This window comes from Choloepus didactylus, chromosome Y (genome assembly GCF_015220235.1).
Source record: "Choloepus didactylus isolate mChoDid1 chromosome Y, mChoDid1.pri, whole genome shotgun sequence".
Taxonomy (NCBI): Eukaryota; Metazoa; Chordata; class Mammalia; order Pilosa; family Megalonychidae; genus Choloepus; species Choloepus didactylus.
The window spans coordinates 44340171-44412259 of record NC_051335.1 but is presented as its reverse complement, the minus strand read 5'-3'; the positions used below and the strand labels follow the sequence as shown (position 1 = coordinate 44412259).

The following is a 72089-nucleotide window of genomic DNA, read 5'->3' as shown; positions in this document are numbered from 1 at the left end:
GGGAGGGGGCGACGTAAGGGCGCCTTGCTAGCCCGTCTCCTCGAATGAAAGGAAACCACTTTAGGCGACAGAGCCCAGCTCTCAGGTGCTGTCGGAGAACCGGGACCGACCTCTTTCTCTTTCCCCTCATTGGCGCTTGTCTCCTGCCGTCTGCCTTGGGTCCCGCCGGTGAGTCCCTTCGAAACCCTGAGGATCTCCATTATCTGCCTGGCGAGAGAAGACGAGGATGGTGGTGGCCAGGCCGCCGCCCCTGCCCCTTGTTAAGGGGGACTCCTGGTGGTCTCGCTTTATTGTCAGGGACCCCAGAAGCGCCTCTCGGTGGCTCATTGAAGGCGCTTGGGGAAGAGGCTGCTGAGAAAGTGCTTTGGGTGCTGAGGGAGAGATTAAGCTTAAGCCTAGATATCGGGGGAGGGGGCACAACGTTTCTGAGAAGAAAAAAAAAAAGGAATTTTTAGTATTTGCGGTTGCTTAGGACGTATTTGGGAAGGAGGGAAAGTCCCGGTTTGTGAAGAGTAAGAGGAAGAATTGTTAAGATGGCAAAAAGGGTTAGCCTGACGGAATGAGGAAAAACTCCGGGGTGGGGGAAGTTAGGGGTGAAACTGAGATATGAGGCGAAGCTTTCAACGAAGACTGTTAGAAGGTAAATTGGGGGGGGGGGCAGTTTAAAGAGAAAGTGGGTAGGGTGATATTTTCCTGGATTCCGGAGGAATTGGAGAACGACGATTAAGGGACCCTGATTTTAGGACTGAAAGGAACCTGCTAAAGTGTTTCAGAGGGAGATAGTTTTGCGAGTTTATCCAGCACTTGATTAGTGGACGATGTTGCAGTCTAGTATGTGTTGAGGTAAGGAATAAATAACGGAGAGGGTCCGATACGTTTATGCATCATCCTTTATTGTATGGTCTAACAGCACAGTATTCTTTTGAAATTTCTATTCGTTGCAGTATTTTGTGTAGAAGTTAATTATGCTTCTACTTTGAAGATTTTTTTTTTTTATTTTCATGAGCTTACTACGTCATATTAGGTCTTAGTCATACAGTTCAAATTATTTCTTGACCCTTGGGTTTGAAACAACTGGAAAATTCCTTCAGTTTCCTTTTGAATAACCGCAAAAAGCAGTGCGAAGCATGTAATAATATCGTGCAACCAAATTCAGGTGCCCTTCCGGTACATCTTATTAGTTTATTTCTCTCCACTGTAACTTTTCTGACGGAAATGCTACTTCTTTTGGGGATCACTTTTATATATTTTGATCTATACATTTCAGCTTGCTTGTGTGTGGAATTTCTTAAGTCTTCCGGAACTGCGGGGGGGGGGGTTGTTTAATTGATTGTTTTGTTTTTCTGTGAAAATGATCTTTCAGATAGCAGGCATTGAATGAGCTCTCGGTTCTTGAATGATCTCCCTGTTTCTGATTATTTCTACCTTGGTGCTTCAGAGCATCTTGAAAAATCAGAAACGCATTTATTGCTTCAGCCTAGCTAATCTGGCCCTTATGTATTTTTCAGACATTTGAATTGTGTTTTTTGTTGTTGTTGCTGTTATTCTTTGTTTCTTTATTTCTGCTTTATAACATTATGGATAATGTTATGTTTTCTTTAAGAAAAAGGTTTCATTGTTGGGTGAAAGCATCAAACTGATCTCTGCATGCCCTGGAAGACCTTTTAGACTAAAATTAAAATGCCATTTAGCTGTGGATCATTATGAACCCTTTAATATTGGTCCTTGGAATGCCCTTATTTTACTTAACTAGGGACCACAAATGTGACAGCCTTAGATAAAAATCTGTTTTTATAATAAAGACATTTTTGCTAGGAGTCATTGTTTCCATAATGTTCTCTACCTCATGTTTTACAAGGAGACTGCAAAAAAATTTAGCAAGATATGCACAGATGCATTATTTGAATTTTAGTGGAAAAATCCATTTAGTCATTACACATGGGGGGAGTTTTTAATTGGTTTGGTGTAGTTTTTTTGTGTGTGATTCTGTTCACTTTAGAAATTAAATTTAAACTGATGAGAGAAAAAAATATTTTTGAAGGCAAATTAAACTGTACCGTTTTTCTCTTTTGGATTTTGGGGTCTTTGATATCCAGAAAAGCAGATTCTCAAAATTAGTATGAGGAAATATTTGTTTACAAATTGAAAGAGGCAGAATTCAAAATGGATAGAAATTTTGGGATACCATTTTCAAAATTAATTGTAAGAATGTAAAGTGATTTTCCATTCTGGAAATTTTATTTCTCTTAAGCCATTTTCATAGCCAGTGATGGGATTGTATAGCAATTACACATTAAAGATGTCTGTACAAATTAGATTTATAATGTGCCATGCTTTCAACTGACCAGAATGACTGTTAACGGTGCCGGCGAGTTAAGGTACGAGACAGCCAAATGGAATTTAAAAGAGCCTTTATTAGTCAGCTAGCTGGCGGCTACTGCCTGTCACTCTGCGCAGGGAGTTTAGTAAGCAGCAGCAGCTTGACCGGAGAGTGCTTGAGACTTATATAGGCAGAAATCACATCCTGAAAATGCAAGCAAGCTACTTTGACAAAAGCAGAGTTGGCGGTTAATTAATGGGTGCTTAAGATCTTTAGCAACCTTGAGAAATTTTCTCAAGGCTGGTGCAATGGTTAATTATTGGAATGGTTACACTTGGCTAATGCATACATCCGCAAGTCTCACTCCCTAAAACGGCACAGTTTCACTCCCTTCCTCTCAGGGCTTTAATGTTTACTTTGCAGTCATTACCGGTTGAGGGGGAAGGGGACTCTCTTGTTACAGATTAAGGAGAGGGAGCCCACTTTATTCCCCACTGGTTTTTAGGGAAAATCAAATCATTGTTTCTTTCGAGGAAAGTATTGATATTGATATTGAGACTGCAAAACCATAAGCTTCACGCTTTGAATACGCCGTTGGACAAATTTAACTAAACTGTTTATAACACGGGGGTTCTATGATTAAGGCTAACATGATAAGAACCAGGGGTCTGGCAACTGCTGATATTAAGGTAGTTAATCATGGAGATTGAGAAAATATACTTTCAAACCAATTTGCCTCCTTTTTTTCTTTGCTCTTCTCTATCCTGTATTCTCTTTTGGAGTTGTCTTAAACTTTCTTTAATTGCACTTGAGTGATTAGTATAAAAACAGCATGCTTCCCCCAAGGCTAGACAAAGCCCTCCCCGCTTTAAGAATACAAGGTCGAGTCCCCTCCCATTCTGGAGCACTACTTTTGCTAATGAGCTTAAGGACTCCTCAAATTTAGTAATGCTCTCTTCTAAGGTTTTTAGATTCTGGTCGATTTGAGTACTAAGGCTTTTAAAATTTTGGTCCCCTGTGACAAGTGCTGTGGTTTTTACTGCGGTTGCCCTGGCTGCCCTAAGCCTGAGGAGTACTGGCACTAACACTGGTTCTTTTCACTTGACTCGTTGGAGGCTAGTTAGCCCGAGGTGCTTTCTACTTCCCTTGTTAGAGTAGTACAGAAGTACAGGAATTAGCATAAGGAGAAGTAGATAGGGGGAATTGAGGGGACTGGAAACATGTTTTTTGTTCTTGAAAGTTACTTAAAGTTTTGATACATATAGGCGCAATTTCTATGTATTTTTTTCCAACCACTGGGAATTTTTTCAAAACTGCTGTGGTTTAAAAGTAATAGGGTTATAGCTTTTACTTGCACAATTTTTAGTAGGAGTTTCTGGCCTTTTATTTTTTGTGACCTTTAACAGATGGTTTACATTTTTTTATGGGGCTATAGTTTTACAGCCTTAACTGTAACAAAAATAATTATTTTTTTTTCACATGCTGTTGAGGTACTTTTTAGTGAACAGATATAGTGCTATTTTATGGTTTCTGTTTTAAGTTTAGGTTTTTACAGCCAAAGCTTCACAATTTCGCATGTCTCCCATCTGGGTACTTATTGACCGCTTCCGGTAAGTTTCAGTTTACCCCAAAGAGTTAGTCGTAGGGGTCCCTGTTTTCACGGCGTCAGGTTTTGGGTGGTGGGCACGGATGGTGCAGTGGTTGTTTTTGGAGTTATAGTGCAAGGCCTGTAAGGACTTGAGAAGTTTAGAGTTAGTTAAAAGGGCGAGCTGTTTCTCCCCTATTTTGGGGAGAAGTGGGGGTGGCCTGCTGAACATGGCTTTATAAGGGGTAATGCCTTTTACATAAGGAGTGCATTTAGCTTTGAGCAAGGCAAATGGAAGGAGACTTACCTGGTTTCCGCCAGTCTCTAGTTTAAGTTTGGTGAGGGTTTTTAAGTGTTTTATTTATTTATTTATTTATTTATTTATTTATTTATTTATTTATTTACCTGCCTTGAGCTTTGCGGTTTGTAAATGCAGTGTAACTTTCATTCAATTCCTAATGCTCTTGCCAAATTTTGAGTAATTTGGGCTATGAAAGCCAGATCATTGTCAGACCCCATTGCTATTGGTAGGCTAAACCAAGGGATAATTTTGGCTAATACTTTTTTAGCTACTACCTGAGCTGACTCTGATCGAATTGGGTAGGTTTTAACTTATCCTGAGAAGGTGTCCACCAGCACAAATAAGTACTTGTATTCCTCTGGTCCAGGAGACAGTTTTGTGAGGTTTATTTTTTATTGCTTTTCTGGAAGTTGACCTTTTAGGCGGTGACTGGGGGCAGCAGGGGTGCTTATATGACTTCAGTTGACTTGAGCACAGACGTGACATTTTTTGCTTACTTCTTTTGCTACCTGAAAAAGCTTAGGTATGTAAAAGTCAGTTTTTAGCAGTTTAGCTAATTTTGTCCTTTTCAAGTGTATACTTTGATGTGTTTGGAAAACTAAGTTTCTTCCCAGTGCTTCTGGTAGGAGGATTTTGGAGTAGCCGAATATTAGAGTTTGAATAAGTTGGGGTAGCTTTTAGTACCCGGGGCGGTAGGAGGGGCAAAGCTTGAAGAGGCCCCACTGGTTTTAGGGCTGCTTCCTTGGCCGTGTGGTTGGCGAAAGCATTTTTTTTTTGCTTCGGGCGTATTTTTTTTTGGAGGTTAGGAGACCACATTCCTGGTAGATGGTTTCATGCACGTAGGCAGTGGCAAACGCATACCGGCTGTCTGTGTAGATAGTTAGGCCAGCCTGCCGCAACTGGATTGAGGCGCTTTGAAAGATAGGCTATGTCTTTGTTGCTCAGATGTGGCCCTCTGTCTCTAGCTAAGCCAACTTGAAAGGTGAAATCACTGCCCTGCCCCCCTACGTGGGATCAGACACCCAGGGGAGTGAATCTCCCTGGCAACGTGGAATATGACTCCCGGGGAGGAATCTAGACCTGGCATCGTGGGATGGAGAACATCTTCTTGACCAAAAGGGGGATGTGAAAGGAAATGAAATAAGCTTCAGTAGCAGAGAGATTCCAAAAGGAGCCGAGAGGTCACTCTAGTGGGCACTCTTACGCACAATTTAGACAACCCTTTTTAGGTTCTAAAGAATTGGGGTAGCTGGTGGTGGATACCTGAAACTATCAAACTACAACCCAGAACCCATGAATCTCAAAGACAATTGTATAAAAATGTAGCTTATGAGGGGTGACAATGGGATTGGGAAAACCATAAGGACCACACTCCCCTTTATCTAGTTTATGGATGGATGAGTAGAAAATAGGGGAAGGAAACAAACAAACAAACAGACAAAGGTACCCAGTGTTCTTTTTTACTTCAATTGCTCTTTTTCACTGTAATTATTATTCTTATTATTTTTGTTTGTGTGCTAATGAAGGTGTCAGGGATTGATTTAGGTGATGAATGTACAACTACGTAATGGTACTGTGAACAATCGAATGTACGATTTGTTTTGTATGACTGCATGGTATGTGAATATATCTCAATAAAATGAAGATTTAAAAAAAAAAAAAAAAAAAGAAAGATAGGCTACGACCCATTTTCATGGCCCCAAGCGCTGTGTTAACACTTCTTTTGCTGCCTTTGTGCCCTGGCTACATGCAGCTGGAAGGGCTTTTTGAGATTTGGGAGTGCTAAGGCTGGGGCTCAAGTGAGTGCCTTTTTTAGAGTCTGAAAGGCTCCCTCCTCTTCACAGAATGCATATTGGTTTTGGCTTAGAGGGGGCCCTCTTCATCCTTCTTTCCTACTGGACAGTCTATTACCTCCTCTCAACTTTTTTTCGAATTTTTGGTTCCTTTTTCGGTTTTTATTCCACACCTGGTTTTCACTTATGGCTGAAAAAGTAGAACCTTTGCCAATTTTTTTATTTAAGTCTTCAGAACACTCTCTATTAGTGAAAACTAGTTGAGCAACCTTCACCAACTCGCTTAGTACCTTTCCCTCAAAGCCTTCTAACTTTTGTAATTTTTTTCTTATATTAGGGGCTGACTGGGCGACAAAAGCAATATTAATTGCTCGCCTGTTTTCTGGCGCCTCCAGATTTATAGGGGTGTATAGTCGGTAAGCCTCCTGGAGGCACTCTAGAAAAATGGCAGGGGACTTAGTGGCCCCCTGAGTTACCTCAGTTACCTTGGACATATTTGTAGGCCTCCACGCTGCTGCTCGGAGAGCCCCCATTAGAGTCTGGCGGTACTGTTCGAGAGCCTCCTTACCTTAATTCATGTTAGGGTCCCACCGGGTTCGGGTGAAAAGAAAAACGGTTTCGAGGCAGTCTGCTTCCGTGGTAGGTAGATCGTCTGGCCCCACGACTAGTTTCCGTCCCAGGGCACGGATTCTCTTCCTCTTCTGACGTGAAAAGGGTTTGCAGAAGTTGTTGATAGTTGTTGTATGTGAGCTGATGGGTAAAGAAAACGGACTCTAACAAAGAGATAAGTTTTGGGGGGTTTTGACCCTTTTGTATTTCTAGCAACTAAACAGTAGGTGCTTAATAAATATAAACTGAAGCAATTAATATAAAGTATATTGTCTGGGCTTTTGCCCAGAATAAATACCAAAAGTTTCAGCTGGAGCAGGTTTGGATGGAGAGACCAGAAACTAAATTCTGGGTCCCTCCTTGAGGAGGGAGTTAGCAGCAGGGACCCCTGCTCAGCCTGGTGAGGTAGAGCAGCCGGGCCCTAGCATTAGGGGCCCGAATGAATAAAGGACTGAGTCTTTGCCCGAGGGGCATGGCGCCTTAGGCCTGGCTTCAGGTGGGCTGTGGTGCCGGGAGTTTGGAGTGGGGGGGGGGCACATGTAAAATACAGTAAGAACACTGGGTTAGAGTCTCATTTAATGAACCTCTGTGATAGTTTTTCACTGGAAGGAGAGTACTTTTTTCACACAAGGTCAAGGGATGAGGATTTGATCCAAATAGAATTTTGTTGGATTACTCATTCCAACATATTTGAATTTGAATGCAGCTTGCTAGGTTCACTATTAGCAACATTGCACAATTACTTTATGTTATTTAAGAACGATAGAAAGGAATGTTCTAGAAATCTCTTAACTTAAATTTTAAAACAAAACTAAATGTTTGCTAAGGGCATGATCCTATTATTAATTCGCAATTCAGCCATCAGCAAAAATTCAGTAAGTGGAGCAATTTCATGGATTTTTAAACATGACATAAAAACATGACTGCATACTTACTATCTGTTGCACATTTCACTTTCTTGATAGAGTTAAAAAATTTCAAGTTGATGGATTTCATAAAGTAGACGGCAACTTAACATTTTACTGTATTTTACATTCACTTTGCTAAACAAAAGCCTTTAAACAGGCCACAAAACACTGCAATAACACATTTACTTCCTAATAAAATAAACCTTTTTAAAAACATTGAAGTAAAATGGTTTCGTTTTTGCATTAAATGACATACCATGAACTTCTGCAATATAAAACTACTTTAAAAATGAGTATTAAAAGCTATTTACAAACTCCGGAGTGGGAACAAGGGGTCCTCCTGAACTTAGGGTAGGTGGGGAACCTGAACTATTTCCGGAAAGGGCCCTGCGCTAGGGGCAGAGGGTCCTATGGAATAAGGTGGGGGCCGTGATAAGGCGGGACTGTTCTGTGGGGGGTTGAGGACTGGTGGCCTTTGGGTGGCCCTTTAGAACAAGCACATCTTGCTTTTTGGAGGTTTAGGTATTGAACAATTTTAGTCCCGGGGAGCCGAGTGGCAGCCTGCACCTCCCTGCCCTCAGGTGGCCTGCCTCGCCCCCTGCCCAGGGAAGTGGCCTCTGGCCCCTAGCAGGGTTCCAGTGAGGACATGCAGCACTCGTACCACCATGGTGCCTCAGACATAGACAGGTGGGCTTCAGCGGGACAGCTGTCACTTGGCAGGTCAGCTCCAGCACAGCTCAGTCACAGGGACGAGCGTGAGGCTTACCGTGCCCCATGGGGAGCCTCTGCTCCCACCCCCACCTCCTGGCTGAATGCAGAGAAGCCACTTGTCTTCACTAATCTCCCCCCCGCCCCAACCTCAGCCTTTCCACGTGGCTGTTTTTGATGCCCAAATACGCTGTTCAGTGGGGCTTTGGCCGACACTCCCCAACAGTGGCTTGCCATTTCTAGAAAGTACAGAAGGATCCTCTGAGGTCAGAGGCTGTAAGACGAAAAGCAAGAGGTGTCACTAAGAAAAGATGAGCCACTTTTTAAGCACCAGGCCAGCAGTTCACACCACCTCCCAGGGGGCTGGCATGTCTCTAGGATCTGGGAACACACTGGCTCCAGGACACCCCTGAATGTACAAGCAGACAGATGTCCTGTGACCCATGACAGAACAGAAATACCAAAAACAAAGGATGCTGGGGACCACTCCCTGGCTCGCATACTTGGGGATCCGTCTCTGCTCTTTCTCCAGTCAGTGTTCAGCTGGTGACTGCTGATTATCAACAAATAATTCACTGGCAGCCTGTTTCACAGGGGAAAGCTTGTGCCCTGGCCAGAGGCAGGTCCTGGCATCTGCTCACCACTTCAGCGCTTGTTTACCAGCGCTCAAACTGTGGGGATAGGCTTTCCCGCCTGGCCCGGCAGCAGGAAGGCAACACCCGAGTCTGTAGCCACGCGCCGCTGCCTGCAAACAAAGGGCCTGGTCACCCCAACCCCAGCCCTCCTGGAGCCCGTGGAAAGCACAATATGCAGAAAAATGATTAAGCCATTTGGGGCGGTCAGTGAGGATGCCGATCCGGGTTGCAATATAGGGAATCTGATTCGGGTGTCCTCCACTCCCGTAAATGACTCTTCGAACCTGAAAGGTAATTAGCAAATTTAGAGTGCCCTCGGAGGGGGGGCCCAATTACAATTTGGAAAGGTTGGCCATTTGAATTTGCAAAGGGCCCTAGAGCTCCTGGGTTGACTGTAGCCCCTGACCCTGCAGCTTGTCGGCGGAAGTCCTGAACATTTTTCAAAAAACACTGCAATGGAGATCAAGCGGAAGCAGACGGAGACTGACCCTATGGGACTGACGGTTGACAAAACAGAAACAGAACAGAACAAAGACACTAACAACAAAACACAAATCAGAGACTAGGTCTGCGCTAAGAGACTAATTCCGAACCTGTACCAGAACCTAAAACCTGAGGCCACCAGCCACCGTCGTGGTGCAAGGCCGGGTCTCGGAGTTATAGCTGCATCCAGCCCCCCTAAAGACTCTAAAGGGGTACCCCACCAGACCAGATTAGAGATCTCTTACCGTTGTGGGCCCACGTCCAGATGGCTCCAGAGGCAGATTTTCGAATCTTGAGGCCCGACCACTTGGTTCTCTGCTGGGGCTGAGGAACGTCTCTCATGCGCATCCCCTGGGGGAAGACCGGTAGTCGGACCTTGTCTCTACCGGTAAGCCTTGGAATATGCCGAGGATTAAAATTTCTCGCTGGGGCCTCCAGATGTTACAGTGCCTGCGAGTTAAGGTACGAGACAGCCAAACAGAATTTAAAGAGCCTTTATTTGTCAGCTAACTGGCGGCTACTGCCTGTCCTCCGTGCAGGGAGTTTAGTAAGCAGCAGCAGCTCGACCGGAGAGTGCTTGAGACTTATATAGGCAGAAATCACATCCTGAAAATGCAAGCAAGCTACTTTGACAAAAGCAGAGTTGGCGGTTAATTAATGGGCGCTTAAGATCTTTAGCAACCTTGAGAAATTTTCTCAAGGCTGGTGCAATGGTTAATTATTGGAATGGTTACGCTTGCCTATTGCATGCATCCAGAAGTCTCACTCCCTAAAACGGCACAGTTTCACTCCCTTCCTCTCAGGGCTTTAATGTTTACTTTGCAGTCATTGCCGGTTGAGAGGGAAGGGGACTCTCTTGTTACAGATTAAGGGGAGGGAGCCCACTTCAATGACCAGGGAGAAATGCTGAATACATTACCGTGGTTTTAGAGTGTGTGCTATTTATTGCCTAGTAGTAAAGAAAACTAATTTAGAACTCAAATAGCAAATTTTGGTGCTATTCATGAATTTGCGTGTTTTGCATGGTTAATTCTAAAGATTTTGGCAGCTATACTCTTGAGAAAGCAGCCAAAGACATACTTGCCTGAGCAATTGCAAACACACTTCCTCTTTTGTTTCTTTTGTTTCTCTATGTCCTTTTTTTCTTTAATCCTAAAAGTATTTGCTGCTTGTTTTCCATCATTTTCATTGTTTGTAGCCAGTGCTATGAATATAGTACTATTGTAAAGTACCATTTGAAAGACTGAGGTATTTTAAATGGTAGGTAACATTAAGAGTTTGTTAAAACCATCAAAACAGAGACTGTCAAGCCTTTGACGTTTCAAGTTAAAAAGAAAAACCTCAATATAAATTGATGAGAAGACATTTCTTTATGGCTTCACTTTTAATTTTGTTTAAGTTTTCAAATTTTTATATTGGAAAATGCTGAATTGTTTGTAATATTACCTTGCTGGCACCCAGCTGCTGCTGTTTTTGTGGATGAACAAGTGCTTTTCAGAAAACTGCATTGTAGTAAGTCAGTTTTTTAAACATAGTATTATGAAAATGTCCAAATATATAGAAAAATTGAAAGTATTTAGTAAATTAAATTTAAGTCAAAAATTGAGATTTTGTTGATTGTGATATTTGTTGTGGTGACTTGGGTCCTGAACTTTGTCAATGGTTGATTTGGGAAAACTGTAAAAATTGAAACACCGATTTTAAGTTTGTTTTGTATTCTGAAGAATCCATGTTGAGATTGATGATCTAAATTCAACACCTTCCATGTTAGAGCATCTCTTTCTTTTTTTTTTTTTTTTTGACTGTACCACCTGTAATTATAATTTGACTAAATTTAAGTCTCCTTCAGAAAATTTTTCCTTCCTTTGCACTGACCACTGTCAGTTTGTAACTTTAATTAATAAGCAACTTTTGCAGTAAATCTCAGCTTCAAATAATATAGTTGTTTCATATAAAATGAGGTCAAAATCTGCATTTTTGAATTGACTATTATAGGTTTAATTTTTTCTTTATCTGAAAAAGGAATAGAAGAGCAAAAACTAATTTATTAAAGATATATACATGAATTTTTTAAAATTGGAAAAAATTTAGGTTTTAAAAATAAGTCTCAAAGTCATGGTTAAGAAAAGTAAATTCATTTCACTTTTGTTGGTTTATCAATATGTGAACTTTAAGAAATTGTGCAGTTCTAGAATTCCATTCTCTCTGGTTATTGTATAATTTTTTTAGTAGTTTTCACTCTGCTCATAGCTATATAATTTTTTGCCTCCTTGAAGGGACACCTAACAATTTGTACTGACTGTATTTGGAGATGATGATTTAATAAACATTGTTCTTTTTTCTTTTTTATTTATCCACCCAGAAATAGTTCTAATGGTTTTTCATTTCTCCTAATTTGGGACCAATTTTATTTTCTCAATATCTCTAAACGCATTTAGTCATCCTTATATATTTTTTCTAATTATGAAGGCATCTTTGGTTATGATATTAATTTGTCTATATGCTAAATAGCCATTTTTAAATGCATGTATTAAAACTTAAGTCAGATATTAAACAGTTTACATGACTCTAAGTATAAATTGATTTTAAAACAAAGTTAACTATTTTATTGCCCTTCTTATTCTCTGTAGCAATTTTCGAGGCTTACAGTGGCATTCTTAAGGCAATTTAAAAATCATGTCAAGCTCAGTTGAACAGAAAAAAGGGCCTACAAGACAGCGCAAATGTGGCTTCTGTAAGTCTAAATAGAGACAAGAAATGTGGGAGTTACTAATATCTGAAAACCAGAAGGTGGCAGCAGCACACCATAAATGTATGGTAAGTATATGGACAGCAACCAAAAGACCTTAAAGTGTTCACTAGAATCTTAATAACAGATGAGTATTCCTGAATACTGAAAAAAACTCAGTTAATTTTTTAAGAGATGGTTTATTGCTAATTCTATGTCATTTTAACTAGAAAATTTCCTTTTAAATTTAGCATCTTCTTCACTGTTTTACTGTAATTTCTTTATGTATGAACCTTAATTTTTTTAAAGTGTAATTTTATAGCTCTTTTCATCTGCTTTGGTATCATCGCACTCTGATAACAAAAGTCTTGATGGATTTTCTATTGAAGATGTCCAAAAGGAGATAAAAAGGGGCACGAAGCTGGTAAGTTGGTATTCCTGCCTCTTGAGAATACAAATTATTTTAGACTCATTAAGGAGGGATTTGCTTATTTTAGAGTGTATTGCATTATTAACTGTGTTTACTTTTGAATTGCAGTTATTTTTCTGAAGGAGTGAAATGCAAGGCTGGGTTTAACTTTGTGACCACTCGAAAATAAGGAATGCATCAATATTCATATTATTCAGAAAAGTTTATTCAGAAATAATTAAAATCTTCTTGGAGACTGTGTTTACTTAAAAAACAAGGAGATGGCTTAGAGCGTATCATGCATTAAAGTCCTCATTCAAGTATATTTTTTCATAATTAAATTCTAATATGTTTTCATCTTCCATCATAAAGTAATAATGTTCATTACCAATGTGATGACAGTACCATTTCAACAGGAAAATGTTAGCACTTGCTGAACAAGATATTTTATTGTGGTCCAGCTATGTCTTTGGATAACTTTCAGTACATTTTACAAGAGTTTTTCTGAAGCTATTCTAAGGTAATATTTCTGTTGTCTTCTCTGCGAGTAACCAGATTGGCAAGATAGTATATTATTCTATTGGAAAAGTACTGTCATCTCAATTAGTATTTATGACACATTATGGTTTCCTTTGAAACAGTTAATTTAAAGGTTTATTTTTGTTTAGCTTTTTTTTTCATTTGAGCTCTTTATTGAAATTAAATCCATAAATGTACCTTCAGTAACTTCAATGTCAAGTGCTTCATTATTTTAAAGATGGATTTGACAGAACTTGTATCTGTGTTCTTAGGTACTGTGTACTCATATTGCCCAAAGAATCTGTGATGGTAGGTTTTAGATGAAATGTTGATGGGAAGAGGGGGGCTGTTGTTTTGATAATCAGGAACAATATATTTTGAAAAGTAGTTCTCTAGTACTAGAAAAAAGCAGTATAAAGAAATGTAACTTCAAGATAGCATTTGAGATTTGTATTAGGATAAAAAATAGTCCCAAACCATTCTATCAGTATTGGTACAAATGGGAGTTCAGAAGTCAGACTGTTTTTGTTGTAGTAAGACCTTAACTGTGAAAATGTTTGTCTACCCCCACCCACAAAGTGTAGCTAACAGTAGAAAGCTTCATTTTTTTTCAAATGTGATTTTTATTGATGGTTTTAGTTTTCTTCATGTTATTGTGGCTTGCTGATTTTTCAGAACCAGAGCAGTATGTTTTTATTTCATAGTCCTTAAAAGCAAATTCAGATACAAAGAAAGAATACTATTTACTTGAGAGGAGTTGTACCTTAAACCTTATTTACCATAGTATTTATTCTTTGGCATTATGAATATTTCTGGCAAATATTTCTACCTCCTGCCTTGTTAACATTTTTGTCACTTGGCAAGGCTGCTTTAGTTGGAATAGGAGCAGTTTGGATCCCTAATGTTAAAATTTTATTAACAAAGGCAGTACCTGGTTTTACATAAAGCAGTAGCATACATGTGGCAGTATTACTAAGTACAGTGGACATTTAATTTATTTAGACCTGTTTGTGAAGAAGGCATCAGAACTTTATACAAGTTTCACTATTATAAACTGTTTAAATTAATTTTTAATGTTATAGTATGGGGAGTTAATTTTTCCCAAGCATATTGTGTTATAAATAATTAAATTTGTTCCTTGATCTAGGGAGTGATATAATTTGAGGGTTTAAGAACACAAGCTATAGGAATGGATTTGGGTTTGAATCCTAGCTCTATCACTTACTAACTAGGTGACCCTGGACAAATTATTTACTTCTTTACACCGTGTTTTCCTCACCTGTAGAAGGGATAGTGACAGTAGTTGCCTCACAGGTTATTGCCAGGACTAAAAGAGATACACATATAGGACTAAGCATGGTGCCTGGCACCTAGTTAGGACTAGATAAATCATAACCACCATTGCAGTTATTGTTGTTTTTCTTTGTAAATAATAATAATAGTAAGATCCTACTGATATCATTGTAGGCTAATGAAAAGCATGCCGGGCTGGGAAGACATGAGGTCTGTTTTTGTTTTTTTTTTAGTGATAACTCTGCCACTGCCACATCATTATGTGACCTTGGACAAGTCATTAATTTTTTTTTTTGTCTTTTCCCCAACAGTAAAATACAGATAATGCTTGATCACTGCTTACTAAACAGTGATGCTACATGACTGAAAAGTGCTGTAAAAGATATAAAGACGTCCTTTAGAAAAGGTGTTTCAGCAGCTGTTTTGAGGCTGTGGGCATCTAGTAGAATAGTGGCAGAAAGGGAGAACTTTTGAGCCTGGGTATATCATTTTGCTCCCTTTCCTTCCCCCCAAAATGTCAGAATTTAAATTATTTATATTGGGGATAGGAGTGTTTGTTGAATGTTCAACTTTGAAATAATTTTAAGTCTCCTTTTTGCTTTTAGTTTTCCTCCTCCCATTATATCATTTTTATGTGAAGTGCTATCAAGTAACCAAAACTCCAGATTTTAGTTTTCCTCTTTACTTTTTTCCTACATAGATTTGTCTAAGCCATGAAAAGGCCGTAAATCAAATAGGGAGAAAAAAGTGAAGAGCTTTAGGAACTGATAAACTAGACATAAACTAGATAATTATCTTCCCTAATTGACTATTTAAGGCATTTTATCTTGTGAGCCTGTTTGCTCTGGCTCCTTTTCATCTGGATTTCTAGATGAAAAGTAGGTCATGAATACCCACTGAAAATAGTCAAAACCAGGAGTACTGGTCCCTCAGTCCTTTCAAGACAGATTCTAGTCTGTACCTGGTGTTAGCTCCAAAGGTGCTCACTTGCCCCAGAGAAAAATATGAAGAGAAGAGGCTAGGGCTTGAGGTGAAAGCATATAGGTGGCCAGATGGGTCAGAGTCTTGTGAGGATAGGAGATCTCAATAGAACAGGAGTACACGTGTGTGATTTCTTTGTTCTTGCTGCCATAGGCAGTTTTCCAAGGTTTTCATGTCAGCCACGAGGATCAGGGAGGAAAGCCGTTCTGCATGAACATGATCATCCCTTTTACTTCATCTTTAAGAACATAGCACCAACGTGGATCGGGAAGAGTTAGCCACAGAACTGAGGCTTTTATAATTTTAATGCCCTGATTCTGCAGTTTAGACAAGTAAATGTTTTTTCCGGAATGATTTCCAGTTCCTATTGAAGCCATCTGGAGATACTGTATCTGTACCATCTATCTGTGCTTATTCCCCAGCCATCTAACCAAGAAATGGGAATTTCTGAGTAAAATTATAAGTTTTCATCATTTTTTTTGAATTTGTTTAAGGAAACACTTGAGAGGAGAACCTTTGAAGAACATACTTTTTCTGGATAAGGCTCGGTGATGAGATCATTAAGAAAATCTGCATCGGATAGTTACTGTTCTAATTGGTATCTGTGTCAGATATATCATAGACTCCAAGAACGGAAGGAGTCAGATGGTCATTTTGTTCAGCGTCCTTACCCCTACTCAAGATTACCTACAAGCAATCCAAGATAAGATTTTGTCTTCCCTCTTCTTAAATCTACCCAAGTATCCTGAAACAGGACCAACATTATAAAATACTCTTCAGAATCCAGAAGTTCATTCTTATATATAGTTCAAGTATCTCTCTTAATTTTAAACCATTTATTCTAGGTCTGACTCCTTCCATTAAAGAGAGTATTTGGCTTTTCTCTTCCTTATTAAAAAAAAAGTCCTTGATATGCTTGATGACTGTCCTCAAGTCACTCCTAAACTTTTCCTTTATCAAACTAAATAATTTTACTCATATGTCTTATTATGAAATCCTTTTTTCCAGCAGTAGAAATAATTAACATTTATTGAACACTTAATATATACTAGGCACTCAGCTAAGTACTTTAAATACATGATTCTATTTAATCACAATAGTAAGGTGGGAAGGTATTCATTCTTACTCTGCAGATGAGGAAACTGAGGCACAGAGACATTACTGTGGTCATAAACCTAGTAAGTGGCAGAGCTGGGATTTGAATCCAAAGCAGGTTGGCTCCAAAACCAGAACTCCTAATCACTAGGTTATACTAGATTGTCTTTTAAGCTATCTAACCAAAAGGAATTTAGGACATAATGAGACTCCCGTTAATATACTCTGTTAGTAGCATTATCTTGTTAGCTTTTAGGACAAAAGCTCTATATACATTCTATGTAAGAATGTTCTGACTCTCTGTTACCCTGAAGATATATTTTGTTGCCTCTGAAAATGAAAAGACTGAGTCTACATAGTCTTCACTTTGTTATTTACTCAGTGCCAGTGGTGTATTTGGTACCCCAGAGAAACAAGGTATCTAACTTTGAAAGTTTTTGATCTGGATATTGGGCAAGCCATGAACCTGCATGTGAGACAGTTCATAGTATAAGCCTTTTCATTCTTCTGTTTGGGAGGAATCTTTACTATTTAAGTAGTTAATTCTGCTTCCTAGAGATGGTAAGGTTAAAAAAAAATGGACAAGTCAGGAAATAGGTTAGCCATACCAAAATGGGTCATTGAGACAGGCATTAATGGATTAAGAGTTTGAGTTAGGTGGAATGATTGGAGGGTCTTGAAACATTAGACTGGAATTTCAGCTCTGAGAGGAGGGGATGAGTAAGGGCAAGGAACATTTTTCCAGGAGACAAGTGGTATACAGTAGTCACTGTAGAGATTGAAATGTAATGATGGCAGCATATTTGCTCTGCATAGATGTCCTGCAGGCATCTTCAACTTGGCCTGTCTTTATCATCTCTTCACCCTGAAACCTGATTCTCTTTCTGAATGCTTTACCTTCAACTTCTCCTTCTTCCACATGAGTCACGTTGATTCTAATTTCTGAGATGTCTTTGCATTCTTTTCTTTCTTAATGCTACCCTATATCCAGTCTTCCTCTTCCAGTCCTTCCTACAGGCTGCTGGTGATTACTTAATCTCTGTTTTACAACACAAAACACTGTCTCCTAATGTAAACTATGGACAATAGTTATTAGTACAATTAAAATAATATTTTCTCATCAATTATAACAAAGGTACCACACTAATGCAAAATGTTAAAATGGAAGGTGGATATAAGGGAACTATTTTCTACACAATCTTTCTGTAAACCTACAACCTCTCTAATAAAATAAATAAATAAAAAGCAGTGTCATTCCCTTGAATAACTTCCTGACTCCAAACCTTTTAGGATTTCCATACTGCAAACAAGGTAATATCCAAAGGCCTCAATCTGCCATACAAAGTTGTATCTTAACCCACCTCTTCCATCCTTGCTTTGTTTTCTCCCCTCTCTCTTTCTCTACTCCAAGATACCCTCCAACTGCAGCGTTACTAGTTTCCTCTAGGTTTCTGGAACACTCTCTGTTTAGTCCCACTGCTGTACCTGTACTGATCTTGTTTATCTCTGCTTGCAGTTCCCTTTTCATCCCAGATGCTTCTCAAAAGTTTTGTCTGTTTTTGAGGTCCAACTCAAACTTCAGGAGTCACGTCTGTTACAGAATTTAACACGATATTCATTGTGTTTGTTATACCCATGCAAGCCTTTCTTTCCAACTATATTGTGAACTCTGGAAGAAGAGAGACTGTTCTCTTTGCCTAGCATAAGATTAAATGAGGGTAATGCATGGAAAGCAGCACGGTGCTTGATGTCTCATTTGTGCTCAGTGATGTTCTAATAAATAAGTGGGCACTCATTATTCACTAGTTGAATTTGAAGGAGAGGAAGGCTTCAACCAAATAATGGTTAGAAGCCTTAATAATGGGCTAGGTGATACAATTAAAGAAAAGATTAAAAAAAAATAAGGGGCTAAGTGTAAGTTGACTAGGGAAGGAATGGTATGGCATACAATTCCTCTGTTTTGGTTAATCAGTGTTTCAGTATTGTTTGCAGTTCTAGCAGTTTGAAGAGGGAGGAGGGAGATCTAGAGGGGAAAATAAGGTATGTTATTTCTTCAGGTTGGTGAGGAGCTGTGTATGCCTCAAAGATGAAGGTTTTCATGTTTCCTAAACCTCCACTCCCTCAGTATGGTGTTATTTTGTCCCTTCAGCATTATATTTTTCAAGGCCTCCTTACAGTATAGTGTCTAAAATTGATCTCTCTGTCCATTTATCAAATACTTACGGGGTGCCTACTTTGTACCAAGCACAGTGCTAGACAATTTGGATACAAACTTGAATAAATATGGTCTATCCTTAGAAGTATTTAAAGAATGCCACAGGAGAGCTGAGAAAGAGGAACATGATTAATTCTACCTGAGAAGTCAGAAGACTTCACAGAAAGTGACATTTGAAATGTGTTCCACCAGGAGAGAGATGCTGTGGAAGCCAAATGGGGAAACGTTTTGAGGAGGATGAAGTGGTCAGAAGTATTAAATAAGTATTAAATATTTGTTCTATTTAAAGTAGAGTGTGTGGCTCATTTAGCTATTCCATAAGGACAATGGAAAGCTTACAGTGTATACTGTAGAATGTAACCACTTTGCTTTTTGCATACAAAGAAGCAGAATATAGCAGGTAACTATCGGTGCTGCTAAATCCTTAGAGCAGTGGTTCTTAACCAACTGTACTAAATCGGAAGTTGGGGAGAGAGGGGAATTCCAGTTAGGTATCATTTGAAAAAGGCTCCCAGGTGACTTTTGATGAACACCCTTGGTTAAGGACCGGACCATTGTCTTAGGTCAGGGGTTGGCAAACTTTTTCTGTAAATGGCAAGACTGTAAATATTTTAGGCTTTGCAAGCCACATGGTCTCTGTTGCAGTCGTAGACAGTGCACAAAGAAAGAAGCATGGCTGTGTTCCAATAAAGCTTTATTTATAGAAGACTGTGGTAGGCTGCCTTAGGACTAGAGGACCCCTGCCTTAGGGTATTTGGAGGGGGAAGACAGGTAAATTTTCCTGAAGATTTGTTCAGTGGCCTCATTGTCATCCAGGTAACTAAATATACAAGCATTGTGAATGTATTCATTTATATGTGAATTTTTTTCCAAAGCTCGGTGCATGCACATAGATTAATTAGAATGTACATAGATATTTTATTTGTCATTTATATTAAAATGAACTTGGAGGATGTGGTTAAGGAGAATGAATGTAAGGCCGAAGACACACTTGAAGTCTAATGATGGCAAAAATCAGGTCTTTTGGCTATTACTGAATTTATTTTTTAAAAATTCACACGTAGTTTTCTCCTTTGCCTTCGGTAAGTACCTTTTTTGTAATTGGGAATACTATAAATTTGTATCACTGTATAAATCCTTCTCATTTATTTGTGCTAAATATGATCAAAACCGATAATATGAAATAATTTATGTCTGGATTGGGGTATATCTTAGTACTTATTTGAATATGGGTGTATATTTGGATTCTTTACAGAATAAATACAGCAAGCAGCATGGCAGTTTAGAGTTCCCTCAGCTGAAAAAACCCATATCTGAGAAGAGCCTCAACCTAAAGATCTAAACCCAGAAAGTGCCTGTCTGAATATTTCAGATAAACAAAGAAACTTCAAAGTTAATATAGGAATTTATGTTCCTCATTAAGAATTCATAAAGTAGCTGAATGGAGTTGGAGTAAGCAATATTTGGAGCCAAGTCAGGAGATTAGGGTGAAGAACTAGGTAGGCCTGGTTCATTTCCCTTCAGTTTCCAAAAAACTTCTGAAATTATTCAGCAACTCAGCTTAGATTTTGTCTGTTACTCTAGTAAATACTTAACAAGCACTTTTCAGCGGCCCTGTTTTATAGGAGCACCTGCAATTTAGGGTCCTAACCTATTTTTCAAGTAACCTGCCACTTTTCAATGATTTGAAAAGCTTTTAGATTTCATTTTTGCTTTCTATTTTCCATTTAGACTTTATGTTTTGTTTTGTTTTTATGAGGCCTCCTTCAAAATGGTGTATTTTAAAAGTATACAGTAGTTGTATGATTACCCAGTAAACCATTCTGAGTTTATATTCCATTCCACTCTCCCATGCAGTGGCATTCTTTTTAAAAGTTTTTAATAAATTGGATAACTGTCAGTCAACCAGATAATTCAGAGACCACTCTGTTCTCTAACTTTGTTGAATACATGAGGAATTATAAATAAAACAGTGAACTTGAGTTAAGGAACCTTTTTGAGGCAGCACTGAAAACTTGCCCCAACTGCACTGTTCTGCTTTCTAGTTTTTATTGGAGATGGTGTTATCTGTTATTAAAAACAAAACAAAACAAAAAACACCAGTGTAAGGTGACCTGTTCTCACTTTATTTTTTGGTACCTATCTCCTGAGATATATCCTTAGGTACCCTGTTCCCTACTCCAGGAATCTAGAACATGGATTCTTTTTGTACCCTCCTTTGCATCCTCTGTACGTTTATAGCAGTTCTTTTGTAATAGGTGTCTTGAGTGTAGTAACTGCTCAGCTCTCAAAATTTGTATCTGTACACTGGTGGTGATCAGTGACTGACGTGCATCGTAGATATACAGCAAGTAAGCTGGACAAAGCTAAGTCATAGAGAGCCCTTCATCTCTGAGTTCCGGATGGCTCTATCTAACCATCAGATTCTATCTAGCCATCAAATTCTAGCTTTTCCCCAAGAGCTTTCTTATTGTGCCTGTCCTAGAAGTTTGCAGTCTCATTTTAGTTGCACCTTGTATGTGTCTCTGGTCTTAGTTGAACATCCCTGAGCTTACCCCATAGCTACTGAGAAAGCAGTATTTTTCCTTTTGTTCCTCAAGCGTGCTTCCTTTCGCAAATTGAATTTTAGTCCTGTCCTACTTCAGCTGACTGAGGAGCAGGTATGTCCCAGCTTCTGACTCCTACCAGACTCTTAAATCATAATCCTTTAAGTTCCTGTGTCTTCTCTCATGCATGACTTAGTTCATCTGTGGGTCAGCTCCCTTGAGACTCCGTTTATGTGGCACAATGTAACCTTAAGATAGTATAGCTTCTAACCATACTATGGAGGTGCCATGCAAATATCTCTGATAGGATGGGGCCTTTTTTTTTTTACCAATCTTCCCAATTTGGAGGTAGTAATTAATTATTAAGCTTTACTAGGCCTCCTCAGCAGCAAACTGCATAGGGAAGTAAAAGTAAAAGAAAAATCATTATCAACAAAATTTTTCACCTCTATTTAAATCAAGAACTTAAAGTCAGGATATAAGCAGGTTAAGCTCAGAATTAACATTTATACTTATATTGGAGGCAGGAAATTAGCCCTTAGAATATTTGACATATGGGTCAGGCCTTTTACTGGAGAAGGGGGTCTACCATTGTTCTTGAAAAACGTGTTCCTGTCGGGTTAACTTTCATTGCCCCTCATTTGTGAGAGCCATGGAGACAGTGCAGGCATAGTGAGAAACGGCAGCTGACAGTCATTCTGCTGAGGGCCTAGTAGGGACTGTGGCAAATTGGAGAGCAAACATTTTGTGTAAAGGGGGATACCATTTACTCCAGTCTGACCAGTTGGTTCCTTGCTGTGTTGGGGGCCCATTTTCCACTTATTCCACTTTTTTTTTCAAGAGAAGATCTCTTTGTTTTGTTTTATTTCCTGTGATATTTTTTTAAACTGCACTAGCACCTATCTGGTTTCCCGTCTTCTTTAATTTTTCTTTTTATCTCTTCCTGATTCTCAACCTTGTTTCCAGCAGGGCTGGTCTAGTCTTTCTCCCCAAATATTCCTTGTTTATTCTTGCCTCTGCTCATTCCTTGCCCCTTCAGCTAGATTGTTTTCCCTAGTTTCACCTTTCCAAATCCTGAATCAAGACTGTTTAAATAGTTTTAGATGCATCTAAAGGTAATTATATTAAATCTGCAGGTATTTAAAAATTGAGAAAAAAATGCCATGGGATATAAAAATCTTCAACAGCAAAATAAGATTACAATCATATTAAGCACTGTTTTGTAAGGTATAGTGATAGTCTTCCAAAAAAATCTGTTTAGAAATAATTGATAGATAAAAACTAAACCATATAAGAAAGTAAAATGATAAGATCCAAAATGAACAGTATATATATTAAGTCCCTTAGGAATTCAGGGAAAAAGGATTGTTACAGGAGTTGGAATATATTATAATATACTCAAAGATATCAGTTATTTTCCCTTTTTTTGCATACATTTCATAGGTATGTAAGCAAATGAAAATGTTGTATTTTAGTTTTATTAGGGATAATTTTTTTTATTCTATTTGTTAGTAAATTTGATAGAAATTTGCTTGTATATGAATGCATAAATTCTAATTGAGCAAAATTCCTATTTCTAACCTTGAAAAAACTTTTCTATTCCAAAACCTTGTTCTTGGTAAATATTCCCCTTTTCTTCCTGAGAGAAACTGACAAAATAAAACTGAAGTGTTTTCTCCACTTAAGAAAATTACCTATCCTAAATTGCAAATGAATTTGCAAAATGAATTTATTTAAATTTAATTAAACCAGTAACTTTGGACAGATTTGAATTTATAACCAGCTAAAAATGTTTTTCATGTATTTTGGACGTTTGGTTTCATTCTCATTCTCACCAAACCGAGAGAGAGAATATGTAAAGCATTTGCTAGAGTATTGACAAGGTGTTTTTGAAAATAACTTTCTGCATATAAAAGTATTTTTGCTTATTTTAGCAAACTTGGAAAATGCAGTAAGTTATGAAGAAGAAAATAAAAATCATTTCTACTCTTACCACCCAGAGATAGCCACTCAGCATTTTGCTGTATTTACTTCCACCTACTTTCTAAAAATATGTTATGAACATAATTGGGATCATAATACACATGCAATTTTGTATCCTTAACTTTGTACATAAACTTAACATTATACATAAACCTTTTCCCACTCCATTAAAATTTGTGTGTGTGTGGAGGGGAGGTAATAGAGGAACTTCACCTTCTGTGCAATTTTTCTGTAAAAGTAAAACTGTTCTAGCAACTCAAAATAATAAAATAGTGGTTATAGAATATTCTTTCATAAGGGTATACCAAAATTTGTTTAAACATTTTTCAATTGTTGTTTTCCATAGGTTATTTTACATTTTGGGCTATTCTAAATAATTCTGCAATGGCCGTAATTGATTAGATTTATAGAAGTTACTAGATCAGAGAATATAAAAGGTCTTTGATAAATACGGCCAATTGCTTTCCAGAGAGTGTATACCAATTTCCAGCAGTATATGGAGGTGCCCATCTCACTGTATGTTTGCCAGTGTTGAGCCCAGTACAGTATTTTTAGTAGTGCCTCCCTTTTCATTTTTGTTTGCTAATTGAATTCAATAATTTCTTTGCAAAATGTACCTAATTAAGCTGCAGTACAAATGCTCCACCTCCTCAAGAATTTATAAGCCATCCAAAAGTATGTAAAAGCTTTCTCTGCTTGATAATTTGGCATAGTATTTTCTTTTTACAGTAATGCTTTGAAGTTTCTATATTTATTTAAGGAAATAGGTGTTTCTTGAATATTGATAATGGGCACTGGCCTCCTGTTCATTTATGCCAGCACCCATGTATTCTGGGAAATACCTATATTGAAAATGTTTCTGCTTCTTACTTGTGGATGAGTATTTTTTTTATGATAGGTTGAATGAGAGTATGAATGTTTGACTTGCTTAGAGAAATGTAAGACATTGTATTGGAATTTATATTAGCCTCATGTTATGGCAGAATTGCTTTGGGGCCAAATAATCCAAAAGTTAGGATGGTGAGTATTCTTTATATTAAAATTAAGAAAGAGTTCAGTTCAGTTCAGGACAAGATATCTAGCAACCAAGAAATGAAAGCATTTTTAAATTTTTGAACAGTTTTGAATTTATTTTGGCATCCATTTATAGCTTAGGAGATAAACAGTACAGATAGCTGTACACTATGATACATTAATTAAAACCACTAATGATCTTTGTTGTATAATTAAAAAATTTTTTTTTCTAAATCCAGAGCATGAGATAGTTAATCATTGAATTACTCAATAAAGTCAGAAGGTAAGGTAAATTAAAACATGTTAAATGAATCCGTTTTTTTCCGTTTGCCTGAATTCCTAATGTGTAAAGGGTAAGTAACGTAGATTAAATTGAAGTAGATGAGCATATTTTTAGAGCTCAGGGTATTAAAATACTACCTAATTCTTTTATCCTCTCTCCTCACCTCACTTTAAATGGTTCTTACCATATTCTCAAAGAGCATGTGAGGTTTTTTCCCCTGGATTCTCATTGATTAAGTGGAAATATGAAGGAGAAATTTTGTTCTGTTATGAGACATTTTCCCCAGTTACTCATAGCTTTTATAGATATCCAGGAAGATCTGGGTTGCAAAAAGAAGGTCTCTTTTATAATGTTATATACAGCTCACATTCCTGATTTGTATTATTTCACATTTTCCCTTGAGCACAACAAAACAATAGACATTAATAATAGTGCATTAATTTTGTCATTGTTTAACATGGGGGAAAATACCTGTAATGTAAACTTTGGACTGTAATTAATAGTACAATTTTAATATTCTTACATCAGTTATAACAAAGGTACCACACTAATGTAAAGTGTCAACAATATGGGAATGTTGCATTTTTTTACACGATTTTTCTGTAAACCCATAACTTCTATAATTGAATAAATTTTAAAAAAACACCCTCTGGTAGAATTTTTTTCGAATTCTTTCCATGAGAGAAAACAAGAAAAATAACATTATTAGTTGTAAAAGTTACCAATGTCCAATTTGTTTTCCTTGCCAGAGATTGATACGCCTCTAACCTGATAATCATGGGCTTAACAAAGTCATATCTAATAATATTATTTTGTTCTTTTTCTATAGATGTGTTCTTTGTGCCATTGTCTTGGAGCAACAATTGGTTGTGATGTGAAAACATGTCACAGGACATACCACTACCACTGTGCATTGCATGACAAAGCTCAAATAAGGGAGAAGACTTCACAAGGAATTTACATGTAATTACCTAACTTCTTTTTAAGGTTTTTTTGTTGTTGTTGTTAACAGTCTCTTTCTTTTGGCATTCATAAAAATGTTCCCGGTTTTCAAAGCATTTCATCATCATCCCGCAGGGGTTTTTCATAAGGAATTTAATGCTTTGAAAAATGGCGTAGGAATCCAACTTGTGAATGGGGTGAAGTGTAATGCCCATTTTCTTAATTTGAAAAATGAGTTGGATTTATTTTGCTTACTTGATAATTTTTAATTTCTTTGTTTTTATAGGGTTTATTGCTGAAAACACAAGAAAACTGCACGTAACTCTGAAGGTAAATGTTATCCAGCCACTTAATCAGTTTCAAGAGGAAATTTGATTAAAATATGAGTCAATTTTATTACAATAATTTTTACCTTAATATGTATCTGGGCGTTAAATATACTTAGAAGAATTGAGAAAAGCATTAAGAGAACGCTAATACACATAGTTGAAAAGATCTGAATTTTTAAGAAAACTTTTGCCCCAAAGTCCTTGTAAAGAATATGTTGAAGATATATTTATCCTTAGGAAGAAATGGTGGTGGTGGTGGTGAATTTCTGTGTTCAAATAAATGTGTTAGTAGACTGGTAAAGATAATAATTGGGATCCTTGCTCTCTTCAGATATTATAGATAATATGAACTGGAGAATGCTAGTACATGTTGTGATCACCAGGCTTCCTGTTAAATTTTATTCACATTGTAGTGCCCTTTTTTTTTTAAATAGACATGTCCATAAGAAGTAACCAATTTTAAAATACAAGCTTTAAAAATTATTTTATAGTCTCCTTCAACTTAAGTTCACACAAAACCTGGTTGTTTATGTATAGTTACCTAAGTTGTTCTTGGTCTTTAAAAGGTATGGGAAAGTTCTCAAATTGAATTCTGATTTGTTTCAAACTTTCAAACAGATGGTTTTAATACTTTTACTAGCAATATAAAAAGGCTTAGATTCAATCTGAGATTGTTGTATCCCTCTATTTAGATTAGTGAGTTTTTGTTAGCTTCTAAGAACATGTCACCTAGAATTAGAATGGTTTGAACACTGTTATCTTAGGAAGTTATTCTTTTTATAAAGACTTGACCTTTGTCAATGTTAGCATATTGTAACTATGGCCTTTTTATGATGCCTTAGATGCTGTCTTTTATAATTCAAAATCGTATTGTTTGCACTTAGTTCTGGACTTCAGATGAGTCCAAATAAAGAACAGACTATTTTTGAGGAGGTAGATGAAGTGCAGCTGATAAACCTTTATAGTGCTTTCCTTCAGCTTTTTCCATAGTTAATTCTAAAATTGAATTGAAAGCTCTTTTGTGAAAAGGCTAGGAGTAGGCTTTTCCCACCTTTCTTTACTTTGGATATTAACAGTGTATTTATTCAATTCTCCTTAAAATTGTAATGACCATATATGTTAAGCCAAGAACTGAGACTTCTGCTCTGATGAATATGAGTATATGAGCATACTGGGGCAGGATATTTGAGATGTAGGGCTATCCTGTATAATTTGAGAAGGATGGCAACACTGATAAATATCCCCCCACCACTATTCCCTGGATTTCTGAAGCTACTGGTACCATCTAGTGGTAGGGAGAAGTAACTGCAGACTATAATAAAATAGTTTTGTTTTGTTTTTTTTTTTTTGCTTTGAGAAGCTTATTAATGAGAGAGGGATCTGAAGTCATACTTTTCAAGGCAACTTTTTTTTGTGTGTAACTGGCAGAATTACTACAATTCATATTTGTGAATCAGTTGATTTGAATTCGGAGTTCAGTGTATACTTTTGTAGCACTTTGGGGCCCCTCATATTATTGGTGTGTATGTAATGTGTTTATACTCATTGTAGAACTTGAAGCATAAATATTACAGGATGTGTATTTATTGAATTTTGGCTTTTATCACATTCATCTAGCTTGAATTGATACTGACTGCTTTGTCAGTAACAGAACTTTCAATTATTTCGTTGTTCTAATGGGAAACATGTTCTTTATGATTGTGGTTTATTATAGGTGTTTATAGGATTGAATTTCAGGAACTATCTATGTTTGAGAATTTCACTGCACTAGTCTCTAGAGCAAATGGGAATCGATACCTGTGGCAGTTTCTTGATCATTTACCATCTGTGCCTCAACACCTACTTTGCTAATACTTAAAATGATAGATACTATATAATTCAACCTATGATGTTCGTTTGGTATACCATGAACTGTGTTTGGAAATATTGAATTTGAGAATAATTACATAATATAGCAATTTAATTTCCCCATCTTAAGGTAAAATATTATTGAATATTAAATACCTAAAACCCGTATCATCAGTTTTGTTTCAGAAAAAAAAGAATAGACAATGAGTTTGCAGAAGTAATTTTCTTTCTTCAATCTATAGTCCAAGATATTTATCCATTTTGAAGCAGTTTTGAACTGTCACCATGTCACTAGATCATTAGAATTTCATTCCCAGGAACTAGATGTACTTATACGTTAACTGTGATGACCTTATATAGGCTGCCTATAAAATGATTTGAAATGTGCAGGGAAGCACTTCTGATGAAAATAATTTCCCTTCAATGGTGACAGCTAACTGTGGCCAGTATCTTTCTGGAGTTATACACAGGTTGATAAATTCATTTCACTCACTTTGTGCCAGACCTGTTAGGTAACTGGGAAATCTAGATAGGTCTGTGCCCTCAAAGAGCTTGAAGTTTAATTTGAGGGATACACATTAAATAAGTAATTGCTCAATTAATTGGTTACTATTGTGATACATAGCATGAATGAGAAATATAGGGTACCATGAGAGCATGTTTGGGAGATTTATGTATTTTGGGGGCTAAAAGGAGGACTTACACAAGGAAGTTTTATTTAAATTAAATCTTAAAAGACTAAAGAGGGTTGGACTAGCATCCTATGCCAAAGGAACAGGACCTTTAGAGACTCTGAGTCAGGAAGGAACTTGATGCAATCATAGAATTGATAGAAAACTATGGAAGTAAAGGATAGAGTGGCACATGATGAAGTTTGGGAAAGAATGCATGGGCCAGATCATACTATTTATTTTGGATATTATGCTAAGAACAAAAGAAGGTGAATGAGGATTTTAAGCCAGGGAGACTGGCCTATGAGGGATCCTGGTGAAGGCTTGGACTAGAGTTGTGGCTATGCAAATTAGCCATAAGTTGATGGATTCAAGAAAGTTTGGGGAGGTACAGTTGATAGGACTTGGGGATGTAGAGGTGAGGGAGAAGGAGATATTGGAAATGATTCCAAAGTTTCTGGCATAAGCGGATGAGTGACTGATGATGTCGTTTACTTAGAGAACATTAGAGCTGGGGTATACTTATGGGAAGAGTTGATGAGTTAAGTTTTAAAAGGTTAACTTTGTTGACATACCTATGAATTTTCCAAGTGGAGGTATCAGATGAGCAGATGGATCATATGGTTCTTGATCTCAGATTAGAGACCTCGGATAGAGATAGAAATTTTCCAGATGTGAGTATAGATAATGGAATCTCTGTGAGTGGAGAAAAAACTCCTAGGGAGAGAGTTCAGAAGAGGACAGGGCCCAGGGCTATCTATGCCTTGAAGAACTGGAGCAATTAATGGCTGAGTGTAGAATTATGAATGAACCTGCAAGGAGAGAGAAGAAGAATGGCCAGAGACGTAGGCTGAAGGTCAGTTTAGTGTTAAGTCCTAGAAGCCAAGGGAAAAGAGTGTTTCAAGAAGGAGCCTGGTATGCTTTTGGAAGGAAGGTTTTTAAAATAAATTTATACTTTAAAAATGGGCAGGGCATTGATTGTATACTTTGGATGAATTGTATGGTGTGTGAATATATATCAATAAAATTGCATTTAAAAATGCACAGGAATAGCCAGAATTAAGTTTTACAACTTATTTTGAGTTTTTCTCCTTTGGACTGCCTGTCTCTAGTCACCTTTTTTTTTTTTTTTTTTTAGCAATGTTTCAAAAATGTCAAACATTAGTAATAGCAAATAGTTCCAGCTTGTTCTGATGTGAGTCTCCATTTTGTAGTAGTACTTTGATAAAACAGCTTGTCATCACTAAACATTTGACTACCTGCAAGGAACTGTGAAGAGGTATGAAAGGTGGTTCTTTTAAAGTCATTTTCATTAAGAAGTTGAGGCCTTTGTATTTATTAGTTTATCTTGGGCAAAATAATGTATGGTGAGATAGAAAAAGGTATCTAGATGCTAGGTGTTAGGTATTCTCAGCAAGAATGTATGAAATGTAGGGGGCAAGATGGCAGACTGGTGAGCTGTATGTTTTAGTTACTCCTCCAGGAAAGTAGGTAAAAAGCCAGGAACTGCGTGGACTGGACACCACAGAGCAATCTGTCTTTGGGCATACTTCATACAACACTCATGAAAACGTGGAACTGCTGAGATCAGCGAAATCTGTAAGTTTTTGCGGCCAGGGGACCCGCGCCCCTCCCTGCCAGGCTCAGTCCCGGGGGAGGAGGGGCTGTCAGCTCCAGGAAGGAGAAGGGAGAATTGCAGTGGCTGCTCTTATCGGAAACTCATTCTACTGATTCAAACTCCAACCATAGATAGACTGAGGCCAGACACCAGAGACTCTGAGAGCAGCCAGCCCAGCAGAGAGGAGACAGGCATAGAAAAAAAACAACACGAAAAACTCCAAAATAAAAGCAGAGGATTTTTGGAGGTCTGGTGAACACAGAAAGGGGAAGGGCGGAGATCAGGCCTTGAGGCGCATATGCAAATCCCGAAGCAAGGCTGATCTCTCTGCCCTGGGCACCTTTCCTTAATGGCCCTGGTTGCTTTGTCTATTAGCATTTCAATAACCCATTAGATCTCTGAGGAGGGCCGTTTTTTTTTTTGTTTTTTTTGTTTTTTTTTTAAATCCTTTTTGCTTTTTCTAAAACAATTACTCTAAGAAGCTCAATACAGAAAGCTTCAAAGAATTGAAATTTGGGCACGTCAAGTCAAGAGCAGAACTAAGAGAGCTCTGAGACAAAAGGCAATAATCCAGTGGCTGAGAAAATTCACTAAACAACACAACTTCCCAAGAAAAGGGGGGTGTCCGCTGACAGCCACCATCCTGGTGGACAGGAAACACTCCTGCCCATCGCCAGCCCCATAGCCCAGAGCTGCCCCAGACAACCCAGTGTGACGGAAGTGCTTCAAATAACAGGCACACACCACAAAACTGGGCGTGGACATTAGCCTTCCCTGCAACCTCAGCTGAATGTCCCAGAGCTGGGAAGGGGGAGCAGTGTGAATTAACAGAGCCCCATTCAGCCATCATTTGAGCAGACTGGGAGCTTCCCAAAACAGCCCAGCAGCCCAGAACTACCCTGGGGGGACGGCACTCACCTGTGACATAGCACAGTCATCCCTCAACAGAGGACCCGGGGTGCACAGCCTGGAAGAGGGGCCCACTTGCAAGTCTCAGGAGCCATACGCCAATACCAAAGACTTGTGGGTCAGTGGCAGAGACAAACTGTGGCAGGACTGAACTGAAGGATTAGACTATTGCAGTAGCTTTAAAACTCTAGGATCATCAGGGAGATTTGATTGTTAGGGCCACCCCCCCTCCCCGACTGCCCAGAAACACGCCCCACATACAGGGCAGGCAACACCAACTACACACGCAAGCTTGGGACACCAATTGGGCCCCACAAGACTCACTCCCCCACTCACCAAAAAGGCTAAGCAGGGGAGATCTGGCTTGTGGAGAACAGGTGGCTCGTGGACGCCACCTGCTGGTTAGTTAGAGAAAGTGTACTCCACGAAGCTGTAGATCTGATAAATTAGAGATAAGGACTTCAACTGGTCTACAAACCCTAAAAGAACCCTATCAAGGTCAGCAAATGCCACGAGGCCAAAAACAACAGAAAATTATAAAGCATATGAAAAAACCAGACGATATGGATAACCCAAGCCCAAGCACCCAAATCAAAAGACCAGAAGAGACACACCTAGAGCAGCTACTCAAAGAACTAAAGATGAACAATGAGACCCTAGTACGGGATATGAAGGAAATCAAGAAGACCCTAGAAGAGCATAAAGAAGACATTGCAAGACTAAATAAAAAAATGGATGATCTTATGGAAATTAAAGAAACTGTTGACCAAATTAAAAAGATTCTGGACACTCATAGTACAAGACTAGAGGAAGTTGAACAACGAATCAGTGACCTGGAAGATGACAGAATGGAAAATGAAAGCATAAAAGAAAGAATGGGGAAAAAAATTGAAAAACTCGAAATGGACCTCAGGGATATGATAGATAATATGAAACGTCCGAATATAAGACTCATTGGTGTCCCAGAAGGGGAAGAAAAGGGTAAAGGTCTAGGAAGAGTATTCAAAGAAATTGTTAGGGAAAACTTCCCAAATCTTCTAAACAACATAAATACACAAATCATAAATGCTCAGCGAACTCCAAATAGAATAAATCCAAAAAAACCCACTCCGAGACATATACTGATCACACTGTCAAACATAGAAGAGAAGGAGCAAGTTCTGAAAGCAGCAAGAGAAAAGCAATTCACCACATACAAAGGAAACAGCATAAGACTAAGTAGTGACTACTCAGCAGCCACCATGGAGGCGAGAAGGCAGTGGCACGATATATTTAAAATTCTGAGTGAGAGGAATTTCCAGCCAAGAATACTTTATCCAGCAAAGCTCTCCTTCAAATTTGAGGGAGAGCTTAAATTTTTCACAGACAAAGAAATGCTGAGAGAATTTGCTAACAAGAGACCTGCCCTACTGGAGATACTAAAGGGAGCCCTACAGACAGAGAAACAAAGACAGGACAGAGAGACTTGGAGAAAGGTTCAGTACTAAAGAGATTCGGTATGGGTACAATAAAGGATATTAATAGAGAGAGGGAAAAATATGGCAAACATAATCCAAAGGATAAGATGGCCGATTCAAGAAATGCCTTCACGGTTTTAACGTTGAATGTAAATGGATTAAACTCCCCAATTAAAAGATATAGATTCGCAGAATGGATCAAAAAAAATGAACCATCAATATGTTGCATACAAGAGACGCATCTTAGACACAGGGACACAAAGAAACTGAAAGTGAAAGGATGGAAAAAAATATTTCATGCAAGCTACAGCCAAAAGAAAGCAGGTGTAGCAATATTAATCTCAGATAAAATAGACTTCAAATGCAGGGATGTTTTGAGAGACAAAGAAGGCCACTACATACTAATAAAAGGGGCAATTCAGCAAGAAGAAATAACAATCGTAAATGTCTATGCACCCAATCAAGGTGCCACAAAATACATGAGAGAAACATTGACAAAACTAAAGGAAGCAATTGATGTTTCCACAATAATTGTGGGAGACTTCAACACATCACTCTCTCCTATAGATAGATCAACCAGACAGAAGACCAATAAGGAAATTGAAAACCTAAACAATCTGATAAATGAATTAGATTTAACAGACATCTACAGGACATTACATCCCAAATCAACAGGATACACATACTTTTCTAGTGCTCATGGAACTTTCTCCAGAATAGATCATATGCTGGGACATAAAACAAGCCTCAATAAATTTAAAAAGATTGAAATTATTCAAAGCACATTCTCTGACCACAATGGAATACAATTAGAAGTCAATAACCATCAGAGACTTAGAAAATTCACAAATACCTGGAGGTTAAACAACACACTCCTAAACAATCAGTGGGTTAAAGAAGAAATAGCAAGAGAAATTGCTAAATATATAGAGACGAATGAAAATGAGAACACAACATACCAAAACCTATGGGATGCAGCAAAAGCAGTGCTAAGGGGGAAATTTATAGCACTAAACGCATATATTAAAAAGGAAGAAAGAGCCAAAATCAAAGAACTAATGGATCAACTGAAGAAGCTAGAAAATGAACAGCAAACCAATCCTAAACCAAGTACAAGAAAAGAAATAACAAGGATTAAAGCAGAAATAAATGACATAGAGAACAAGAAAACAATAGAGAGGATAAATATCACCAAAAGTTGGTTCTTTGAGAAGATCAACAAGATTGACAAGCCCCTAGCTAGACTGACAAAATCAAAAAGAGAGAAGACCCATATAAACAAAATAATGAATGAAAAAGGTGACATAACTGCAGATCCTGAAGAAATTAAAAAATTATAAGAGGATATTATGAACAACTGTATGGCAACAAACTGGATAATGTAGAAGAAATGGACAATTTCCTGGAAACATATGAACAACCTAGACTGACCAGAGAAGAAATAGAAGACCTCAACCAACCCATCACAAGCAAAGAGATCCAATCAGTCATCAAAATCTTCCCACAAATAAATGCCCAGGGCCAGATGGCTTCACAGGGGAATTCTACCAAACTTTCCAGAAAGAACTGACACCAATCTTACTCAAACTCTTTCAAAACATTGAAAAAAATGGAACACTACCTAACTCATTTTATGAAGCTAACATCAATCTAATACCAAAACCAGGCAAAGATGCTACAAAAAGGAAAACTACCGGCCAATCTCCCTAATGAATATAGATGCAAAAATCCTCAACAAAATACTTGCAAATCGAATCCAAAGACACATTAAAAAAATCATACACCATGACCAAGTGGGGTTCATTCCAGGCATGCAAGGATGGTTCAACATAAGAAAAACAATCAATGTATTACAACACATTAAAAACTCGAAAGGGAAAAATCAATTGATCATCTCAATAGATGCTGAAAAAGCATTTGACAAAATCCAACATCCGTTTTTGATAAAAACACTTCAAAAGGTAGGAATTGAAGGAAACTTCCTCAACATGATAAAGAGCATATATGAAAAACCCACAGCCAGCATAGTACTCTATGGTGAGAGACTGAAAGCCTTCCCTCTAAGATCAGGAACAAGACAAGGATGCCCGCTGTCACCACTGTTATTCAACATTGTGCTGGAAGTGCTAGCCAGGGCAATCCGGCAAGACAAAGAAATAAAAGGCATCCAAATTGGAAAAGAAGAAGTAAAACTGTCATTGTTTGCAGATGATATGATCTTATATCTAGAAAACCCTGAGAAATCAACGATACACCTACTAGAGCTAATAAACAAATTTAGCAAAGTAGCGGGATACAAGATTAATGCACATAAGTCAGTAATGTTTCTATATGCTAGAAATGAACAAACTGAAGAGACACTCAAGAAAAAGATACCATTTTCAATAGCAACTAAAAAATCAAGTACCTAGGAATAAACTTAACCAAAGATGTAAAAGACCTATACAAAGAAAACTACATAACTCTACTAAAAGAAATAGAAGGGGACCTTAAAAGATGGAAAAATATTCCATGTTCATGGATAGGAAGGCTAAATGTCATTAAGATGTCAATTCTACCCAAACTCATCTACAGATTCAATGCAATCCCAATCAAAATTCCAACAACCTACTTTGCAGACTTGGAAAAGCTAGTTATCAAATTTATTTGGAAAGGGAAGATGCCTCGAATTGCTAAAGACACTCTAAAAAAGAAAAACGAAGTGGGAGGACTTACACTCCCTGACTTTGAAGCCTATTATAAAGCCACAGTTGCCAAAACAGCATGGTACTGGCACAAAGATAGACATATAGATCAATGGAATCGAATTGAGAATTCAGAGATAGACCCTCAGATCTATGGCCGACTGATCTTTGATAAGGCCCCCAAAGTCACCGAACTGAGCCATAATGGTCTTTTCAACAAATGGGGCTGGGAGAGTTGGATATCCATATCCAAAAGAATGAAAGAGGACCCCTACCTCACCCCCTACACAAAAATTAACTCAAAATGGACCAAAGATCTCAATATAAAGAAAGTACCATAAAACTCCTAGAAGATAATGTAGGAAAACATCTTCAAGACCTTGTATTAGGAGGCCACTTCCTAGACTTTACACCCAAAGCACAAGCAACAAAAGAGAAAATAGATAAATGGGAACTCCTCAAGCTTAGAAGTTTCTGCACCTCAAAGGAATTTCTCAAAAAGGTAAAGAGGCAGCCAACTCAATGGGAAAAAATTTTTGGAAACTATGTATCTGACAAAAGACTGATATCTTGCATATACAAAGAAATCCTACAACTCAATGACAATAGTACAGACAGCCCAATTATAAAATGGGCAAAAGATATGAAAAGACAGTTCTCTGAAGAGGAAATACAAATGGCCAAGAAACACATGAAAAAATGTTCAGCTTCACTAGCTATTAGAGAGATGCAAATTAAGACCACAATGAGATACCATCTAACACCGGTTAGAATGGCTGCCATTAAACAAACAGGAAACTACAAATGCTGGAGGGGATGTGGAGAAATTGGAACTCTTATTCATTGTTGGTGGGACTGTATAATGGTTCAGCCACTCTGGAAGTCAGTCTGGCAGTTCCTTAGAAAACTAGAGATAGAGCTACCATTCGATCCAGCGATTGCACTTCTCGGGATATACCCGGAAGATCGGAAAGCAGTGACACGAACAGATATCTGCACGCCAATGTTCATAGCAGCATTATTCACAATTGCCAAGAGATGGAAACAACCCAAATGTCCTTCAACAGATGAGTGGATAAATAAAATGTGGTATATACACACGATGGAATACTACGCGGCAGTAAGAAGGAACGATCTGGTGAAACATATGACAACATGGATGAACCTTGAAGACATAATGCTGAGCGAAATAAGCCAGGCACAAAAAGAGAAATATTATATGCTACCACTAATGTGAACTTTGAAAAATGTAAAACAAATGGTTTATAATGTAGAATGTAGGGGAACTAGCAGTAGAGAGCAATTAAGGAAGGGGGAACAATAATCCAAGAAGAACAGATAAGCTATTTAACGTTCTGGGGATGCCCAGAAATGACTATGGTCTGTTAATTTCTGATGGATGTAGTAGGAACAAGTTCACTGAAATGTTGCTATAGTATGTAACTTTCTTGGGGTAAAGTAGGAACATGTTGGAAGTTAAGCAGTTATCTTAGGTTAGTTGTCTTTTTCTTACTCCCTTGCTATGGTCTCTTTGAAATGTTCTTTTATTGTATGTTTGTTTTCTTTTTAACTTTTTTTTTCATACAGTTGATTTGAAAAAAGAAGGGAAAGTTAAAAAAAAAAAAGAAAAAAGAAAAAAGACAAACAAGGAAAAAAAAAAAAAAAAGATGTAGTGCCCCCTTGAGGAGCCTGTGGAGAATGCAGGGGTATTCGCCTACCCCACCTCCATGGTTGCTAACATGACCACAGACATAGGGGACTGGTGGTTTGATGGGTTGAGCCCTCTACCATAAGTTTTACCCTTGGGAAGACGGTTGCTGCAAAGGAGAGGCTAGGCCTCCCTGTATTTGTGCCTAAGAGTCTCCTCCTGAATGCCTCTTTGTTGCTCAGATGTGGCCCTCTCTCTCTAGCTAAGCCAACTTGAAAGGTGAAATCACTGCCCTCCCCCCTACGTGGGATCAGACACCCAGGGAAGTGAATCTCCCTGGCAACGTGGAATATGACTCCCGGGGAGGAATGTAGACCCGGCATCGTGGGATGGAGAACATCTTCTTGACCAAAAGGGGGATGTGAAAGGAAATGAAATAAGCTACAGTGGCAGAGAGATTCCAAAACGAGCCGAGAGATCACTCTGGTGGGCACTCTTACGCACACTTTAGACAACCTTTTTTAGGTTCTAAAGAATTGGGGTAGCTGGTGGTGGATACCTGAAACTATTAAACTACAACCCAGAACCCATGAATCTCGAAGACAGTTGTATAAAAATGTAGCTTATGAGGGGTGACAGTGGGATTGGGAATGCCATAAGGACCAAACTCCACTTTGTCTAGTTTATGGATCGATGTGTAGAAAAGTAGGGGAAGCAAACAAACAGACAAAGGTACCTAGTGTTCTTTTTTACTTCAATTGCTCTTTTTCACTCTAATTATTATTCTTGTTATTTTTGTGTGTGTGCTAATGAAGGTGTCAGGGATTGATTTAGGTGATGAATGTACAACTATGTAATGGTACTGTAAACAATCGAAAGTACAATTTGTTTTGTATGACTGCGTGGTATGTGAATATATCTCAGTAAAATGATGATTAAAAAAAAAAAAAAAAAAAAAAAGAATGTATGAAATGTAAGTCATGATCACAAACATAACCTCAGCTCAGTTTAGGTTCTTGGAATTGTTAAGGAACCAAACTTGTAGTTTATTATTTTACTTAAATTGCTCAAGATATAATGTCTTGCATGGACTCAGTGTTCAGCAAATGTTTGTGACCTGTTCAACTTCTTTGGTTTGAAACTAAGCATGTTAATGTGTCATTTATTTTTGGATGACACTTCCTACTCCTGTAGCTTCTCTTGTGCCAGATGTTAAGAGCAAGATGAATTAATAAAACACTGTCTCAGTTTGGGGGACCAGGAGAGAATACAATTTAGTGACAGACATGTGACCAACTGATTAAGATACAGTGGTGGTACACGAAAGTATTTAGAGAAAGAGGATCATATCTGCATCTTACTCTTAAGCCTTTCAGAAAAAATGTCGAGATGGAGAGAGAATGAATGACAAAGCAAATGTGGTAACATTAACATTTGTGAAATCTGAGTGAAGGGTGTATAGGAATTCTTTGTACTATTTTTACACCTGCTTTGTAAGTCTGAAATTGGTTTAAAAGATACAGTAGTGATAATTGCTAGAATTACAGTGACTATGAAATCCCAAGTTTTGTGAAATGGTATAAAGGAATCCTTTGTGCCTATCTTTGGAGGCTCTGGTTTTGATTTTATTCAGGGATGTGGTGGATTCTCTAGTGGATAATTCTGAAACTTACTATTGTAAAATCATATAACTCAATTTATGTTTCAGGAAATAGAGTCATCGTAGTTGTATCAGAAGTATGTTGAAAGTGCGTTACAATTTGTGTAGACTTTTGAAGGCTTCTCCTGGTTCTGTACTCATTTAGTTTTTCTTTCCCTTGTTCTCTTTCTCTGGAATATGCTGTAATTTCCAGTCCTCATTACTTTTATTTAAAAGCCGTTTTGGGAGATGTTATGTGGTATCAAAATCTTTTAAAAACACTTAGTTTAGTAGCATTGGATAGATTTATAAAGTACTGGGAAGGCAGCATTAGTATACTGATTAAAAGTATGGTCTTTGAAATTAAATCTGTATTTGAATCAGCTCTGCCACTTACTAGTCACATGATCTTGGGAAAGTTACTTAATATCTCTCAGAACCTTCAATACTGCATCTATAAAATGGGGATAAAGAAAGATATGTAACTCATCATATTATTTTAAGGGTTAAATTGTGTAATGCATGTAAAGCTCTTAGCAATATTAGCATAGCGTGTGCTCAGTAGATACTGTGTGCTGTAACATCATCGTCATTCTTGTTATTCCTTTGAAACCTTATGTGCTTTGTTACCATTCATCTTTTTATGTGATCTTCCTTCGAAGATAATAGAATTTAAATTGTGTTTATGATTTAATTTGGAGAATTTTAATGATGTATTCTTGGCACCATGTAGATCTGACTCCATGTTCTGTATTTGATTAGTCAAATTTACTTAACATCCATGTACAAAGTACTGTACTAGTCATTGTATAGGCTCGTCTTTGATTTAACACACTTTTAAAACTTTCATTCCAAGAAGTTTCAAGCATACGCCAAAGTAGAACACCATAATGAATGCCATGAACCCATTACTCAGCTTCAGCAACCATTAGCTCTTAGCCAATCTTGTTTCATATGTAGCCCCATCCACTTCCTCCTTCTTCCATCTGGATTATTTTGAAGTAAATCCCATATATATATCATCTCATTTTAGCACATTTAATGCATGTGCATGAAATAAATCATTTTCCTGGTACTTTTATTGAAAAATCAGAGTTCACTAGTGACACAGTGCATGTGAAACAAATGCACATCACATTTACACTGGATGAAGGGCAGGGCAAGTAGCCCACAGATTGGGAACAAAGTATTCTCACATTGCCTTTGAAGCAACCATAAACCTTCAAAGCAGAGGTGGTAATGCTTACTCCAACATTGCTGCTTTTCCTTTTGCCTTTTCTTATTGAGTGCCTGCTGAGTGTGGGGCACCTTGGGGAATTTAGCAAAGAATTCCCTTGTGGACAAAAAGCTTACAGTCTACACGAGGTATGACGAGTAATAACAGTTGAATGGAATTTTATAGTTGACAAAGCATTTTTCACTAACATTTTCTTAAAACAGCCTTGTAAGGACGGTATTCATTAGTCCCATTTGATACATAAGGAGACTTTGCCTAACAAATATTAAGTAACTTCACCAAGTTAAGACCTAAAGTGGCATCTTCAGGCTTTCTGTCCAGGATTCCATTCTACTTCTTACTGTTGACTAATAAGAGGACTCAGGAGGGGAAGGTAAACAACACAAACCAAGAAGATAGAAGATGAGGAAAACATTGATTTAGGAAGGAGAAGAGACTAGGTAAAGGGACAGGGCTTTACAATACTAGGAGGAGGAGGGTTGGTTTCCTAGTAAGGTGGTCACTTCCCTGCAGTGTGTTTTGGGGGACCCCTGCCCCATACGGGCCATACCAGAGGCAAACAGAAGGGTAACAGAGAGGGCAAGTTAGCCTGGCTATTCAAAGGTGGCATAGACACCTGGGACTATGCTCCTAAGAGGTTAAGAATGTTTGGTGATTATTTGTCTCTGAATTTTTAGCAATTGCAGATGTGTATTCAAGAGTAAGATCTTGTTTTTATTGTATTCATTTGTTGGAATAGGTACATGAATATTGTAAAAATCCCAAGAATATACACTGTAAATCCCACCCTTGCCCTTGAATCTCAGTTTTCCAGTTTCCTTTGCTAAGAGCAACCACTGTTAATCAGTTTCTTGAGTATCCTTCCATAGCAATTCTGTGCATACATAAGCATATGTATAACTGTTGTTTCTGCAACTTCCAGGAACACATATGTGAGAAAATATGTTTCTGTGACAGTGAGTATTACCTTTTTAAAAGTATACCTGTAGTACCTCTGCTACTTCCTAGTTTTGTGACCTTGGGCAACATAAATTAACCTTTCAGAACCTCAGTTTCCTTATCTGTAAAATGGGGAGAAGGAGAGATAATGACTGATACAATCTCATGGGGTTGTGAGGTGCAAATGAAATAATGCACGTAAGCTGCATAGCACATTTATAAAGGAAAAAGCTCAAAAGCTCAAATGTACCTCTTACTATTTTGAATATTACCTATATATACAAAATTTTAACAAATGAAAGCTTTTAAGGTATTGTACAGTTGAGCAAAGATAAATGGAGAAGGATGTTCATTACAATATTACAGCAAAAAAAAAGAGGAAAACAACATACAGGTCATATAATAGGGGGCTGGTTAAATACAATGGACTATTATTAGGTCTTAACAAGAGGGAGGTAAATTTATATATACTGACATGGAGAGTTGTAAAGATCTGTTAAATGGGAAAAGCGAAATAGAAAATAGCATGTTTAGAACACCATTTATTTGTGTATCCTTTTAGAAAACATTTGTATACACAGAAAAAATAATAGCTGAATTTATTGAGAGCTGCTTCTGTTCTAGGCACTGTTCTAAGTACTTTACATGAACTAACTCATTTAATTCACTCAACAACCCTCTGAGGGTCCAAGGACACATAGTATGTGGCAGAGTCAGGATTCAAACCCATGATCTGAACCACTAAGATTGAGAAAAGCAGCAGTAAATGGTGGATACCTCAGGAGGGAGGAGTGGAGGGAGAAAGTAAAAAGGACAGGGAGAAGCACATAGGTAAGGAGTCAGTTGGGATGAGCAGAGCAGGTAGAATTAGAAGATGGAAAGGAAGACTTTTACTTTTTTTATGCAACTGATAACAATTTGATTTTTTCTTTACCATGAACACATAGTTCTTTTAATTATAAAAGAAAAAAAACACATTTTAAAAATGTTAAAGCGTTTTCACAATTTTGAATTAGAAAAAACAAACAAGGGCTAAACATGGAAAATTTAAACACAGGTACCCTGATTAGCTTTGTACTCACATTTTAATGTGCATTTTCAGTTTTTTTCCTTAGGATAAATTCCTAGAAGTGAGATTACTGGGTCAAAGGGTACAAACTTTTTAAGGTTCTTGCTACATGTTGTCATACTGCTTTCCAGAAAGAATTGTGCCAAGTCATATTCCCATCAGCAGTGGTTGAGCATACCTCTTTTGCCAAATTGGATGCTATAAATTCTTTTAATTACAAAAGCAGCAGATTGCCCATTTTTAAAAAATCAAAGTATTAGAAAAAGCCCTCTCCTCACCCCTAAATCACATTCTGTAGGAGTTACTACTAATAAGCATTTGATGTATATCTTCCCATAGTCTTTTTTACATGCATAAAAACTTACATTTATATGCATATGCATACTTTTTTAAAACAGTGTTGTACAACTTTCTGTTCTTGTTCTGTGCTGTAACGTGGACTGCCTTCCCTGCCAGTGCAGACTGATAAACCTCATTCTTTTTAGCAGTTATGTTATATTCCATAGAATAAATAGAACCATGGTTTAAGGATTTCTCTTTAAATAAAAATTTGTTACATCTGTTTTTTCAAGATTACAAGTAATACTGCACCAATCTTCCTTATACGTATATACTTATGTACAAGTGATCCTATAAGGATAGCATCCTAGAAATGGGGTTTCCAGGTCAAAGGAACTGTGCATTTAATGTGAACAGTATTGTCACATTGCGTCTGAAACCATTTACCCATTTATGTTCCCACCAACAGTGTGTGAGCATGTCCAGTTCCTCACACCTATGCTGGATGTTAGCAGTCTTTTTAATTTTTGCCAATCTGATTATCTCGTTTAATTTTCATTTTCTGTATCACTAGTAAGGTTGGACTTCTGTTCATGTTTTTTTTAGCCATTTATATTTCTTCTGTGAATTGCCTGTTCATATTCTTTGCACATTTTTCTTTTGTAGTTTGTGTCTTTAAAATTGATTTGTAAAAAAAAAATAGATCTGTAGGTGCTCTCTATAATATAAGTACTAATTCTCAGTCAATATATGCAACTGATTTTTATCATTTACGTTTTAACTTAGTTTATGGTACCTTTTGCTGTACAGAGGTTTCTAATTTTTACTTAGATCTCTCAATGTTTTCCTCTTTGGCTTCTTAAAGGCTGTTTCAAACCTAGGGTTATAAAAGGTATTTTCTATTATCTTCTATTGCATTTATATTTATTTTATGGTTAGATTTTGAATCCATCTCTATTTTTTCCATATGGTTTGAATGAGGAATATGAATCTTTTTAAAATGGGTACTCAAATGTGCCATCCTGTCTCCTCCTCCCCCCAGCTCATTTGAAATGTTGCCATTATCATACTCTGCATTCCCATATGTATATGAGTCTGTTTTCAAACTTGCTGTTTTCCTCCACTGATTTTTGTGTGTTCCTGTGCCAGCATTTTTTATTGACTTTTTTTAAATTCAGTTTTATTGAGATATATTCACATATCATACAGTCATCCATGGTGTACAATCAGTTGTTCACAGTACCATCATACAGTTGTGCATTCATTACCCCAATCTGTTTTTCGAATAGTTTCCTTATACCAGAAACTGTAAAAATAAGAATAAAAAATAAAAGTAAAAAAGAACACCCAAATCATCTCTCCCCCTATTGTTCTTTTAGTTTTTGTCCCCATTTTTCTACTCATCCATCCATACACTGGATAAAGGGAGTGTGATCCACAATGCTTTCATAATCACACTGTTACCCCTTGTAAGCTACATTATTATACAATCATCTTTAAGAGTCAAGGCTACTGGGTTGCAGTTTGATAGTTTCAGGTATTTTAGCTATTCCAATACCATAAAACCTATAAAGGGTTATCCATGTAGTGTGTAAGGGTACCCACCAGAGTGACCTCTTGACTCCATTTGGAATCTCTCAGCCACTGAAACTTTCTTTTGTTTCATTTCACATCTCCCTTTTGGTCAAAAAGATGTTCTCAATCCCACGATGTCGGGTCCAGATTCATCCCCAGGAGTCATATCCTGCGTTGCCAGGGAGATTTACACCCCAGAGTCAGATCTCATGTAGGAAGGGAGGGCAGCGAGATCACCTGCCAAGGTAGGTGGCTTAGTTAGAGAGAGAGGGCCACATCTGAGCAACAAAGAGGTACTCGGGGAGACTTTTAGGCTGTGCCAGCAATTTAACCACTGTTGCTTTATAGTGTATTTTTATGTCTTTTTAAAAAAGATATTCTTGAGTATTCTTGTCCATTTACTCTTCAAAAAAAATCCGGTCAACTTGAAGTTCCATTTAATTGAGATTTTATTAAATTAGGTGAGCAAGAGCTGATATATTATAATGTCAATCCTGTTCATCCAAAAAACATGTTATCTCTTTCCACTTTGGGCGACTTCTTTCATATTTTTATTTCTAACACATTCTTTGTTGGGTTTATTGTAGCTTTTTATAACTATTTAAAGTTGCCTATTTTGATAGGTGAAAATGATATATCACTTAATTTGCACTTCTTTGATTCTAGAGAGATTTTCTAAAAATTATGTTTATTAACTACTTAATTCTGTGAATTATCTAATGATAATCTTGATCCATTTTTCTCTTGGAGTCTTAGTCTTTGTACGAGCTTGTCATATCATATAAGGATTAATCCTCTGTCACAGGTACAGCAGATGTTTTTCCAGTTTATTGTTTGCCTTTTAATTGTACCACTTTTTTTTTTACTTTCAGAAGTTTGAAAGTCAAATATAATCTATGAATGCTTTGTGTTTTTTACTATTGTTGTTAAAGTCCCCTATAATTTTATACTGAATGATTCCCTTTTTAGGCTCAGTGGGCCATGTGGAAAACTAGTCATGTTGACCTGATAATGGACTCAGTTTTTATGTAATTTCTTTATAGATGTTTAATAATGCAGTTTTAGTATAGTGTTAGTGATTATTTGTTTTAATTTTAAATAACTGTGAATATGCTATGTATATATCAGAATGACTGAAATATTTGGTTATGATTTTTCATTTTTAATTCACGGCAAGTTGAAGTGATTCTGACAGCTTTAATGAAATTTAGGTCTTAAAATTGTCATTTTAAATATTTAGGTAGTATGTACTGGTAGGAAATTTATTATAGTGTTAAGGTAAGAAGGCATCTGAAATTGACTTACTCTGTCTTTGAAGGGAGTGTTTTTCACATGAATTTGTCTTGTTGCCTATAAAACACTCTTCAATAACTTTTACTTTTTATCTTCCTTGCATTCATATAAATTGTTATTAACAGTTTTGCAAACAATCTGATGCTTGTTGTTCCTTAAGTTTATATATTCAGTTGCACTAATTGAATTACCCTTCTCTTATTATAATTAATATGCTTTTATTTCTTAAAATAAAAGCCTTTAAAGCATTTATTAGGAAAGATATTAGCATCTAAGAATAAGAGCTGATAATACTTTCTCATTGAGAAAGTAGTCTCTGGAAATATAATCAGTAACTTGTGGTAAAGGGGATAAAAAATGAAGATATTAGAGCTGTGTTTAAAGCTTTCTGTAGTTTGACCCTAAGGCAAATGAACATTTGGATACTAAATACATTGTCTTGTGTACAGTAGGCCCTCAATAAGTAAAATATTATAATGAATAACTAACTGAAACACCTCTTCCATTAATGATAGACATTCTTTTCAAATTGCTGGGAAATGCACATAAATCCACATAAATTTTGTTTAATCTACTAAAGTATACAGGATTAGCTTGCAACATAGCTTTTCTACTGCTTATGTTAGAAATCCCTTTTGTACTTAATATTTGTTTAATTGTTTGATCAGTTGGTTATTCATTTGTGGGTGATCCTTGTTGAATTTAATCATACAGTTTTCATGATGCTTTGAGGAACTGTCTAGACCAGTGCTGCCCAATACAGTAGTCACTAGCTACATGTGCCTGGTAAGGCCTTGAAATGTGGTTAGTTAGTATGACTGAGAAACTGAAGTTTTAGTTTTATTTAATTAAGATTGACTTAACATTTAAAAAGCCTCTAGTGGCTTCTGTATTGGATAGCACAGATATACCTACTTCATTTTCATCTTATTTTCCCAAGTTATAGTAAGATTCTTTTCCAGGTAAGTGTTCTGATTTCACCAACTGTGTGAGGTAAAATGCTTTAAAACCTATGGTTAAAAAATAATAAAAGAGCTAATTCTAAAAATTAGAGTTTGAAAATGTTTACTAGATTATGTGCACAGGCAAGATCACAAAACTCGTTTTTACAGACTTACTGAATTGAAGGAAATAATTAAGATTGCAAGTATAATAAAATTATTTTTGTATCTGATTTTTGTTCCGTTTATATGAAACATTAAGTTGCTATATTGACCATATCACAGGCCATTTCTCCTCATCCTAAGGAGAAATGTGTGTTCTAAGGACCTATGAACTAATGCTAATTTTAAGATTGGTCTGCATAAGCTTTTGTTAATTTTTAAGCAGCTGATTTAGAAGAAAGTTTTAATGAACATGAACTGGAGCCCTCGTCACCTAAAAGTAAAAAGAAAAGTCGCAAAGGAAGGCCAAGAAAAACTAATTTTAAAGGGCTTTCGGAAGATACCAAGTCCACATCTTCCCATGGAACGGATGAAATGGAAAGTAGTTCTTACGTAAGTAGAAAAATGTTGAGTTTCTTACCTTCTGTAGCACCACGAGTATTTCATTTAAGCTATGTTTATGGGTAAAGCTTATCATATGAAATATTAAATAAGCTTGAGGTACTGATAACATATTTTCATGGAAATTTTTTAAGTTTGTTTTTTTCTTTTGCATTTGCAGAGAGAGAGGTCTCCACACAGAAGCAGCCCTAGTGATACCAGACCTAAGTGTGGATTTTGCCATGTGGGTGAGGAATAAAATGAAGCAAGAGGAAAACTGCATATATTTAATGCCAAGAAGGCAGCTGCACATTATAAGTGCATGGTAGGCAGGGTTCTTTTTATGTGCTTTTAAAAACTTAAGTTATTTTGGAAATCATTCAGCTGGTGACCAAATATAGCACTTATTTTCCCCAGTATGAGTGTTTAAGAATTATGAACAGCATATCCTATAATCCAAAATCTTAATAAACTTCAAATTTTTAAAAATATAGCCTTGGAACTCGGGCAAGATGGCAGCATAGAGAGGAGTGGAAGCTAAGTAGTCCCCCTGGAACAACTACAAAAAACCAGAAACAACTAGTAAATAATCCAGAATAACTGCGGGGGGACAAACGAGACCATCCACTCATCATACACCAACCTGAATTGGGAGGAATGCCCGAGAACACAGCATAAAATCTGTAAGTAAAACCTGCGGATCCAAGTTGGGGTACCCCCTCCCCCATAGCCCGAGCTGCAAAGCCTCCTGGTGCCACAGAGAAGCTCTCTCCCAGCAAGCGAACACAGCTCAGCTGAGCTCCAACTGGGGTTTTAAGTAGCGAGTGTGAACTGCTCACCACAGGTACGCAGCCCCAAAAACAGACAGAGGCTTTGGGTGACGACTGACCTGGGAGAGCCAGAGGGTCGCCTTGGACTGGGTCTGAAGGGGACTATCTGTTTCTTTTTCAGCTCAGCGGACAAAGCCCCAGTCATTTTCAGTTTCCAGGGCTGTGACTCTGGGAAGGGTGGAGACACCACAGGCAGAGAGCAAGACCATTGAAATGCTAATGACCTCCACCTGAGGGGTCTGTCTTCTCTAGGAGGAAAGGGGTGGAGCCCTTTCCATTCAGAACCAGACCCCAGAGCCTGGGGAAACACCATACCTCCTCATACCAGTCACGAATTATAGGCTAACAGGCATCACCTGCTGGGCAGAAAAGCACAGTGACCTGAGGCATCAAAGGGTGGAGCAATTTTCTAAGACACACCCGCAGGGAAACCAGATACCGAATATTTCTTCCCTCTGGGACCTGAGCCTGTTCTGGTCTGGGAAAAACTGATTTGGATAACCAAGGAAACCATGCCTAGACAACAGAAAATTACAACCTACACTAAGAAAAACAAACTTATGGCCCAGTCACAGGAACAAACGTACACTTCAACTGAGATACAGGAATTTAAACAACTAATGCTAAATCAATTCAAAAAGTTTAGAGAAGATATTGCAAAAGAGATAGAGGCTGTAAAGGAAGCACTGGGCATGTATATGGCAGAAATCAAAAGTTCAAAAAAACAACTAGTAGAATCTATGGAAATGAAAGGCACAACACAAGAGATGAAAGACACAATGGAAACATACAACAGCAGATCTCAAGAGGCAGACGAAAACACCCAGGAACTGGAGAACAAAACACCTGAAAGCCTACACGCAAAGGAACAGATGGAGAAAAGAATGAAAAAATATGAGCAACGTCTCCGGAAACTCAAGGATGAAACAAAGTACAATAATGTACATATCATTGGTGTCCCAGAAGGAAAAGAGAAGGGAAAGGGGGCAGAAGCAATAATAGAGGAAATAATTAATGAATATTTCCCATCTCTTATGAAAGACATAAAATTACAAATTCAAGAAGCGCAGCGTACTCCAAACACAAGAGATATGAAGAGGCCTACACCAAGACACTTAATAATCAGATTATCAAATGTCAAAGACAAAGAGAGAATCCTGAAAGCAGCAAGAGAAAAGCGATCTATTACATACAAAGGAAGCTTAATAAGACTATGTGCGGATCTCTCAGCAGAAACCATGGAGGCAAGAAGGAAGTGGTGTGATATGTTTAAGATACTGAAAGAGAAAAACCACCAACCAAGAATCCTGTATCCAGCAAAGCTGTCCTTCAAATATGAGGAAGAGCTCAAAATATTTTCTGACAAACAGACAATGAGAGACTTTGTGAACAAGACACCTGCCCTACAGGAAATACTAAAAGGAGCACTACAGGGTGATAGAAGACAGGAGTGCATGGTTTGGAACACAATTTTGGGAGATGGTAGCACAGCAATGTAAGTATACTGAACAAAGGTAACTATGAATACGGTTAAGAGAGGAAGGTGGGGAGCATGTGAGACACCAGAAGAAAGGAGGAAAGATAAAGACTGGGACTGTGTAACTTGATGAAATTTAGAGTATTCAAGAATTGTGATAAAATGTACAAATATGTTCTTTTACGAGGGAGAACAAGCAAATGTCAACCTTGCAAGGTGTTAAAAATGGGGAGGCATTGGGGGAGGGATGCAATCAGCATGAACTAGAGACTGTAACTAATAGAATCAGTGTATTATGCTTCCTTTAATGTAACAAAGGTGATATACCAAGGTGAATGCAGATAAGAGGGGGTGAAAGGGGAGGCACATTAGACACTTGACATTGGTGGTGTTGTCTGATTCTTTATTCTACTTTGATTTAAGGTTATTTTTCCTTTTGCTGCTTCCTAGCTGTCATTTTTTTTTCCTCTTTCTTTTGCCTCTCTACCTTCTTTGACTTTCCCTCCTGCCTTGTGGAAGAAAAGTAGATGCTCTTATATAGATAGTGGTGAAGGTGATGAACACATAAATGTATGACCATGCAGAAAACCATCGATTATTTACTTGGGATGGAATGTATGGTGAGTGAACAAAACCATATTAAAAAAAAATGGGTTGATGACAAAACCTCGAGGGCAATATACTGAGTGAAATAAGCCAGACACATTAGGACAATTATTGCAGGGTCTCACTGATAGGAACTAATTATAATATGTAAACTCATAGACATGAAATATAAGGTACCAAGATGTAGAACAAGGCTTAAGAATGGGGAGTGGTTGCTTAGTATAGCAGAATGTTCAATTAGGATGAACTTAAATGTTTGGAAATGAACAGGGGTGTTGGTAGCAAGATGTGAGAATAACTAACAGCACCAAATGGCGTGTGAATGAGGTGGAAAGGGAAAGCTCAGAGTCATATATGTCACCAGAAGGAAAGTTGGAGGTCAAAAGATGGAAATGTATAAAACTGAGTCCTATGGTGGGCAATGTCCGTGATCAACTGTACAAATACTAGAAATCACTTCATGAACCAGAACAAATGTATGACAATACAATTAGAAGTTAATAATAGAGGGGCATATAGGGAAGAACTATATACCTATTATAAACTATATACTACAGTTAGTAGTATTTCAACATTTTTTCATAAACAGTAACAAATGTACTGTATCAATACTAGGAGTCAACAATTGAGAGGGGTTGGTTAAGGATAAGGGAGGATTAGAGTTTCCTTTTCTTTTTTTCTTTTTTCATCTTTCACTTTATTTCTTGTCTGGAGTAATGAAAAGTTTCTAAAAATTGAACAAAAATTAAGTGTGATGGATGCACAGCTGTATGAGGGTACCCAGGGGCAAGTGATTGTACACTTTGGATCTTTGGATAATTGTATGGTATCTGAACAGTCTCAATAAAAAAAAGTGAAAGAAATATATAGCCTTTATGCTTTAGTAGGATTTGAAATAATTGTAATTCTGGAGGTTCTGTATTCCAGATAATTAACTGTTTTATGAGTAAATATTTAGCTTTATAAACATGTTATGATGGATATTTTAGGCCTCCAATGTAACTGTAACCTAGTAAATGTCTCTATTATTATATTTAAAGCACTGTATTTCAATTATTCATTCATGTTCCTGTCTCCCCTAATTGAACCTTAAAATTCCTTGAGGACTAGAACTGTATCTTATCTTTGCATCCTTAGATCCAGACCTGGTATATAGCAGGCACACATAACTATGTAACAGAGGTTCTTTTTTGTTTGTTTGTTTTGTTTTGGTCATTTTAATTTTTTAATTACATTCTGTGTATAACAGAGGTTCTTAACCAGTGGTGCATATTTCAAAATATATGCACTCAACCCCCCACCCCCCACCCTCATTAGATCCCAGACTTGCCTTCTTTTAGGGGAGACAGAAAAACACAGGTGACTCTGATCTGCATCTCTGGTTGAAATTTTCCAGTTTAAACCATTTTTTAAAAATTGGAAATGTAAAACAGTTGAACGATGACACGGCGACGTTGTTGTAATGTTTATTTGAAGCAAGGTATTTAATGTTAGCTCCACTCTGGCAATCATCGTTTTATTTCATTATCTTGATTTTCAGTTGCATTTTAATCAGATGTGAATATATTTAAAATATTTGAGTTGATACTTGATTATTAAGGAAAAAATTATCTTTCTTAGGAAATGAAAGTAATATAACACATTTGTTATTATGATGTTTAATCTTTTTCTCACAAGGATTCTGAATGTTAATGTTCCTGCATTTTTCTTCTCTAGTTGTTTTCTTCTGGCACAGTTCAGCTCACAACAAACAACAAGAGCAGAATTTGGAGATTTTGATATTAAAACTGTACTTCAGGAGATTAAGCGAGGAGAAAGAATGGTCTGTGGTTTTATATTTAGGTTATACAACATTACTCTCTCAGCTTTCTGCTTGAAATTTAGAACACATCATAAATTTATCCAGTCATCAAAAAATTTAACATAAAGTAGGCTATATATTAAAAGTCTATTTTTTACTTATTTGCAATATAGTAAAGGATGCTGATGTTATTGACCACTTAATTCCTTTTCTATGTAACTTTGTTACTTAAAAGACTTGTACTGTGAAAACTTAAATTTCATGATATTTGGGAGTCTTCTGATAAAATAAATGAAGATGTGAATATGACATACCTTTTTAAGTTTAAAATCTTACATTTAATTGTTTGTTTGCTTAAAGAAAAATCACATAATCCTAATATAGCATTGAGAACTTCCCCATGTTTTCTTGTTTTGTTGTGTTTTGTTTTATATAAAAGGAAAGGATGTTTTTCAGAGCCTTCTCTTCAATTAAGGTACACATATATATTTATGTCTCTTAAAATATTTATGACAGCTTTAGTTTCTTTTATACAATTCGCCTTAGTCCCATGTTTTTAAACATACTGAATTATTACTAATTAGTAGCTTAGGTTGAAAAATATTTCCATCTTTATTGATCACTTATTTACAGTTTGTGAATATTATAAAATGTCAGTAGAATGCAGTCTTTTCTTTAGGACAGTAGTTGCCTCTGGAAATGACCAATTTTTTTAAACTTTTTATTTTGAAATAAAATCAAACTTACAGGATGGTTGGAAAAATACAAAATCCATACAGAGAACTCCAACATATACTCCACCCAGATACCCAGATCCAGTAACTTTTAAAATTTTACAACATTTGCTGTGTGATACTGTCTAATGTAATCTACTATCTGTTTTCTAAACATGTGAGAGTAGGTTGTATGCATCATGCTTCTTGAACTCTTAATACTTCCATGTGCATTTCCTAAGAACAAGGGTGTTTACTTATGTAACTACCTCAAGAACAGATAACAAATTCAAGAAATTTAACATTGATATTAAGCTTATAGTCTATATTCCAATTTTCTTATATGTCCCAATAGTGTCCTTTTGAGCCTTTTCTCCTCCATTATTAGATCCGGTCCAGGATCATGTATTGCATTTAATACATTGTTAGTATCCCTTTAGTTGCCTTTTATTCTAGTCACTGAAGTATTTTAAAGCAGACCTCAGACTTCATATAATTTCACCTCTACATATTTCAGTATGCGTCACCAAAAAATTAGACATTTTCTTACCTAACCACAGTACCATTATACCTTATAAATTAACAATAATTCCCATGTCATTTAATGCCCATTTCATTTTTGTATTTCCCCAGTTGTCTCAAAACTATATTTTTAAGGTTGATTTGTGTGACTCACAATCCAAATGAGGACCACACATTACACTGGGTTTTTTTTTCTTTTTTACACTGGGTTTTTATATATCTCCTAAGTATTCTAGGACAGTTTCTCCTCCCTGTTTTTATTTCTTTATTTGTGTATGTCATTGACTTGTTGAAGAAAATGGGTTAATTATCCTGTAGAATAACCACATTTTTTATTTCTCTCTTCACTTTTCCATGATGCCATTAACTTGTTCCTCTATCTGCCTTATTTTCTTAAAGTGGATGTTAGATCTAAAGACTTAATTAGATTCAGTTTTAATTTTAGGGGCTAAGAATATTCCACAGGTTGGGACTGTATCATCCATATTTTATCACATCATGCAGGTCATAACGTCTGAGCCTTTAAATCCAGTAATGAGTCTGATCCCTCCATTGTGAAGTTCCCCTTCAGTCTTTCTTCTATTGCTTTCAGACATTAATGACATTTGTCTGAATCCATTAGAAATGACCCTTTCTTTGCCAGACTGCAGTTTGGAGTTGAAGGAAAACATTAAAATGCATTAAATGGTTCAATTAAGAATCTGACTGAGATCCCTGGGAAGCTTAGTAGTATGAAAATTAAGGAAAATAGTCCATCAGGATGCTCTCCCCCACACCCCAAAATAAAAGGGCATCAGGAGTTCAGTAAACTTGGGAACTGTTTGCTATATTCCACTCCCCGGAGAAAAAGTTGAGAAGTTCTGCAGTAATGCAGTCTGCTTAATCTAGCATTTCTCAAACTGACCATGAAAACTTTTTTTTTTTTAAACCAGGCACCTTTTAATCTCAAATATTCTTTAGGCAAGGCTGATCTAGGCAAATGGAAGAGACTTGAAGATTTCAGCACCTTTAGTCTCCCTCTGCTGTTTCCCATACTTGGTATCCAGTCCTCTCTAAGGGGATTGGTTTCCTGTTTTCTTATTCTTTCCCTTGGAAAAGATCTGCTCTCAGGATGGGGGTGCAGGGAAACATCAGCTACTTTAATAATAATCATTCTTTTTTGTGTTTGGCAGTATTAAAGAGTTTCTTACCTGTATTTAGGTGTCAGATCACTGATGGGTAGTGAATGCAATTTTCTAACAGGCAGGCAGTTTAGCAGATGTTAGATCATGGAAATATCAGGGGATGACTTAATATTAGAAATTTTATCAATGAGGTATGGTTTAAATTGAAGCTTTTACGCTATGTGCTATATATAAATTTGGTGTACTCTTTTTCAGTAGAAATTGAGGCCATTTTCTTTGGTATACTGGAATTTTGGGATGAAATATGGCTAAATAGAATAAATAAGAGTTGCATAAACTTTGAAATAGTGTTTATGATTATTCCTCTTTTCCCTTAAGCAGAAATGTACCCTTTGTAGCCAGCCTGGAGCTACTATTGGATGTGAAATAAAAGCCTGTGTTAAGACTTAACATTACCACTGTGGAGTACAAGACAAAGCTAAATACATTGAAAATATGTCACGAGGAATTTAGAAGTAAGAAACAATACTTGTCCATTTTCCTAAACATGCCTTAAATAGATGACTTAGGTTACTTGATCACTGTTCTTAAGTGATGTTTTGCCAGGTGTAGAATACTACGGACTTTATATAAGGAATGAGTACTGTAATTGGCATTTTCTTCTTACATATTTCTGGATTAGTATTCATTCAGTCAATATTTATTATGCTTATTATGTGCCAGGCGTTCATGTGCTAGGAGCTGGGCATACAACAGTGATCAAAACAGACAGACTGTGTCCTCATGGAGCTGGCAGTCTTGTAGGAAAGACAAATATTACTTGAATGGTCACACAAATAAATATACAATTACAAACTATGTAAGTGCTATAAATGGTAAGTTACAAAGTGACTATGAGAGCATAAAAGAAGGAAAAGCTAACCTACTTTGTGGTGGTGTGGTTGTGGTTGGTAGGGTGTTTAGGGAGTTTCCTCAAGGAAATGATGCTTAACCTGAGATATGAAAGATGAAGATGAATGTGGGTGGGGGCAGTATTCTAGGCAGAGGGAACAGTATGTGCAGGACCCGAAGGTGGGACAGAAGCAAGGTTGGAAATGGAGAGATGAATTAGGAGGCTATTGCTCATGGTCCAGATGAGAATTGTTGATAGCTTAGAATAGGAGGTAGTTGTGAAGATAGAAATCTCAAGATTCTCTTGGGGAAATGACAAAAGAAAGGTTTGGAGATTTGGGATTACGTTACCCTGTCTTCTATGGGTCTTTCAATCCATCTGGGCTGCTTCAGGCTAATGGTGTCAATGTGTATCTGTGGTGGTTCCATTTGCTCAATAGAACAGAGTATAAGTTGATAGGGTTCCCCAAACTTTTAATTTGCCTTTGAGAGTTGATCCTCTCTCTCATGCCTAATGTGCAATAAACCAATGACCTTAGGGCCTAGTATATCCTGTCTACAAAGCAGTTTACACAAGTAGTCTGTGTAATGTGCTGGGTCACTGTGTAATGACTTATGACTTTGTATCATAAAATTTCCCAAACTTTGTTTAATAATAAAAGTACTAAAAGAGTAAATGTGATATAATTTTCTATCTGTAATGGTTAGATTCACCTTATATAACAAAATAAAAAATAGTTGCTTAAACGAGATAGAAGTTTGTTTCTCACCTAAAAGAAGTCCAGAGGAAAGCAGTCCAGATGTGGTAGGCAGCTTCTCAGCATCATCAGGGGCCCAGGTTACCATCTTTCTACTCTCCTATCCTTGAAGCTAGTCCATACTCAAGGGCACTTCATGGCTCAAGGTGTGCCTGCAGTAGGAGGAAGCAGGGGAAAAGAAAAATAGAAGGATAAAGTGGCTATTCCTCCCAGCTGATTTGGTCTTTATCAGCCTTCCTGAAAGTTTCACAGACGCTTGTACTTATCCTGTTGTATTGTCTTTATTGTGTTTTAAACTGTTTAAGTATTTATATTTTAAAAAATTGTTTGTCCATCTCCCACCATAAAAATGGAAGTTCTATGAAAGCAGGGATCTTATGTGACTGGGTGACACCTGTCATTATAGTGTCCCTACTGATGAATGGCACACAATGGGCCTATGAGAAATATTCCTGAATGAAGAATAATCCCATCAAAAGATTATATTTGTACTAACAAAAGACTCTTGTCTTAAAAATAAAATACTATAAAAATGTTCAAATATATACAAAAATATAATTTAACATATCACCATATTAGCAATTACCAAGATATTGCCACAGTTGCTTTGTCTTGTCTTTTCCTAATGTATGTTAAAGCAGAATCCCAGACCTTATGTCATTTTATCCCTATATGCTTCAGAATGTATTTCTTTAAAATATGGATGTTTCTTATGTAATCACTATACTATTATCATGCTTTGTAAAATTAATAATAATTTGTTAGTATCATTTCATACCCGGTCAACTTTCACATTTCCCCATTTGTCTTAAAAATACCTTCTGAGTTGATTTGTTCAAATCTGGATACATACAGGGTCCATACATTGCATTCGATAGATATGCCTCTTAAGTCCCTCTTATTATGAAGCAATCCCTACCTCATCCATTACTTGTTTAAGAACCCCAATAAATTGTTTGTAGAAGTCCCACTTTCTAGATTTGTCTAATGTTTTTCATGATGCCATTTAACTGGTTCCTCTATCCTCCATATTTCCTGTGAACTGTAAGTTGGCTCAAATGCTTGATTAGATTCAGGTTATACTTTTTAGGAAGAATATTTCATAGGTGGTGCTGTGTAGGAATCACACTTTTAATATTTGCACTCTATCTTAACAAAAAGGTGGTAACAAAAAGTACAGACTCTCCATAGCTCTTTGAAAGTTACTGAAAATGTTTTAAGAATAAAAAGAAAAAGAATGAACAAACCTAGGTTGGAAGTCAGTTGTTATTGCTGTCCCCTCAACCCACCCCAGCCTTTTATTTAATTCAAAATGTTAGAAACCTCTCACATTAGACCTAGTTTAGAGCATCTGTTTGTGCTGACCACAAGAGGGCACTGACTGAACATTTTCTAAGTATTCCACTTTGTTACCTTGTTGCATAATTGACCTAAAACTGAGCTCAAATCAGCCTACCACTCTTCTTTGATTGGGGTGGGAGTAGTTAACTATAAAATATGTATTGGTGTGTATCCATTAAAGCAGTCTAAACCCTTATCTGAAATCACCTACATCCTTATTTTCATTAGAAGCTGAGTGAATTTCAAATGTGCAGTGTATGTGTGTGTGTGTGTGTGTGTGTGTGTGTGTGTGTGTGTGTATCCAAATATAAGATTATTGGAACAGCATGTTGTCTAGAAATTACTTGCTGGTTGCAAACAGGAAAACCTACCTTACAATGGAGAAATCAGGCAATCACCACCACCTAGCATCACTAATAGTAGGACAGTCTAAAATTCCGTGCCTCCTGAAGTATGCAAGATCACTTACAAAGTGTCCTTGACTAAAAAAGAAAAGTTGAAACTTAAGCTAACCAAGCCCTTGGACCTTAGTTCCAGTTTATAAAAAATACAAGGTGAGAGGTAAAACAAATAAAATAGTACCACAGGGAAACTTTCAGACAGATCCAGAATGTGGTATCGTTGACAAGATCAAGAACTGATCTGATCTCTTCCCAAAGATTTCAAGACATAGCCAAGTGCAGTGCCTGGAAAACTGTTAAGTGACTCACAAAGACATTCCAGTGAAGGCTTGGGACACTAATAATGAAAGGCATTCAAGGAGTTTGAATAAAATTGTTTCATGAAATATCAGTGGAAAGCAGCAGTATAGATACAATATGTTTTATATGTGTATCAAAACTAAAGACATTTCATTATTTTATGTACATATCTGAAAGTTGATATTTTCACACTGGATAAAAACTTTGTTTTTAATCTCATTGGGCAAAATGAGAAATTGCCTTATTGGGGGGGGGCATATGTAATAATTTAACTGTCATCCTGAACCAGGCATTTTATTTCATGTAACTTGCATTATCTCAATAGTAGGGTGCTTTCCTGTCTTCTGAATAGAAATGCACCTGTAAGTAATTGTGGAGGGTTTTTTTAGTGTGGCTGAGGAAACCCATATTTTTTTTCCATTTTTTAAATTGTGAACTTTAACGTGTGTACATAACAATGATAACTGTCAATGCGCTATTTCACAAGTTGTTAGCACGTTTCAAAGAATGTCATGTGTCACAGTTCCACAACCTCAGCCATTTCCATTATTGTAAAATATGCATACAGAAAGGTGTCCTCTTGATATGTAGCTCAACAAGCAGTCATATAGGTAATTTCAAAACTTGTTAGTGGTTATAGTTCCACAGTTTCAGTTCTTTCCTTGTTATGCAATACAAGGTATATACAGAAAGGTGAAGACCTTCAAGGCACAATTCAATGAATTGCTATAAAGCAAATTCCAAAGGATGCTATCGGCTACAGTTCAACCCTGTCATTTACCTCCTCCTAACCATTCCAACACCCCAGCATCCAAAAATAGATATCTATATATGTAATTATATAAAGTTTCAGTATTCATAGACCTTTGTTCAATCTTATCTTTTTGTTGCTACTCCTTCTCACTTAATCTCTTTCTCCAGCTTCAGGGGTGTCTAGGCAGTGAGCACCCTAACTTGTTCATATTAAAAGTGGTATCCACTGTATGGGGAAGGGGGCCACATCTGATAGTTGATCTTAAAGAGGCAGTTGCCTCTAGAAACCCATATTTAAAATGGGCACCAAACCTCATCTAATGATAATGAAATGCATTCTTATTAACCATAGCAAAACTTTTTGAGATTTTTGTTTTTCATCATTGTAGACTATATTGTAAAAATCATAGTGGAAATGATGAGAGAGATGAAGAAGATGAGGAACGAGAGAGCAAAAGCCGGGGAAAAGTAGAAATTGATCAGCAACAACAACTAACTCAGCAGCAACTTAATGGAAACTAGGTATGAAAGTTAATCACACAGATTTGTTGTCAGGATATAGTACATACTGATATGTGTTGATGTAATGGTATGCAGTAAGATTTTTTAATGCTATGTTTAGTTAAGAGCATGTTACTAGAATGCAGAGGATTGTGTTGCTTGCATAGTTTTTTTTTAACTGGTTGATTTTCTAACAGTACCAAAAAAAAACTTACCTACTTTATCAATAAGTAGTTACAATGTCAAATTAATAAGCTATCCTCACTCCTCAGTAACATATTATATTCATTGTTTTTCCCTCAGGCATCATATTTTACATTTTTGTATCATCTCTTGAACAGGTTCATGGGACAGAGTTAGAAAACTGAGAATAAGTAAGACATCCGTAACTACTTTTCTTCTTTCACTGTTTTCTAAAATCAAAAAGGGGTTGTAACTTTTTACTGCCCAACTCTTAGATCCTTCATTGAACTGCCTAAAAAAGTCCTGTTTGTTTTATGAGCCTTCACTAGATGGCAGAGTTTGACATGTTGATATTACATAGCTGTAGTTTGCAGTTTCTGGAAAGCAGTTGAAACACTATTAACCCTGTGTACAGCAACAACAGTTAAAGCAGATTGAAATGAATTAAGCTATATTTCTGGACTGAATGAAGTTCTGTTTAGAATGTTTAAGTTTGTTTAGTGATTAATGCTCAAGAGAAAGCATATGCAGATTTTACTCTACAATGCAAACATGCTTCTGGTGACAGCATATAGTAATTTGTGATTTTTTTTTTTTACACTCAAGTCATGGAGGCTAGAAATGAAGAGAACTTTCGTTTTCTCTTGGCTTTTTTAGCACATGCTAAAAATCTCTTCCAAGAAGTGTGCAAAAGCTTTTTATTTGGTTCCTGTTAAAGTTGCTGTCACTGACCAGCATGAACTCAGGCAACTGGTGATTATAAGCGATGAGCTCCAGTGCTTATGCCAAAATTCCCTTGACAATACACCTCTTCTCTTTCCACGTCATACAAAGAGCTTCTGGCAAAATGATTGAATCCTTTAAAGTTTAACCTAAGAAATAACAACAGCAAATTAAAACTATTTAAGATTTAAAGGGTTACCACCCATTAAGGACTTTAGCCACCACATCTGAAAAACCCTTTCCTCTCAAGTGCCCTGTTCTGTGGAACACTTCACATATTGGCCCAAAGTATGTAAGGAGGTCTCATGTGCTATATATAGGAGTGAAAAACAGTCTTTTCATAAAACAGTATTTATTTTTAATTTTGTGACCACTATTTTAGAAACCTTATTTAATATTTTTAATGTTTTCATTCATTGCTTTGGTTATCTATTAAATAGGCTTTTTTTTGTTTGTTTTTTAATTCAGTTTTATTGAAATACATTCATAAACCATACAGTCATCCATGGTATACAATCAACTGTTCACAGTATGATCATATAGTTATGCGTTCATCACCACAATCTATTTCTGAACATTTTCCTTACATCAGAAAGAATCAGAATAAGAATAAAAAATAAAAGTGAAAATAGAATACCCAAACCATCCCCCCATCCCACCCTATTTGTCATTTAGTTTTTACTCCCATTTTTCTTCTGATTTTTTTTCAATTTTTTAACTTTGTTTATCAAAAAATTAAAAACAAACAGGCAAACAACAACCAAAAAAACCCCACGACATTTCAAACAAAGCAATGGATTAAGGAAAACAAATAACCTAAAATAACTACTTTGCTTCCAATATGTTCCTACCATACCCCAAGAAAATTAATAAACCATGTCCAAACAGAGGAGTAAGAAAAACAAATAATCTAAAATAACTACATTGCTTCCAACATGTTCCTACCATACCCCAAGAAAATTAACAACCCCTAAGAAAACAAAGGAATAAGAGAAAAAAAAAACCTAAAATAACTCTAATGCTTCCAACATGATCTTACTATATCCAAGAAAGTTTACAAACCATAATCATTCCTGAGCATTCCCATAACATTGAGATTACCCTCCATAGTTTATCTGTTCTTATTAGATTATCATTCCCCCTCCACTAACTGGTATCTCTAGGTCCCCTACATTCCACAGTATAAAACATTGTACATTTTTCACAGAATTCACATTAGTGGTAACATACAATATCTCTCTTTTTGTGCCTGGCTTATTTTGCTCAGCATTATGTCTTTTTTTTTTTTTTAATCTTCATTTTATTGAGATATATTCATATACCACGCAGTCATACAAAACAAATCGTACTTTCGATTGTTCACAGTACCATTACATAGTTGTACATTCATCACCCAAATCAATCCCTGACACCTTCATTAGCACACACACAAGAATAACAAGAATAATAATTAGAGTGAAAAAGAGCAATTGAAGTAAAAAAGAACACTGGGTACCTTTGTCTGTTTGTTTCCTTCCCCTATTTTTCTACTCATCCATCCATAAACTAGACAAAGGGGAGTGTGGTCCTTATTGCTTTCCCAATCCCCTTGTCACCTCTCATAAGCTACATTTTTATACAACTGTCTTCGAGATTCATGGGTTCTGGGTTGTAGTTTGATAGTTTCAGGTATCCACCACCAGCTACCCCAATTCTTTAGAACCTAAAAAGGGTTGTCTAAAGTGTGTGTAAGAGTGCCCACCAGAGTGACCTCTTGGCTCCTTTTGGATTCTCTCTGCCACTGAAGCTTATTTCATTTCCTTTCACATCCCCCTTTTGGTCAAGAAGATGTTCTCCATCCCATGATGCCAGGTCTACATTCCTCCCCGGGAGTCATATTCCACGTTGCCAGGGAGATTCACTCCCCTGGGTGTCTGATCCCACGTCGGGGGGAGGGCAGTGATTTCACCTTTCAAGTTGGCTTAGCTAGAGAGACAGGGCCACATCTGAGCAACAAAGAGGCATTCGGGAGGAGGCTCTTAGGCACAACCATAGGGAGGCCTAGCCTCTCCTTTGCAGCAACCGTCTTCCCAAGGGTAAAACCTGTGGTAGAAGGCCCAACCCATCAAACCACCAGTCCCCTATGTCTGTGGTCATGTTAGCAACCATGGAGGTGGGGTAGGCGAATACCCCTGCATTCTCCACAGGCTCCTCAAGGGGGAACTACATCTTTTTTTTTTCCTTGTTTTTTTTTTTTAACTTCTTTTTTAAATCAACGGTATGAAAAAAAAGTTAAAAAGAAAACAAACATACAATAAAAGAACATTTCAAAGAGACCATAACAAGGGAGTAAGAAAAAGACAACTAACCTAAGATAATTGCTTAACTTCCAACATGTTCCTACTTTACCCCAAGAAAGTTACCTAATATAGCAACATTTCTGTGAACTTGCTCCTACTACATCCATCAGAAATTAACAGACCATAGTCATTCCTGGGCATCCCCAGAATGTTAAATAGCTTATCTGTTCTTCTTGGATTATTGTTCCCCCTTCCTTAATTGCTCTCTATTGCTAGTTCCCCTACATTCTACATTATAAGCCATTTGTTTTACATTTTTCAAAGTTCACATTAGTGGTAGCATATAATATTTCTCTTTTTGTGCCTGGCTTATTTCGCTTAGCATTATGTCCTCAAGGTTCATCCATGTTGTCATATGTTTCACGAGATCGTTCCTTCTTACTGCCGTGTAGTATTCCATCGTGTGTATATACCACATTTTATTTATCCACTCATCTGTTGAAGGACATTTGGGTTGTTTCCATCTCTTGGCAATTGTGAATAATGCTGCTATGAACATTGGCGTGCAGATATCTGTTCGTGTCACTGCTTTCCGATCTTCCGGGTATATACCGAGAAGTGCAATCGCTGGATCGAATGGTAGCTCTATATCTAGTTTTCTAAGGAACTGCCAGACTGACTTCCAGAGTGGCTGAACCATTATACAGTCCCACCAACAGTGAATAAGAGTTCCAGTTTCTCCACATCCCCTCCAGCATTTGTAGTTTCCTGTTTGTTTAATGGCAGCCATTCTAACCGGTGTTAGGTGGTATCTCATTGTGGTCTTAATTTGCATCTCTCTAATAGCTAGTGAAGCTGAACATTTTTTCATGTGTTTCTTGGCCATTTGTATTTCCTCTTCAGAGAACTGTCTTTTCATATCTTTTGCCCATTTTATAATTGGGCCGACTGTACTATTGTCATTGAGTTGTAGGGTTTCTTTATATATGCAAGATATCAGTCTTTTGTCAGATACATGGTTTCCAAAAATTTTTTCCCATTGAGTTGGCTGCCTCTTTACCTTTTTGAGAAATTCCTTTGAGGTGCAGAAACTTCTAAGCTTGAGGAGTTCCCATTTATCTATTTTCTCTTTTGTTGCTTGTGCTTTGGGTGTAAAGTCTAGGAAGTGGCCGCCTAATACAAGGTCTTGAAGATGTTTTCCTACATTATCTTCTAGGAGTTTTATGGTACTTTCTTTTATATTGAGATATTTGGTCCATTTTGAGTTAATTTTTGTGTACGGGGTGAGGTAGGGGTCCTCTTTCATTCTTTTGGATATGGCTATCCAACTCTCCCAGCCCCATTTGTTGAAAAGACCATTATGACTCAGTTCAGTGACTTTGGGGGCCTTATCAAAGATCAGTCGGCCACAGATCTGAGGGTCTGTCTCCGAATTCTCAATTTGATTCCATTGATCTATATGTCTATCTTTGTGACAGTACCATGCTGTTTTGGCAACTGTGGCTTCATAAGAAGCTTCAAAGTCAGGGAGTGTAAGTCCTCCCACTTCGTTTTTCTTTTTTAGAGTGTCTTTAGCAATTCGAGGCATCTTCCCTTTCCAAATAAATTTGATAACTAGCTTTTCCAAGTCTGCAAAGTAGGTTGTTGGAATTTTGATTGGGATTGCATTGAATCTGTAGATGAGTTTGGGTAGAATTGACATCTTAATGACATTTAGTCTTCCTATCCATGAACATGGAATATTTTTCCATCTTTTAAGGTCCCCTTCTATTTCTTTTAGTAGAGTTATGTAGTTTTCTTTGTATAGGTCTTTTACATCTTTGGTTAAGTTGATTCCTAGGTACTTGATTTTTTTAGTTGCTATTGAAAATGGTATCTTTTTCTTGAGTGTCTCTTCAGTTTGTTCATTTCTAGCATATAGAAACATTACTGACTTATGTGCATTTATCTTGTATCCCGCTACTTTGCTAAATTTGTTTATTAGCTCTAGTAGCTGTATCGTCGATTTCTCAGGGTTTTCTAGATATAAGATCATATCATCTGCAAACAATGACAGTTTTACTTCTTCTTTTCCAATTTGGATGCCTTTTATTTGTTTCTCTTGCCGGATTGCCCTGGCTAGCACTTACAGCACAATGTTGAATAACAGTGGTGATAGCGGGCATCCTTGTCTTTTTCCTGATCTTAGAGGGAAGGCTTTCAGTCTCTCACCATTGAGTACTATGCTGGCTGTGGGTTTTTTATATAAGCTCTTTATCATGTTGAGGAAGTTTCCTTCAATTCCTACCTTTTGAAGTGTTTTTATCAAAAAGGGATGTTGGATTTTGTCAAATGCTTTTTCAGTATCTATTGAGATGATCAATTGATTTTTCCCTTTTGACTTGTTAATGTGTTGTAATACATTGATTGATTTTCTTATGTTGAACCATCCTTGCATGCCTGGAATAAACCCCACTTGGTCATGGTGTATGATTTTTTTAATGTGTCTTTGGATTCGATTTGCAAGTATTTTGTTGAGGATTTTTGCATCTATATTCATTAGGGAGATTGGCCAGTAGTTTTCCTTCTTTGTAGCATCTTTGCCTGGTTTTGGTATTAGATTGATGTTAGCTTCATAAAATGAGTTAGGTAGTGTTCCATTTTCTTCAATGTTTTGAAAGAGTTTGAGTAAGATTGGTGTCAGTTCTTTCTGGAAAGTTTGGTAGAATTCCCCTGTGAAGCCATCTGGCCCTGGGCATTTATTTGTGGGAAGATTTTTGATGACTGATTGGATCTCTTTGCTTGTGATGGGTTGGTTGAGGTCTTCTATTTCTTCTCTGGTCAGTCTAGGTTGTTCATATGTTTCCAGGAAATTGTCCATTTCCTCTACATTATCCAGTTTGTTGCCATACAGTTGTTCATAGTATCCTCTTATAATTTTTTTAATTTCTTCAGGATCTGCAGTTATGTCACCTTTTTCATACATTATTTTGTTTATGTGGGTCTTCTCTCTTTTTGATTTTGTCAGTCTAGCTAGGGGCTTGTCAATCTTGTTGATCTTCTCAAAGAACCAACTTTTGGTGATATTTATCCTCTCTATTGTTTTTTTGTTCTCTATGTCATTTATTTCTGCTTTAATCCTTGTGATTTCTTTTCTTGTACTTGGTTTAGGATTGGTTTGCTGTTCATTTTCTAGCTTCTTCAGTTGATCCATTAGTTCTTTGATTTTGGCTCTTTCTTCCTTTTTAATATATGCGTTTAGTGCTATAAATTTCCCCCTTAGCACTGCTTTTGCTGCATCCCATAGGTTTTGGTATGTTGTGTTCTCATTTTCATTCGTCTCTATATATTTAGCAATTTCTCTTGCTATTTCTTCTTTAACCCACTGATTGTTTAGCAGTGTGTTGTTTAACCTCCAGGTATTTGTGAATTTTCTAAGTCTCTTATGGTTATTGACTTCTAATTGTATTCCATTGTGGTCAGAGAATGTGCTTTGAATAATTTCAATCTTTTTAAATTTATTGAGGCTTGTTTTATGTCCCAGCATATGATCTATTCTGGAGAAAGTTCCATGAGAACTAGAAAAGTATGTGTATCCTGGTGATTTGGGATGTAATGTCCTGTGTATGTCTGTTAAATCTAATTCATTTATCAGATTGTTTAGGTTTTCAATTTCCTTATTGGTCTTCTGTCTGGTTGATCTATCTATAGGAGAGAGTGATGTGTTGAAGTCTCCCACAATTATTGTGGAAACTTCAATTGCTTCCTTTAGTTTTGCCAGTGTTTCTCTCATGTATTTTGTGGCACCTTGATTGGGTGCATAGACATTTACGATTGTTATTTCTTCTTGCTGAATTGCCCCTTTTATTAGTATGTAGTGGCCTTCTTTGTCTCTCAAAACATCCCTGCATTTGAAGTCTATTTTATCTGAGATTAATATTGCTACACCTGCTTTCTTTTGGCTGTAGCTTGCATGAAATATTTTTTTCCATCCTTTCACTTTCAGTTTCTTTGTGTCCCTGTGTCTAAGATGAGTCTCTTGTATGCAACATATTGATGGTTCATTTTTTTTGATCCATTCTGCGAATCTATATCTTTTAATTGGGGAGTTTAATTCATTTACATTCATCGTTATAACCGTGAAGGCATTTCTTGAATCAGCCATCTTATCCTTTGGTTTATGTTTGTCATATTTTTCCCCTCTGTCTATTAATATCCTTTATTGCACCCATACCAAATCTCTTTAGTACTGAACCTTTTTCCAAGTCTCTCTGTCCTTTCTTTGTTTCTCTGTCTGTAGGGCTCCCTTGAGTATCTCCAGTAGGGCAGGTCTCTTGTTAGCAAATTCTCTCAGCATTTGTTTGTCTGTGAAAAATTTAAGCTCTCCCTCAAATTTGAAGGAGAGCATTGCTGGATAAAGTATTCTTGGCTGGAAATTTTTCTCACTCAGAATTTTAAATATATCGTGCCACTGCCTTCTCGCCTCCATGGTGGCTGCTGAGTAGTCACTTAGTCTTATGCTGTTTCCTTTGTATGTGGTGAATTGCTTTTCTCTTTCTGCTTTCAGAACTTGCTCCTTCTCTTCTGTGTTTGATAGTGTGATCAGTATATGTCTCGGAGTGGGTTTATTTGGATTTATTCTATTTGGAGTTCGCTGAGCATTTATGATTTGTGTATTTATGTTGTTTAGAAGATTTGGGAAGTTTTCCCCAACAATTTCTTTGAATACTCTTCCTAGACCTTCATCCTTTTCTTCCCCTTCTGGGACAGCAATGAGTCTTATATTTGGATGTTTCATATTATCTATCATATCCCCGAGGTCCATTTCGATTTTTTCAATTTTTTTCCCTATTCTTTCTTTTATGCTTTCATTTTCCATTCTGTCATCTTCGAGGTCACTGATTCATTGTTCAACTTCCTCTAGTCTTGTACTATGAGTGTCCAGAATCTTTTTAATTTGGTCAACAGTTTCTTTAATTTCCATAAGATCATCCATTTTTTTATTTAGTCTTGCAATGTCTTCTTTATGCTCTTCTAGGGTCTTCTTGATTTCCTTTATCTCCCGTACTATGGTCTCATTGTTCATCTTTAGTTCTTTGAGTAGTTGCTCGAGGTGCTGTGTCTCTTCTGGTCTTTTGATTTGGGTGCTTGGGCTTGGGTTATCCATATCGTCTGGTTTTTTCATATGCTTTATAATTTTCTGTTGTTTTTGGCCTCGTGGCATTTGCTGAACTTGATAGGGTTCTTTTAGGGTTTGTAGACCTATTGAAGTCCTTATCTCTAATTTATCAGATCTACAGCTTCATGGAGTACACTTTCTCTAACTAACCAGCAGGTGGCGTCCACGAGCCACCTGTTCTCCACAAGCCAGTTCTCCCCTGCTTAGCCTTTTTGGTGAGTGGGGGAGTGAGTCTTGTGGGGTCCAATTGGTGTACCAAGCTTGCGTGTGTAGTTGGTGTTGCCTGCCCTGTATATGGGGCGTGTTTCTGGGCAGTCAGGGTGGGTGGGGGTGGCTCTAACAATCAAATCTCCCTGGTGATCCTAGAGTTTTAAAGCTGCTGCAATAGTCTAATCCTTCAGTTCAGTCCTGCCACAGTTTGTCTCTGCCAGTGACCCACAAGTCCTTGGTATTGGCATATGGCTCCTGAGACTTGCAAGTGGGCCCCTCTTCCAGGCCGTGCACCCTGGGTCCTCTGTTGAGGGATGACTGTGCTATGTCACAGGTGAGTGCCGTCCCCCCAGGGCAGTTCTGGGCTGCTGGGCTGTGTAGGGAGGCTCCCAGTCTGCTCAAATGATGGCTGAATGGGGCTTTGTTAATTCACACTGCTCTACCTTCCCAACTCTGGGACAATCAGCTGAGGTTGCAGGGAAGGCTAATGTCCACGCCCAGTTCTGTGGTGTGTGCCTGTTATTTGAAGCACTTCCGTCACACTGGGTTGTCTGGGGCAGTTCTGGGCTATGGGGCTGGTGATGGGCAGGAGTGTTTCCTGTCCACCAGGATGATGGCTGTGAGCGGACACCCCCCTTTTCTTGGGAAGTTGTGGTGTTTAGTGAATTTTCTCAGCCACTGGATTATTGCGTTTTGTCTCAGAGCTCTCCTAGTTCTGCTCTTGACTTGACCTGCCCAAATAGCAAGTCTTTGAAGCTTTCTGTATTGAGCTTCTTAGAGTAATTGTTTTAGAAAAAGAAAAAAGGATTAAAAAAAAAAAAAAAAGGGCCCTCCTCAGAGATCTAATGGGTTATTGAAATGCTAAGAGACAAAGCAACCAGGGCCATTAAGGAAAGGTCCACAGGGCAGAGAGATCAGCTTTTCTTCAGGATTTGCATATGCGCCTCAGGGCCCTTCCCCTTTCTATGTTCAGCAGAACTCCAAAAATCCTCCGCTTTTATTTTGGAGTTTTTCGTGTTGTTTTTTTTCTATGCCTGTCTCCTCTCTGCTGGGCTGGCTGCTCTCAGATTCTCTGGTGTCTGGTCTCAGTCTATAGATTTCGCTGATCTCAGCAGTTCCACGTTTTCATGAGTGTTGTATGAAGTATGCCCAAAGTCAGATTGCTCTGTGGTGTCCAGTCCACGCAGTTCCTGGCTTTCTACCTACTTTCCTGGAGGAGTAACTAAAACATACAGCTCACCAGTCTGCCATCTTGCCCCACCTCCTAAATAGGCTTTTATACCCTAATTTTCTTCTGATAGGGCTTGGGGTTGTTTTATTGATAGATCTTCAGAATCATTGCTCAAAGCCTAAGAACCCAGCTTTTTAGAAATGATTTTCACACTGGTATTTCTAGCTAGTGATATTTTCTTCCACTTACCTGCTGAAGCACATTTATGTATTTCTTTATGGCAAAACCAAAACCTTTAGTTGTGGTCTGCCTAGTATTACCATAGCACCTCAATATCAAGGGTAGGGATTCTGATTTCTGAAATATTAGTTAACCTACCACATTAAAGCAAATTAGCAAACAAGAAATTACGTATTAACTTGACTGTACATTGAAAGATTCTGCAACTGTTAGAAAAGCATTTCTAAAATGTAATAAGTGGAAAATTACACTGTGCTTAATGACTGATTTTTTAAAAATACTGCTAGTCCCTTAAAATCGTGTTTGTCAAGTGTGTGTGCACACGTTCACTTAAAAGGGACTCAATGATTCCTTTATTTTAACCATTTTTTATTGATACTTTTAAAGGAAACTAGCTTTAGTAGTGGGTTGCCCTATATGTTTTCTCTTTTTGCTCTAAATATATCATTGGTTTTTGTGTGTGTATATGTGATTAATTTTCAAAATTCATCATGACTTGAAGTGCAAGGACAGATCTAGATGTTTGTTTACCAAGCTATGTGACTTTTCCCAAAGTATCTGTACTTTATTTCCTTACAACAGCTTGAAAACCATGATTTTAAATCTTAAATCACTGTGTCTAGATCCTTTTTACATTGTGTACCATAGGCTTACCCCTGGAACGACAGAGCACCTTCATTTTTGGACAACTACTGTAATGATTTTTTTAGGAAAAATGGAAGGTTCCGGGGTAATAATGGCCAGTCAATAATTATATAAAAGACTCCAAAAACTGTTGAGTTTTCAGTTGATGGATTTGTTATATAGTAAAATGTATGACCCTGTATGGGTTTCTTCAACCCTTTTTCTGCCACTGGCCACCAGAATAGCACTTTGTCTTTTGGTTGGCTAGATAAGTGGCTGGCTACCTATTTCTCTCACTGTGGTGTGACTGGCTGAACAATCTTTCATTAAAAACTGAAATGTAAATTGAAGTCACAAGAAAAATCACATTTGGTTGTAAATCTCCAATATTTTGATTTTCTGTCCATTTTTTTGTCACATGCTGAGTAAAAGTGCCTTACAATGTAAAAATTGTACAGTACTTATGTTCCCAAGTAGCATCATCATCATCTGGGTAGTAATTACATTGTGGTATTAATATTTAGAAAAACGTACCTCAGCAGTGTATTTACTGTACATCTCTTAAGTCCTTAACTGTAGTTTTAATAAGCATGACATTATTTGATGAGTATATAACATTTACATCATTTCAAAAAATACTGCCATTACTGTCTTTTATGCATATTTTAGCTTGAAGTTTTGAAACGTCCTTTTCTTTTTCCTTTTTTTCTTTCTTTTTTTTTTGTTATTGATATTAAACAGTGTAATCTTTGCAAGCGTATATTGAAGATTATTCTGGAGCATTTATTGCCTTACCAGAAATGTTAATAAGAAACATTCTTTAGTGTAGAAAGATAGACTTGAGTTTCTATCCTTTAATAAAAGCTCTTTGTTCCTGGGGTGGGGGTGTGTGTGAATTTTACTGTCATCTCACTTTATTAAAAACCCACAACTGAAGAAAATTTTATGTCAAAAATGAGCAATTTTAGAATTCCAGATAGTACTTGCTCAGGAGTACTTGCTCTTCAAGATATTAAGAGAATAACAAGATATATAGATCTGTTTAATCAGAATCTATGTACATGTACAAATGTGTGAACCTTAAATACTGCAAAGCAAAACAAAAAGTATCCTGGAGTGTTGTTGCTTTTTTAAAAAGCACTTGAGTTAGACCAAGGTATACAGTTTTGTTCTAACAGACATTTAGATTAATTGTAAAGATAAGGAATGCATTGTGGGTCAAAATTGAACATTCCTCTCATGTTTTGTGTATTTTGTTACTGTTATATTGGCTTTATTTTCAGAATTGTGGTTTGTAGTAATAGTTTTCTTTTATTGATATTCTTGCATATACTATTCATTCAATAAATGAGTTATGACTTTCATATTTGTATGTCTTTTTTGTAAAAACATTTAATGAAGCTTATTTGATAATAGAAATTGTGTTCCTTTTAATCTGGCTTTGTTTCAAGGTGAAATGCCCAGTTTAATAACTTGTTGTTAAACAAGTATCAGAATAAGAATGTGAATTTGAGTTCAGTTCCGAGTTTCACAATGAAAGTTTTTCATGAAGAGAAACAGCTATTTTTTAAGTACAATAGAACTAACTACATTACATCTTCATTCTTTTTATTACATGGTTCAGATATCTATAGCTTAAATCGAGTCCCTGGAACCTAGTTAGAAGGTGATTTTGAAAATAAACTAACCAAGATGCCTAGTACAATCTATCTGCTTGGTAATAGGGGTCATGTCTAATATCCTTATATTAAAGGAATTCCACCTTATAGAGATTTAAATTTACCCCCATTACCATGGATGGCTTACTTAGTATACTGCTCATATATTCAGGTGTTCATATCCAGGGCAGAATTCAAAGTTTAAGTAGTGGAATATGCTCATTCCATACACACAATTCCTAACCTACATTTCTACTCAGAGAAAAAAAGTCAGTGGGTTCTGATTAATGCTCTAACTTTAGAATGCAGAATTTGCTTTATTGCAAATGTTACTGAGTAGTGCCTGGGTTATGTGTGTATAAGTATGTGTTTCAAATCCATTATTTAGTCTCATTTTAATTACCACAGTAAAAATATGGAGATGGAGAGTTATGAGGTTTTCTTTAGCTAGTTGAGACTCTGTCAGCTCTTTTTCTTTAGCTGCAGTCATCAGTAATGCTTAAGTCATTCCAAAGCATCAACCTAGTGGAATTTCATAGAAGAAAATATCTGGCAGTAAATGGCCAGTCCATTTTTTTTTTTCAGAATAAAACCCCCAAACCCTCTTTGTTTATGTCTTTGAGTCCTCAGTTGTGGAGGCAAAGTGCTGCTTTATTTATCAGCCACTGTTAAAAATTTTTGCCTTACTCAGATAATGTAGTAATGGGACATTAAAGACAGAAGGCAAAAATTTATTCTTGGTTTTTATTCAGAAGGTGAAACTAAGTTTTTTTAAATTCAATTTTATTGAGATATATTCACATACCATACAGTCATCCAAAATGTACAGTTGTTCACAGTACCGTCATATAGTTGTGCATTCATCACCTTGATCTATTTTTGAATATTTTCCTTACACCAGAAAGAATCAGAATAAGAATCAAAAATAAAAGTAAAAAAGAACACCCAAATCCTCCCCCCCATCCCACCCTATTTTCCATTTAGTTTTTGTCCCCATTTTTCTACTCATCCATGCATACACTGGATAAAGGGAGTGTGATCCACAAGGCTTTCACAATCACACTGTCACCCCTTGTAAGCTGCATTGCTATACAATCGTCTTCAAGAGTCAAGGCTACTGGGTTGTAGTTTGATAGTTTTGGGTATTTATTTCTAGCTATTCCAATGCATTAAAACATAAAAAGGGTTATCTATATAGTGCATAAGAATGCCCACCAGAGTGACTTCTCGACTCCATTTGGAATCTCTCAGCCACTGAAACTTCATTTCATTTTGCAGCCCTCTTTTGGTCAAGAAGATGTTCAGAACTAAGTTTTAATAAAACTTTCAGTTAGTATGAAAGTTAATGATGACACGTTAAAGTGTTACACTGAAGCAGACATATTCTTCAAAAGGTCACTGTACTGAAGTCCAGCCAGTCCTTGGTCCTTGTCATAAAGAGCCAAATTAAACCTTCGCCTGTAAGTGTTTTCATGTTGGGGTAAAGGCAGTGGTGGGGAGATATGGATGCTGCATATGGACAAGGAGTTAACTAGGTCTGTTGTGTGAATGACAGAGTCTAATGAAGCATATATAAAAAGAAAAATACTGTTGGCGGGGGCAACCTTTGAAAAGGACCTGAGAGGACTAGATATTCAAGGGAGTATGGGGGCAGGGCAGAAATGTACTGTACATTAATATGAACACTGGATTTAGAGCTGTTGTCATTTTGATGCTATATGGTGATTTTTACAAAAGGGTAAGTTTTTCTGAGTATTTCTTTGAGTCAGAATTATTTACAGATTGTTTTATTTATA

The 72089-nt window shown here is 37.0% G+C and overlaps 1 protein-coding gene across 1 annotated transcript; it reads left to right on the top strand.

Moving 5' to 3' along the window:
• The first annotated feature begins 11840 nt into the window (after nucleotides 1–11840).
• PHF6 (PHD finger protein 6) lies at nucleotides 11841–59389 on the top strand. The gene is given in 11 exon segments (XM_037822859.1): nucleotides 11841–12159; nucleotides 12393–12494; nucleotides 25238–25371; nucleotides 25637–25680; nucleotides 45872–46041; nucleotides 46211–46354; nucleotides 50659–50691; nucleotides 50693–50764; nucleotides 53484–53617; nucleotides 57936–58068; nucleotides 58389–59389. Coding segments are annotated over 10 exon segments (1107 nt in total). The 5' UTR covers nucleotides 11841–12018; the 3' UTR covers nucleotides 58389–59389.
• Nucleotides 59390–72089: the final 12700 nt, after the last annotated feature.